Source organism: Nicotiana tabacum, chromosome 22 (genome assembly GCF_000715075.1).
Source record: "Nicotiana tabacum cultivar K326 chromosome 22, ASM71507v2, whole genome shotgun sequence".
NCBI classification, from domain to species: domain Eukaryota; kingdom Viridiplantae; phylum Streptophyta; class Magnoliopsida; order Solanales; family Solanaceae; genus Nicotiana; species Nicotiana tabacum.
In genome coordinates, this window is record NC_134101.1 from 51,102,590 (window position 1) to 51,174,678 (window position 72,089).

At 38.8% G+C, this 72,089-nt stretch overlaps 2 protein-coding genes across 2 annotated transcripts; one reads left to right on the plus strand and one right to left on the minus strand.

Moving 5' to 3' along the window:
• The first annotated feature begins 32,492 nt into the window (after positions 1-32,492).
• Positions 32,493-37,640, plus strand: LOC107817420 (fructokinase-2-like). Its single transcript, XM_016643248.2, has 4 exons — positions 32,493-33,014; positions 35,235-35,567; positions 37,111-37,227; positions 37,316-37,640. The coding sequence occupies exons 1-4, from the start codon at positions 32,613-32,615 to the stop codon at positions 37,445-37,447; spliced, it is 984 nt and encodes a 327-aa protein (XP_016498734.1). The 5' UTR covers positions 32,493-32,612; the 3' UTR covers positions 37,448-37,640.
• A 1,475-nt stretch (positions 37,641-39,115) lies between these two features.
• On the minus strand, positions 39,116-42,097 carry LOC107817419 (B-box zinc finger protein 24-like). Its single transcript, NM_001325997.1, has 3 exons — positions 41,915-42,097; positions 39,801-40,112; positions 39,116-39,328 (listed from the first exon to the last, which is right to left on the minus strand). Exons 1-3 carry the CDS (start codon positions 42,095-42,097, stop codon positions 39,116-39,118), a joined length of 708 nt encoding a protein of 235 aa, NP_001312926.1.
• Positions 42,098-72,089: the final 29,992 nt, after the last annotated feature.

Sequence of the window (72,089 nt, forward strand, 5' to 3'; positions counted from 1 at the left end):
GGTTAACTACAATACATAACAAGTTGGTAGGTAAACTATATAACTGGCTTAACAAAGAAACACATATATCACTTCCAAGCCTGAACAAAACTACTATTTTGCTTTGCAAACACACGGGGTAAGTTCTAGACATCAAATGCAATGCACAGAATACACCAAACCTCACACTAACATGGCACATAACTCATACAAGATTGGACTCATCAAGACACTCTAGTCAAAGTAGTTAAGCAAAGTTAAGATCATACGATTTAAGGTACTTATGAAAGAGTAAAAAAAAACTGAGCCTAAGCGCCAACCCTAAAGCACTTACATTCTCAAGGCATAATAAAGTCAAGAGATATTGTTTTCATTTTAACCCATAGCACAAGGATTCCTACTTCTAAAAAAAATAAAACTAACTATACCTGATTCAAACGAAACCCTTGGAAAAGAACCACGACACAAAGAAAAACCAATGGGGAATTATTACACTAACTACACAAGAAAATATTTCTGCATTTTTCTTTCAACTTTAATCCCTCAAGAAACCCGTCGAATGATATCCATCGTCGGGGAAAGTCAAAAATTTTAAGCTTTTTTTTCCAACTACTCAAACTAACAAAAGAAACTAAAACTAATATACATTACTACATGCATATACTATACATACAACATATCCCCCACCCCACACTTTAAAATAGCGACATGTCCCCATGTCACACAAAGAAAAATGTAAGGTAAAAAAAACTTCCTTGATAGAGTCAGTCTGTGTCGGAGACAGTGTCAGGGTCTAGATGGCAAGCACGGCCAAGGGCACCTAGCCATGCCATAACCTTTCTCTCAGATTTGGCATTTTAGGTAGCAAGGGCATCTACTCGAGCTCCCAAGTCTGTGACAGAAGTACGCATCCCTGCCATTTCCTGCTCTAAGGTGCTTATTCTTGTGTCCCATCTGACAACTGAGGTTCCCTCAACAACCTGCTCGTGCGAGGGTGAAGCAGCCATATCCTCAGCTTGCACTTCATAACCCTTTTCTGGTGCATCAGATTTATCACTATTTGCCTCAACATGTCCAACAAGGTCCTTTCCAATTACTACTTTATCAACCCAGAACTTTTATTCCCATTTTACTTTCCCATCCAAGTCCATGTATTCTGGTACACATGACTCACGGCATAACCGAGTGATTAAGGATGGAAAGAAGAACCCATACCTTTGCACAGGACATCGAATGAACATCTAGCCATGAATAACCTTAGCCATATCAAAATCATGGCAATTGATAAAACACCAAATCAGTGCAACCCGGGGACCATTCACCTCAGTGGTATTTGAGGAAGGCACCATGTGAATATTTATAATGTAGAGCCAACACTTCCCTTCAAATATAAGCGATGCCAAATGAAACTTCCGCCCTGACGTAACCCACACTACCTCCTTGTTGGGCACACAAATTGTTCTGGAAAACAATTGCCACAGGGGTGGTTCTCTGCTATATGTGTCATAGTAGTCTTCTGCTTCAGGATTTTCCCCAAACACTAGCAACCGGTAGGCCCTACGAATGGCCTCTATGGATGCGTCCACACTATTCTTTAGAACCGTGCAGACATGGTTAACAAGTTCCAGGCAGTTCGCATAAAACTCCCGAACAACCATTAAATTGGCTTCGTAAGGTTCTTCAAAAAATATCCCCAGCCCATCGCCAGACCAATTCACGATACATATTTAGGCAGTCATTTTGGAGGGACCCCATATCAATTCCCCTATCCGGTATGGGTTTCTTGGGTGCCTTTTTACAGAAGCGTTCCTAGGATGCACTGGATACTAACTTGTTGTTATCAAACGGGCGAGCATTGGCAGCAGCTCGTGGCCGGGTACGAGCCAGCGTTATCACGGGAGGAAGCACCTGTGGTTCTTTGTTTCTTGGATGGCGTCACAATACCTGTAACAAACACCAATATCAGCTAAACACATGATGGTTGGGCCAAGGTTACTCAGACTTCACCAGCACACTTGGTCACAAACTTACATTCTCAAACTCTTTAGGGCATTTACACAAACACATTATGTGTACAATTCACCCGAACCCCCAAACAACAGTTCTTTAGCCCCCAATTTCGACAAAAGATACACCAATGTCACACCCAACCCATCATGGTGAAATTTAACTATTACCCCAACACAAGAACAAATATAACTAGAAAGAAAGAACTAACAAAAATCTACTATAATTCAAGGAAAAGAAAAGAAAATAAACTAAAATAAGAAGGGGAAAACATCTCACTTACCTGAGGGGAACTTGTTAGGATTTGGGTTGGGGAGAAGAAGGAGGAAGGCACTTCAATTGATGGTGTGATGACCCAAAATGTCATCTCTAAATTTAATAATTAATTATATATTCTAACACCTCGAAAAGTACTATCTATCATTGCTCGACTTGCGTGCGCAGTCCGTAAAATTTTTCGAAAAGTTTTTATTTAAAAAATGGATTAAAATGTGAATTAGAGTTTTAAAACTCAACTGAGTTGACTTTGGTCAATATTTTGAGCAAACAAACTCATATCAGTATTTTAACAATTTCGGTAGGTCCGTATTGCGATTTGAAACTTGGACGTATGCCCGAAATCAAATTCCGAGGTCGTTAGTCCGAGAAATGGAATTTTGATGGAAAAATTAAAAAGTTTTAAAAGTTTAAGTTCAAATAGTTACCGGATGTCGAATTATATATAAACAACTTTGGAATAAAATTTTGATGATTCCAACAGCTCCGTATGGTGATTTTGGACTTAGGAGCGTGATCGAAATTTTATTTGGAAGTCCGTAGTGAAATTTGGCTAGAAATGGCTAAAATAGGAATTTAAGTTTGGAAGTTTGATCGGGGAGTTTTTTTTATATCGGGGTCGGAATCCAGTTCTGAAAATTTTTATAGCTCCGTTATATCATGTATGACTTGCGTGCAAAATTTGAGGTCAATCGGACTTGATTTGATAGGTTCCGGCGTCATTTGTAGAAATTAAAAGTTTTAAAGTTCATTAGGCTTGAATCTATGTGTGATTCTTGTTTTAGTGTTGTTGGATGTGATTTGAAGACTCGATTAAGTCTGTATGATGTTTTAGGACTTGTTGGTATATTTGGTTGAGGTCTCGAGGGCCTCGGGTGAGTTTCAGATGGTTAACAGATCAAAAGTTGGACTTAAAAAGCAGCTGCAATTTTCTTCTGTTGTAACTGCAGAAATCGAGCCCAGAAGTCGAGCTCAGGGTCGAAGCCAGGGGCGAGGCTCAGGATCGAAGGCCCAGCTCGAGGGCCATGATCGAAGGCCCAGCTCGAGGGCCATGATCGAAGGCAGGATCGAAGCCATGATCGAAGGCAAGGCTCGAGGGTTAGGGATCGAGGCCCAGGATGGAGGGCTATGACCGAGGCCAGGATCGAGGGCCATAAAGATCGAAGCCATGACCGATACCCAGGATCGATGGCTGCCTCAGCAGTTTATAGAACTATGGATTTCGTCCCCAGTTGCCATTTTTGACGAACTTGAGCTTGAGCAGAAGCGATTTTTGGCAGATTTTCAAGGAGAAACATTTGGGTAAGTGGTTCTAACTCGGATTTGGTCAATATACACGAATATATCATTGTTTTCACCATTTAATTAGTATATTTCGATGGAAATTTGAGAAAATCTTAGAAATCTCATAAAAATAAATTTTTGAGATTTCCGTGTCGATTCAGAGTCGGATTTGAGTGAAACTGGTATGATTGGACTCGTAATTGAACGGGTTGTCGGATTTTGTAAGTTACGCCGGATTCCGAGAGGTGGGCCCCCCGGACAATTTTTAGCTAATTTCGGATTTTATTGAAAAATATAGTATTTTCTTATAAAATTGATTCCTATAATTTTTGTTGGTTGTATCGAATTAATTATGACTAGATACGAGTCGATCGGAGTCGTAAAATCGAGGAAAAGGCATACTACTTGGTTAAATTAGAGCAAGTCGAAATAAGTGACTTGTCTAACCTTGTGTGGGAGAAATTTTCTCTAGGATTGGTATTAATTGTAATGTGATGAAAGTCGTATACACGAAGTGACGAGTGTGTATGCAGACTAAATGTGAAGGATTATATATATATTTTTAAATTGTGTAGATCACTGTTGCATATTAATTATATTATTAAATTTTGTTATATTCTCCATCATTGATTTGATTTATATACTTTAAATTTGCTTGACCTTTTCATTCTGATTGTTTTATCTGTTTAGTTGGAACTTGATTTATTTTATTCTGTGCATTAATTGAAGTTGATTTTCTTTAAATTAAATATTATTAATATAAAGTATGTGACATTTTTAAATTTTGTATTGAAGCAACGTATTAAAGACTTTGAAATATTATTTTACTGAATTATTTATTCATGAATATTTTTGTAAGATTTTTGTACTCATTGTGATAGAGCCATGAGCTCTTTATTGTGGAAATATATTATTGACGATTCATTTTGGCATGAGCCTCGAGCTCTTTATTGTGGAAAACAAAATATTGCTGTTGAATTATTTTGGCAAGTTAAATTATTTGAGCACTTGAGGTACAAATTATGATATATTGTGATATTGATACGCATACGATGGTATAAGGTCTGGGTATTGAAATGCATGCGGTGAGATAAGGGAGGCTTGATACGCGTGGCTAGTAGGAGGAACTACTAGAAGTCATGTGGTGTGATAAGGATGGCTAAAACGCGGGATGCTATTTCGGGAAAAAGAATTTCTTTAAAATAAATTGTGAAGGCTCCCGCAGTGAGATAAGAAAATGAGATATTGTGAATTTATTTATGATTTAGGACTACGAGCCGGTACCTCGGGAGTGCCCTTGTTGATATTAATTTATGGCCGCAGTTGCCTTTGATTATTTGTTGTGATTTTCTTAAAGTTGAAAGGAAATTTTGTTTGTTTCCACGAGATACTAATTGCCATTATTTTGTGTAATTAAATGGTGACCTGCTACTTGATTCATTTTCATTGTCATTTATTTTATTATATTATTAATATTTTACCATGCTATTATTATTTTTCAGTAGGTCCTGACCTGACCTCGTCACTACTCTATCGAGGTTAGGCTTGGCACTTACTGAGTACCACTGTGGTGTACTCATACTACGCTTCTGCACATCTTTTTGTAAAGATCCAGGTACACCTTTCCAGACCAGGCATCAGTAAATTAGTTGTACGGGGAGACTTCGAGGTATATCTGCCAGCGACCGCAGACTCCGGAGTCCCCTTCTATCTTACTATGTTGTCTTCCTTATTTGCTTTAGATTCTGATGTATAGAGACATAGAGAATAAATTCTTAGAATCTTATGACTTATTTCTACCGGGTTTTGGGAGTTGAAATTGTTTGAATTGTAGTTTATTTATTTCAAATTAAAATTTTTATTTCGCATTGATAGGCTTACCTAGTCTTAGAGACTAAGTGCCATCACGACATCCTACAGAGGGGATTTGGGGTCGTGACAAGTTGGTATCAATGCTCTAGGTTGATAGGTGTTATGAGTCACAAACATGTTTAGTAGAGTCTTGCGGATCGGTACGAAGACGTCTGTACTTATCTTCGAGAGGCTATGGAACTGTTAGGAAATATTCACTTATTTTATTCTTTATCGTGCGTATTTATTGATTTCAAGATTCACTGTGAGGACACGCACAACTGGATCTGATGATCATACACTCGCGCTTCCTGTTGGAGCCGCAAGAGGCCGGGGTTGGGGCAGAGGCCGAGCCAGAGGTCGAGGAAGACCACGTGGTGCAGCCAGAGCACCTGCACGAGCTGCTGCACCAGAGCCACCAGTAGCTCCAGTTGGAGAGCAGGCACCAGAGACGCCTGTTACTACTCCTACACTTTAGGAGACTCTTGCCCAGTTTTTGAGCATGTTTGGCACTTTAGCTCAGGCGGGGTTAATTCCACTTGCTCCTGCCACATCTCAGGCCGGGGGAGGAGCACAGACTCCTGTCGCCCGTACTCCAGAGCCACATGCCCAAGTTGACCATGCCTTAGAGGTTATACCAGTGAGGCCAGTTGTCCCAGTTCGGCCTGAGATTAGGACAGTTGTTTCAAAGGGGGAGCAGCTCAGGCTTGAAAGGTACAAGAAGTACCACCCTCCCACTTTCAGTGGTTTAGCTTGTAACGACCCGTCTGGTAGTTGTGAGAGTTAGAGCCCCGAACCCCTATTAACAGGTTTCCCCATATCTATTTCTGCTATTATGACTTGCCGGGATGATTGGTTTTGAGTTTCGGAGTGTTTAGGGACACTTAGTAGCTAAATGAGAGCTTAAGCCTTAGGATTTGGATCGTAGTTGGAACTATGTGAATACGGCTCCAGAATGGAATTCTGTCAGTTCCATTATCTCCGTTAGGTGATTTTGGGTTTAGGGGCGTGTCCGAATTATGTTTTGGAGGTCCGTAGCTCATTTAGGCTTGAAATGGCGAAAGTCGAATTTTTGGAGTTTTGGGCCGGTAGTGAAATTTTTGATATCATGGTCGTTTTCCAATTCCGGAAGTTGGAGTAGGTCCGTAATGTTGATTATGACTTGTGTGCTAAATTTGGGATCAATAGGATGTGATTTGATAGGTTTCGGCATCGGTTGTAGAATTTTGAAGTTTCAAGTTCTTTAAGTTTGAATATGAGGGTGATTCGTGGTTTTAGCATTGTTTGATGTGATTTGAGAGCTTGACTAAGTTTGTATAGTATTTTAGGATTGGTTGGTATGTTTGGTCGAGGTCCCGGGGGCTTCGGGTGTGTTTCAGATGCTCAACGGGTAATTTTTGAACTTAGAGAAGTAGCAGATTTCTGGTGTTTTATTGCAGAACAATCCTTCATCGCGTTTGCGAGAGGTGCCTCGCGATCTCATAGAGCATTTAGGTAAGGCAAATAAGTTGTTCTTCACGTTCTTGATGTTGTTCCCCCGTTCGCGAAGGTGTGGGACCTTAAGCCTACCCCTTCACGATATGGTCCTCGTGTTTGCGTAGAGGAACGAGGCAGAGGAAGCATCGGGCATTATGCCTACGCGTTCGCGAAGAGGTTCCCGCGTTAGCGAAGGGGTCCGTCAGTGGAAAACGCGTTCACGAGAGTACCCTCACATTCGTGAAGGAGGAATTTTGGGCCAGTGGAAGATTGTTCATCGCGTTCGCGACCGTGATGTCGCATTCGCAAAGAAGAACGCACCTGGGCAGAATTTAAGGTTCAAAAATGAGGGTTGAGTTCATAACACAAAAAATTGATTGAGAGCTCGGTCGAAGGCGAAAATTGGAGAGATTTTCGGAGGAAGTTTTTGGGTAATAATTCCTAACTCCTTTATGGTTATATTCCACTAATCTATAGTTGATTTCATCATTTAATTTCGGATTTTGAGGTTGAAATTGGGAAATATTTGGAAGAACTTCTTCAACAAAGACTTCCTGTTTTGAAAGGGGATTTGTGGTTGGATTTGAGAAAATTTTATATGGGTAGACTTGTGAGTGAATGAGTGTTCGTATTTTGTGACTGTTACCCGATTCCGGGATGTGGGCCTCACAGGCGATTTTTGAGTTAATTTCGGAATTTTTGTTAAAGTGTTGATTTCATTAATTAGATGAGTCTATCATGGTTGTATTTATGATATGTAATTGCTTTTGGCTAGATTTGGGCCATTTAGAGCCGGATATTCGTGGGAAAGGCATTGTGACCGATTGATTAAGTTTGGTTCGAGGTAAGTGGCTTGCCTAAACTTGCGTTGGGAACTTTTCCCTTAAGATGCTTGATATTAATTGATGTGCGGGCGCCGTATACGTGAGGTGACGAGTACGTACACATGCTATTATTGCAAAAATCCCGTTTTTCCTATCTAAATCATAAACTGTTTTCCCTTATTAAAGGAGCATGCTTACGTGTTTTAACTGCGTATTTGATATTCTGTGCGCCATGCTTAGTGAGGTCCCTATTTTCCTTATCTGTGTTCAGTATAAACTGTATAACTCGATGCCATACCTGCCATTTCATCTTGCGTTGCATATTTAAATTGGGACTACAGACGTATTCTGGGAGATCCGCTTGTCTTGCATATTTATTTTGGGACTACAGACGTATTCCGAGAGATCCCCCAACACTGCGTATTTACTTTGGGACTACGGACATATTCCGGGAGATCCCCCAGCACTGCATATTTATTTTGGGACTACGGACGTATTTCGGGAGATCCCCCTGTACTGCATATTCATTTGGAACTACGGGACGGTATCCCGAGAGATTTTCCACTGTGTTTACCTTGTTCTAAGCCGAGGGCTCCCTTAACTGTTAAATTTTCGAGAATTTCTTTAACTGTGTTACCGTAAATTTTACTTATATCTTTTACTGTTTAATTTATTATATTTACTCTGGTAGGGCCTTGACCTGATCTCGTCATTACTCGACCGAGGTTAGGCTTGGCACTTACTGGGTACCATTTGTGGTGTACTCATGCCCCTTTCCTGCACAAGTTTTTCGTGTGGAAATCGAGATGCGAGCTATCAGCCTCGGGGTTAGTGCGTGCTACTGATTCTAGGAGACTTCAAGGTACTTCTGCTTGCATCCACAGATCTTCAGAGTCCCCTTCTACTCCCTCGCCTAGAGATTTTCTTTATTATCTTCAGACTTTTGTATAGAGCTACATAGATTATAGCAGCTTATGACTTAGTGATATTCCGGGTCTTGAAAAATTATTTTGTATGTGTCGAGTGGTACTACTCTTGGCTATTCACAATATGCTGTTTATCTTTAAAATGTTATGTTTTCTTTATATTTTTCGTAATATTAGGCCTACCTAGTCGTAAAGACTAGGTGCCATCACGACACCTTACGGAGGGTTAATTTGGGTCGTGACAAGTTGGGATCAGAGCACTAGGTTCATAGGAGTCGCGAGTCACAAGCCGGTTTATTAGAGTCTCGCGGATCGGTGCGGAGACGTCCGTACTTATCTTCGGGAGGCTATGTAACTGTTAAGAACAATCATATTTCTTCGATTTCCTTATCGTGCGAGTTATTGACTTCAAAATTCTAAAATTCTATTCTATTCTTTCTCACAGATGGTGAAGACCCATATTGGGAGGACCAACGATAAGGCACCCGAGCCCCCTGCCAGAGCCGCCAGAGGCCGAGGTCGGGGTAGAGGACGACCACGCGGTGCAGCCCGAGCACCTGCGAGAGCTGCGTCAGAGGAGCCCCCAGCAGCTCCAGCTGAAGGGCCAGCACCGAAGATCCCTATTGCTACTCCAGCCATCCAGGAGACTTTAGCTCAGGTCATGAGCATGTTCAGCACTCTGGCTCAGGCTAGCCTATTTCCAATAGCTCCCGCTACATCTCAATCCGTGGGAGGGGCACAAGCTCCCGCAGCCCGCACTCCTGAGCAGAGGGTCCAAGTTGATAAGTCCCCAGAGTATATTCCTATGCCCCCAATGGATCCGGTTCAGCATCAGATCAGGGTAGCTTCTTCTGAGGCAGAGCAGCTCAGACTTGAGAGGTACAAGAAGTACCACCCACCTACTTTCAATAAACTAGCTTCAGATGTTGCTCTGGGTTTTCTTGAGGAGTGTCATCCTATTCTCCGCACTATGGGCATTGTAGGTACGAGTGGGGTTTCTTTTACCGCTTTCCAGCTGAGGGGAGTAGCATATCAGTGGTGGCGTGCCTATGAGCTGAGTAGTCTGGACGAGGCAGCCTCACTCACTTGGACTCAGTTTTCAGAGATGTTCTTGCGTGAGTATGTTCCCCAGAGTCTCAGGGATGCTTGACACACATAGTTTGAGCAGCTTCGTCAGGGTGCTATGAATGTGTCGAAGTATACAGTCCGTTTCAGTGAATTAGCTCAACATGCACCGGCTCTGATTGCTACAGTCAGAGAGAGGGTCCGTCGCTTCATTGAGTGACTCCACCCCAGTATTCAGACCAGTATAGCCAGGGAGTTGGAGATGGACATCATTTATCAACAGGAAGTGAGCATTGCCAGGAGAGTGGAGGGCATGTTCGCCCGAGACAGAGAGGAGAGAGAGGCCAAGAGGTCTCGAGAGACTGGTCATTATTCAGAAGCTCGTGCGCCAGCAACACGCTATGGTAGGGGTTTTGTGAGTCGCCCTGTTCATTCAGCTCTTCCAGCAGCCAACGATGTTCCAGCTCCTCCTAGACCTCAGGAGCCTTATTATGCACCGCTAGTATCTAGTATGCCTCCTACTCGAGGTGCTATTACCGGCCATTCCAGCAGGACAGGGGTCCGAGTCAGTCTCAGCCGTCGCGTCCTCCGATGGGTTGTTTTGAGTATGGTGACACTCGTCACATGGTTAGAGATTGCCCCAGAGCAAGGAAGGGTGCACCTCCACAGACTTATCAGCCTCCACGTGCTCCACCGGGCCCTCCGGCTATTCTTCCGGCCCCAACTACCACCCCACCTTCTCAGGCAGCTCGAGGCGGTGGTCAGGGAGGTAGAGGTCGCCCTAGAGGGGGAGGCCAGGCCAAGTACTATGCCCTTCCAGCCCGTTGAGAGGTCGTTGCTTCGGATTCAGTCATCACAGGTATCGTCCCTGTCTGTCATAGGGATGCATCGATATTATTTGACTGAGGCTCTACGTATTCATATGTGTCTTCTTATTTTGCTCCATATTTGGGAATATCTCGAGATTCTTTTAGTTCCCTTGTTTATGTATCTACTCTCATGGTAGATTCTCTCATTGTGGACCGCGTATATCAGTCGTGTTTGATTGCTCTTAGTGGTTTTGAGACCAGAGCCTATTTGTTATTAGTAAGTATGGTAGATTTTGATTTTATCTTGGGCATGGACTGGTTGTCACCCCATTATGTTATTCTTGATTGTCATGCTAAGACCGTGATGATGGCTATGCCAGGCTTGCCGAGATTAGAGTGGAGAGGTACCTTAGAGTATACTCCCCGCAGGGTCATTTTATTTCTTAAGGCTCAACGAATGGTCGAGAAGGGGTGTGATGCGTATTTGGCCTATGTGAGAGATGTCAGTATTGATACCCCTACAATTGAGTTAGTCCCAGTAGTGAGGGACTTCCCTGATGTGTTTCCAGCTGATCTTCCGGGTATGCCGCCCGATAGAGATATTGATTTCGGCATTGATTTGTTGCCGGGCACTTAGCCCATTTCTATTCCTCCCTACCGTATGGCTCCTCCTGAGTTGAAGAGTTGAAGAAGCAGTTGCAGGAGTTACTTGATAAGGGTTTCATCAGGCCCAGTGTATCACCTTGGGGTGCTTATGTCTTATTTGTGAAGAAGAAGGATGGTTTTATGCGTATGTGTATTGATTATCGATAGTTGAACAAGGTTACAGTGAAGAACAAGTATCCTTTGCCTCGCATCGATGATTTATTTGATCAGTTACAGGGTGCCAGGGTGTTTTCCAAGATTGACCTGCGTTCTGGCTGTCATCAGTAGAAGATTCGGGAGCCGGACATCCCGAACACTGCTTTCAGGACCAGATATGGTCACTATGAGTTTCTTGTCATGCCATTTGGGCTGACCAATGCCCCAACAGCCTTTATGCATTTGATGCACAGTATGTTCCGGCCTTATCTTGATTCCTTCATCATTGTGTTTATTGACAACATCCTGGTATATTCCCAGTCTCGCGAAGATCATGAGCAGCACCTGAGGAGCGTGCTTCAGACTTTGAGGGAGAAGAAGTTGTATGAAAAATTTCCTAAGTATGAATTCTGGCTTAATTCAGTGGAATTCTTATTCCACATAGTGTCTTGTGAGGGGATCAAGGTTGATCCGAAGAAGGTGGAGGTAGTGCAGAGTTGGCCTAGATCGTCATCAGCTTCGGAGATCCGCAGTTTCCTTAGTTTGGCGGGGTATTACCGTCGCTTTGTGGAGGGATTTTCATCAATTGCAGTACCTATGACCAGACTGACCCAGAAGGGTGCTCCGTTTAGGTGGACCGAGGGGTGTGAGGAGAGCTTTCAGAAGCTCAAGACAGCTTTGACTAGAGCTCTAGTATTAGTATTGCCTACAGGTTCGGGGTCTTACATTGTCTATTGTGATGCCTCGAGGATTGGCCTTGGAGTGGTATTGATACAGGACGGTAGGGTGATTGCCTACGCATCTAGACAGTTGAAGGTGCATGAGAAAAATTATCTGGTTTATGATCTCGAATTAGCAGCTATTATTCACGCAATGAAGATCTTGCGTCATTATTTATACGGTGTTCCCTGTGAGATTTACACTGATCACCGTAGTTTGCAGCACTTGTTCAGGCAGAAGGACCTTAATTTGCGTCAGTGGAGGTGGTTGGAGCTACTTAAAGACTATGATATCACTATATTGTACCACCCGGGGAAGGCCAATGTAGTGGCTAACGCCTTGAGTCACCGGGCAGAGAGTTTGGGGAGTTTGGCATATCTTCCGGCAGCTGAGAGGCCCTTAGCCTTGGATGTTCATGCCTTAGCCAGCCAGTTCGTGAGATTGGATATTTTAGAGCCTAGCCAGGTATTAGCTTGTGTGGTTGCGCAGTCTTCTCTTTATGACCGTATTAGGGAGCTCCAGTATGATGATCCTAATCTTCTAGTTCTTCAGGACAGGGTTCGGCGAGATGATGCCAGAGACGTGACTATTGGTGATGACGGTGTGATAAGGATGCATGTACGGATCTGTGTACCCAATGTAGATGGGCTTCGGGAGTTGATTCTCGAGGAGGCCCACGGCTTACGGTACTCCATTCATCCCGGTGCTGCGAAGATGTACTAAGATTTGAGACAAAACTACTGGTGGAAGAGGATGAAGAAGGATATAGTTGGGTGTGTGGCCAAGTGTCTCAACTGTCAACAGGTCAAATATGAGCACTAGAGGCTGGGTGGATTACTTCAGAGGTTAGAGATCCCAGAGTGGAAGTGGGAGCGGATCACCATGGACTTTGTAGTTGGACTTCCACGGACTTTGAGAAGGTTCGATGCTATTTGGGTAATCGTGGATCGGCTGACCAAGTCAGCTCATTTTATTCCAATATTGACCACTTATTCTTCTGAGAGGTTGGCTGAGATTTATATCAGAGAGATTGTCCGTCGTCATGGTATTCCAATATCCATCATTTCAGACAGAGGTACACAGTTTACATCATGGTTTTGGAGAGCCGTACAACAGGAGTTGGGTACTAGGGTGGAGCTGAGCACAACCTTTCACCCTCAGACGGACGGGCAGTCCGAGCGCACAATTCAGATTCTTGAGGATATGCTCCGTGACTTTATGATGGAGTTCAGAGGGTCATGGGACCAATACTTGCCACTTATAGAGTTCGCTTACAACAACAGTTACCAGTCCATCATTCAGATGGCACCGTATGGGGATTTGTATGGTAGGCGGTGCCGGTCCCCAGTGGGATAGTTTGAGCTGGGCAAGGCCCAATTGTTGGGTACAGATTTGGTCCAGGACGCCCTGGATAAGGTGAAGTTGATTCAGGAGAGACTTCGCACAGCCCAGTCCAGGCAGAAGAGTTATGCGGACCGTAAGGTTCGTGATTTGGCATTTATGGTTGGTGAGCGGGTCTTACTTCGGGTATCGCCTATGAAGGGCGTCATGAGGTTCGGGAAGAAGGGCAAGCTGAGCCCGAGGTTCATTGGTCCTTTTGAGGTATTACGGCGATTTGGGGAGGTTGCTTATGAGCTTGCCTTGCCTCCCAACCTAGCAGGAGTTGCACCCGGTATTCCACATGTCTATGCTCCGAAAGTATCACGGTGATCCGACTCATGTATTGGATTTTAGCTCAGTCCAGTTGGACAAGGATATATCTTATGTTGAGAAGCCAATAGTCATTTTGGATAGGCATGTCAGAAAGCTTAGGTCAAAGAATATTGCTTCAGTAAAGGTCCAGTGGAGAGGTGAGCCGGTCGAGGAGGCGACTTGGGAGACCGAGCAGGATATGCGCAGCTAGTACCCTCATCTTTTCATAGTTTCAGGTTTGTCTTTATACTCGTTCGAGGATGAATGATTGTTTTAAGAGGGGGGAGGATGTAATGACCCGGCCGGTCGTTTTGAGAGTTAAAGCCCCAAACCCCTATTGCCTGAGCCTAACCCCGGTCGGTCCCTAAATGAGAGCTTAAGCCTTAGGATTTGGACCGTAGTCGAAACTATGTAAAGGTAATTCCGGAATGGAATTCTGTCAGTTTTGTTAGCTCTGTTAGGTGATTTTGAGTTTAGGGGCGTGTCCGGATTGTGTTTTGGAGGTCCGTAGCTCATTTAGGCTTGAAATGGCGAAAGTCGATTTTTTGTAGTTTTGGGCCGGTAGTGAAATTTTTTATATCGGGCTTGTTTTCTTATTTTGGAAGTTGGAGTAACTCCGTAATGTTGATTATGACTTGTGCGCAAAATTTGGGGTCAATCGGACGTGATTTAATAGGTTTCGACATCAGTTGTATAATTTTGAACTTTCAAGTTCTTTAAGTTTGAATTGCAGGGTGATTCGTGATTTTAGCATTATTTGATGTGATTTGAGAGCTCGACTGAATTCGTATGGTGTTTTAGGATTGGTTGGTATGTTTGGTCGAGGTCCGGGGGGCCTCGGGTGTGTTTCAGATGCTCAATGGGTCATTTTTGGACTTAGAGAAGTAGCAGATTTCTGGTGTTTTATTGCAGAAAAATCCTTCATCACGTTCGCAAGAGGTGCCTCGCGATCGCGTAGAGCATCTGGGAAAGGCAGCTAAGTTGTTCTTCACATTCGCTATGTTTTTCCCGCATTCACGAAGGTATGAGACCTTAAGCCTACGCATTCGCTATATGGTCCTCGTGTTTGCGTAGAGGAACGGGGCAGGGGAATCTTCGGGCATTAAGCCTACGCGTTCGTGAAGAGGTTCTTGCGTTTGCGAAGGGGTCCGTCAGTGGAAAGTACGCGTTCGCGAGAGTACCCTCGCGTTTGTGAAGGAGGAATTTTGGGCCAGTGGAAGATTGTTCATCGCGTTCACGATCGTGATGTCGCGTTCACGAAGAAGAACGCACCTGGGCAGAATTTAAGGTTCAAAAATGAGGGTTGAGTTCATAACACAAAATTTTGATTGAGAGCACGGTAGAAGGCGAAATTTGGAGAGATTTTCGAAGGAAGTTTTTAGGTAATAATTCCTAACTCCTTTAAGGTTATATTCCACTAATCTATGGTTGATTTCATCATTTAATTTCGGATTTTGGGGTTGTAATTGGGAAATATTTGGAAGAACTTCAACAAAGATTTCGAGTTTTCAAACGGGATTTGTGGTCGGATTTGAGAAATATTTATATGGTTAGACTCTTGAGTGAATGGGTGTTTGTATTTTGTGATTGTTACCCGATTCCGAGACGTGGGCCCTACGGGCGATTTTTGAGTTAATTTCGGAATTTTTGTTAAAGTGTTGATTTCATTAATTAGATGAGTTTATCAAGGTTGTATTTATGATATGTAATTGTTTTTGGCTAGATTTTGGCTATTCAGAGCCGGATATTCATGGGAAAGTTATTGTGACCGATTGATTAAGCCTGGTTCGAGGTAAGTGGCTTGCCTAACCTTGCGTTGGGAACTTTTTCCTTAAGATGTTTGATATTAATTGATGTGTGGGCGCCGTATACGTGAGGTGACGAGTACGTACACAGGCTATTATTGCCAAAATCCTGTTTTTCCTTTCTAAATCATAAACTGTTTTTCCTTATTAAATTGCACTAATACGTTTAATTATTTTGCTTAGATTAAAGGAGCATGCTTACATGTTTTAACTGCCTATTTGACATTCTGTGTGCCATGCTTAGTGAAGTCCCTATTTTCCTTATTTGGGTTCAGCATAAACTGTATAACTCGATGCCATACCTGCCATTTCATCTTGCGTTGCATATTTAAATTGGGACTACGAACGTATTTTGGGAGATCCCCCTGTCTTGCATATTTATTTTGGGACTACATATGTATTCCAAGAGATCCCCCAGCACTGCATATTTCCTTTGGGACTACGGACGTATTCCGGGAGATCTCCCAGCACTGCTTATTTACTTTGGGACTACAAACGTATTACGGGAGATCCCCATGTACTGTATATTCATTTGGAACTACGGGACGGTATCCCGGGAGATTTCCCATTGTGTTTACCTTGTTCTGAGCCGAGGGCTCCCTTAACTGCTAAATTTTCGAGAATTTCTTTAATTGCGTTACTGTAAATTTTACTTATATCTTTTACTGTCTAATTTATTATATTTACTCTGGTAGGGCCTTGACCTGACCTCGTCACTACTCGACCGAGGTTAGGCCTGGCACTTACTGAGTACCATTGTGGTATACTTATGCCCATTTCCTGCACATGTTTTTCGTGTGCCAATCTAGGTGCGAGCTATCAGCCTCGGGGTTAATACTTGCTGCTGATTCTAGGAGACTTCAAGGTACTTCTGCTTGCGTCCGCAGATCTTCGGAGTCCCCTTTTACTCCCCCGCTTAGAGATTTTCTTTATTATCTTCAGACTTTTGTATAGAGCTACATAGATTATAGCAGCTTGTGACTTAGTGATATTCCGGGTCTTGGGAAATTATTTTGTATATGTCGAGTGGTACTACTCTTGGCTATTCACAATATGTTGTTTATCTTTAAAATGTTGTGTTTTCTTTATATTTTTATAATATTAGGCTTACCTACTCGTAAAGACTAGGTGCCATCACGACACCTTACGGAGGGTTAATTTGGGTCGTGACATTCTTTAAGATCATTTTCGCCATATATGATGAGGTAAGTCACTATATCCTTCGTACTATAGGTATTGTGGATTCCAATGGGGTTTCTTTCACGGCATTCCAGTTTATAGGAGCAGCCTACTAGTGGTGGCGGGCATATGAGTTGGATAGTCCCGCTGAGGCATCTTCACTCACTTGGACTAAATTTTCAGATATGTTCTTAAGGGAGTATGTTCCTCAAAGTCTTAGAGATGCATGGCGCATAGAGTTTGAGCAGTTGCACCAAGGTTCTATGATCATGTCAAAGTATGCGGTCTGATTCAGTGATTTGGCGTGGCATGCACCAGCCTTTGTTGCTACTGTTCGAGAGCGGGTTCGCAAATTTATTGAGGGTCTCAACCTTAATATCAGATATAGTATGGCCCGAAAAATAGAGATGGACATCACATAGTAACATGTGGTGTCAATTGCTAGGAGATTGGAAGGTATGCGGATCCGGGAGAGGGAAGAGAGGGAAGCTAAGAGACCCTGAGATTCTGGTATATATAATAATTCTCGTGCCCCAGTTGTAGCCCATCATGGTAGAGGTTATGTGAGCCGTCCTATTCATTCAGCACTTCCAACTTCCAGTGGTATTTCGGCTACTCCCAGACCTCAGGTTCTATATTATGCACCGCCAGTGTCTACTCTACCTCCTGTACGGGGTGCTTTCAGCGGGCAGTCTAGTTGATCATGCCCGAGCCAATCCCAGCAGCCACGTCCTCCGAGGGCTTGTTTTGAGTGTAGTGACACTCGTCATATTATGAGAGACTGCCTCAGATTTAGGAGGGGTGCACCTCCACGGATTTCTTAGGCCATGATTACTGCACCAGTTGCCATTCCACCTGCACAACCAGCTAGAGGTAAAGGTCGTGCAGGTGGAGGTCGCCCTAGAGGGGGAGGCTAGGCCAGATATTATGCCATTCCTACTAGGACAGAGGTCGTTGCATCCGATTCTGTTATCACACGTATTATTCCGGTCTGTCATAGAGATGCATCGGTCTTATTTGATCCAGGCTCCACTTATTCTTATGTGTCATCTTATTTTGCCCCGTATTTGGGTGTATCACGTGATTCCTTGAGTTCTTCTGTTTATGCATCTACACTCGTGGGTGAATCTATTATTGTGGACTGCGTGCATCGATCGTGTTTAATTGTTATCAGTGGTTTTGAGACCAGAGCTGATTTATTATTGCTTAGTATGGTGGATTTCGATATTATTTTCGGCATGGACTGGTTGTCGCCCTATCACGCTATTCTTGATTATTATGCCAAGACGGTGAAGTTGGCTATGCCAAGTCTAATGCGGCTAGAGTGGAGAGGTACCTCGGATCATGTTCCTAGCATGGTTGTTTCATTTCTTAAAGCTCAACGAATGGTTGAGAAGGGGTGTGATGTGTATCTGGCCTATGTGAGAGTTGTTAGTATTGATACTCCTATTGTGGAGTCAGTTCCTATAGTAAGAGATTTTCCTGATGTATTTCCAGCGGATATTCCGGGTATGCCACCCAACAAGGATATTGACTTTGGCATTGATTTGTTATCGAGCACTCAGCCCATTTCTATTCCACCATATCGCATGGCCTCAACAGAGTTGAAAGAATTAAAAAACAGTTATAGGAATTGCTTAATAAGGGCTTCATTTGGCCCAATGTATCTCCTTGGGGAGCTTCTGTCTTATTTGTGAAGAAGAAGGATGGTTCTATGCGGATGTGTATTGATTAACGCTAGATGAACAAGGCTACAGTGAAGAACATGTATCCATTGCCACGTATTGATGATCTATTTGATCAGCTTTAGGGTGTCAGAGTGTTCTCTAAGATCGACTTACATTCAGGTTATCATCAGTTGAAGATTCGGGAGTTAGATATCCTGAAGACTGCTTTCAGGACTCGGTACGGTCATTACGAGTTCCTTGTGATGTCTTTTGGGCTGACCAACGCCCCATCAATATTTATGCACTTAATGAATAGTGTATTTCATCCATATATTGATTCTTTCGTTATTCTATTTATTGACGACATTCTGGTGTATTCCAGGAATCGGGAAGATCATGAACAACACCTGAGGGCTGTGCTTCAAACTTTGAGAGAAAATAAGTTATATGCAAAATTTTTAAAGTGTGAATTCTGGCTTGATTCAGTGGGATTTTTAGGTCATATAGTTTCGTGCAAGGGATCAAGGTAGATCCAAAGAAGATTGAAGCAGTGCAGAGTTGGTCCAGACCGTCCTCAGTTATGGAAATCCGGAGCTTCCTTGGTTTGGCAGGGTATTATCACCGATTTGTAAAGGGTTTCTCTTCTATTGCTGCACCTATGACCAATTTGACCTAGAAGGGTGCTTCGTTCAGGTGGACCGAGGAATGTGAGGAGAGCTTCCAAAAGCTCAAGACAGCTTTGACTACAACCCCAGTATTGGTATTACCTACAGGTTCAAGGTCTTATATTGTGTATTGTAATGCATCGCATATTGGTCTCGGCGCAGTGTTGATGCAAGATGGTAGGGTGATTGCCTACGCATCCAGACAGTTAAAGGTGCATGAGAAGAATTATCCTATACTCGACCTTGAGTTAGCAGCTATTGTTCATGCCTTGCAGATTTGGCAGCATTATTTGTACGGAGTCCATTGCGAGGTCTACACCGATCACCAGAGTCTACAACATCTGTTTAAACAGAAAGATCTTAATTTGCGGCAGCGGAGATGGTTGGAGTCGCTTAAGGATTATGATATCACCATTCTCTATCATCTTGGGAAAGCCAATGTAGTGGCCGATGCCTTGAGTCGTAAGGCAGAAAGTTTGGGCAGCATAGCATATTTATCGGTAGCAGAGAGACCTTTAGCCTTGGATTTTCAGGCCTTGGCCAACCAATTTATCAGATTAGATGTTTCTGAGCCGAGTCGAGTTTTGGCTTGTGTGGTTTCTCAGTCTTCTCTTTATGATCGTATCAGGGAGCGTCAGTATGATGACCCCTATTTGCTTGTCCTTAAGGATACACTTCAGCACGATGATGCCAAGGAAGTCACTATTAGAGATGATGGTGTATTACAGATGCAGGGCATGCTATGTGTACCCAATGTAGATGGCTTGCGTGAGTTGATTCTCCAGGAGGCTCACAGTTCGCGGTACTCCATTCATCAGGGTGTTGTAAAGATGTATCAGGATTTAAGACATCACTATTGGTGGAGGCGTATGAAGAAAAACATAGTGGAGTATGTAGCTCGGTGTCTAAATTGTCAACACGTGAAATATAAGCATCAACGACCGGGTGGATTGCTTCAGAAGTTAGAGATTCCAGAATGGAAATGGGAGCGGATCACTATGGATTTCGTTGTTGGGCTCCCAGTGACTCAGAGGAAGTTCGATGCAGTTTGGGTGATTGTGGATAGATTGACAAAGTCAGCTCATTTCATTCCTATGATTACTACTTACTCTTTAGAGCAGTTGGCTCAGGTATATATTCGCGAGATTGTCAGACTTCACGGCGTACTGATATCGATCATCTCTGACCGGGGTACGCAGTTTACATCACGGTTCTGGAGGGCAATACAGCATGCGTTGGGTACTCGGGTAGAGTTGAGTACAACATTTCACCCTCAGACGGATGAGCAGTTCGAACGCACTATTCAGATACTAGAGGATATGCTTCGTGCGTGTGTGATAGATTTTGGGGGGTGCTTGGGATCAGTTCTTACCACTTGCGGAGTTTTCTTACAACAATAGTTACTAGTCAAGTATTCAGATGGCTCCGTATGAGGCCTTGTATGGTAAGCGGTGCCAGTCTTCAGTGGGTTGGTTCGAACCGGGCGAGGCTAGACTATTGGGTACAGACTTGGTTCAGGATGCCTTGGAAAAGGTTAAGTTGATTCAAGATCGACTTCGTACAGCCCAATCTAGACAGAAAAGTTATGCAGATCGGAAGGTTTGTGATGTTGCATTCATGGTTGGTGAGCGGGTATTGCTCCGAGTTTCGCCTATGAAGGGTGTGATGAGGTTCGGGAAGAAGGGCAAGTTGAGCCCTAGGTATATTAGGCCTTTTGAGATTCTTGAGAGAGTTGGAGAGGTGGCTTACAGACTTGCACTTCTACCTAGCCTCTCAGTAGTTCATCCGGTATCCCATGTTTCTATGCTTCAGAAATATCACGGCGATCCGTCTCATGTGTTAGACTTCAGTTCGGTTCAGTTGGACAAGGATCTCTCTTATGTTGAGGAACCAGTGGCTATTTTAGATAGGCAGGTTCGAAAGCTGAGCTCAAGGAACATTGCTTCCGTGAAGGTTCAATGGAAGGGTCATCCGATCGAGGAGGTGACTTGGGAGACCGAGCATGATATGCGCAGCTGTTATCCACACTTATTCACCAGCTCAGGTACTTTTTCTAACTCCGTTCGAGGACGAACGTTTGTTTTAGAAGTGGAGAATGTGATGACCCAAAATGTCATCTCTAAATTTAATAATTAATTCTGTGTTATAAGACCTCGAAAAGCAATATCTATCATTACTCGACTTACGTGCGCAGTCCGTAAATTTTTCCGGAAAGCTTTTATTCGAAAAATGGATTAAAATGTGAATTAGAGCTTTAAAACTCAATTGAGTTGACTTTGGTCAACATTTTGAGCAAACGGATTCGGATAAGTGTTTTGACAGTTCCGGTAGGTCCGTATCGTGCTTTGGGACTTGGGCATATGGTCGGAATCAAATTCTGAGGTCCCTAGTCTGAGATATGGAATTTTGATAGAAAAATTAAAAGTTTTGAAAGTTTAAGTTCAAATAGTTATCGGATGTCGAATTATGCGTAAACGACCCCAAAATAGAATTTTGATGATTCCAACAGCTCCATATGGTGATTTTGGACTTAGGAGCGTGATCGAAATTTTATTTGGAAGTCCGTAGTAAAATTTAGCTTGAAATGGCTAAAATAGGAATTTAAGTTTGAAAGTTTGACCGAGGAGTTGATTTTTTTATATCGGGGTCGGAATCCAGTTCTGAAAATTTTCATAGCTCTGTTATGTCATGTATGACTTGCGTGCAAAATTTGAGGTCAATCGGACTTGATTTGATAGGTTCCGGCGTCGTTTGTAGAAATTAAAAGTTTGAAAGTTCATTAGGCTTGAATCTATGTGTGATTCTTATTTTTAGTGTTGTTGGATGTGATTTGAAGACTCGACTAAGTCCGTATGATGTTTTAGGACTTGTTGTTATATTTGGTTGAAGTCCCGAGAGCCTCGGGTGAGTTTCGGATGGTTAACGGATCAAAAGTTGGACTTAAAAAGCTGTTGCAATTTTCTTCTGCTGTAACTACAGAAATCGAGCTCAGGGTCGACGGCGAGGGACGAGGCTCAGGATCGATGGTTGCTTCGACAGTTTATAAAACTGGGGATTTCGTCCCCAGTTGCCATTTTTTACGAACTTGAGCTTGAGCAGAAGCGATTTTTGGAAGATTTTTAAGGAGAAATATTTGGGTAAGTGATTCTAACTCGGATTTGGTCAATATACACGAATATATCATTGTTTTCACCATTTAATTAGTGGATTGAGAAGGAAATTTGGAAAAAAATAGAAATCTCATAAAAACAAATTTTTGAGATTTCAGTATCGATTCAGAGTCGGATTTGAGTGAAACTGGTATGGTTGGACTCGTAATTGAATGGGTTGTCAGATTTTACAAGTTTCGTCGGATTCCGAGAGGTGGGCCCCACGTGCAATATTTAGCTAATTTCGGATTTTATTAAAAACAATGCAGTATTTTCTTATGAAATTGATTCCTATAATTTTTGTTGACTCTATCGAATTAATTATGACTAGATACGAGTCGATCGGAGTCAGAAAATAGAGGAAAATGCATACTACTTGGTTAAATTGGAGCAAGTCGAGATAAGTTACTTGTCTAACCCTGTGTGGGAAAAATTTCCGCTATGATTGGAATTAATTGTAATGTGATAAAAGTTGTGTACACGAGGTGACGAGCGTGTACACGGACTAAATGTAAAGGATTATATTTTTTTAAAAATTGTGTAGATCACTGTTGCATATTAATTAAATTATTAAATCTTGTTATATTCTCCATCATTGATTTGATTTATATACTTTAAATTTACTTGACCTTTTTCTGTTGATTGTTTTATCTGTTTAGTTGGAACTTGGTTTCTTTTATTCTGTGCATTAATTGAAGTTGATTTTCTTTAAATTAAATATTATTAATATAAAGTATTTGACATTTTTAAATTTGGTATTGAAGCAATGTATTAAAGACTTTGAAAAATTATTTTGCGGAATTATTTATTATTGAATATTTTTGTAAGATTTTTGTACTCATTGTGATGGAGCCGTGAGCTCTTTATTGTGAAAAAATATTATTGACCATTCATTTTGGCATGAACCGCGAGCTCTTTATTGTGGAAAAAAAATGTTGTTGTTGAATTATTTTGGCAAGTTAAATTATTTGAGCACTTGAGGTTCAAATTGTGACATATTGTGATATTGATACGCATGCGGTGGTATAAGGTCTGGGTATTGAAATGCATGCGGTGAGATAAGGGAGGCTTGATACGCGTGGTATAAGGTCTGTGCCCATTTACTTTGACACTTTCTGTTCCGACTTGGTTCTGGATCTCAATTGCCCCGTATGGTGATACATGCTTCACCACATATGGTCCTGTCCATCTAGACTTGAATTTTTCGGGAAATAATCCGAGTCTACTATTGTACAGTAAGACTTTGTCCCCTTCATGAAACTCCTTTAGCTTAATTAGACGATCATACCACATTTTAGTCTTTTCCTTGAAGATCCACGCACTTTCATATGCGTTTAGTCTGAACTCTTCCAATTCATTCATCTGCTCCAACCTGTGATCACCTGCAAGACTAAGATCAAGATTAAGCATTTTAATTGCCCAATAAGCCTTATGTTCTATCTCAACAGGTAGGTGACACGACTTACCATAGTGACCTCCAGTTACTCCGTATGGCAATGAGACAGAATGCTTGCCATTTCTCCTTCAGGCACACATCGTCGAATCACACCATCTGCACACAGTTTAAACAAGAACGGGTCATCCCAAAAATAACTTTTTACCTCACCTTGAAGCTTCCTTCTTTGATCACGAGTGAGGTCATGGGGTAACAATCCACTAGCCAAAAAGTTGGCTACATCCGCATACCAAGGCGGCCTTTCGGAAACCATTATAATGGAAAAAATTTGCTCATCAGGGAACTCTTCCGTTATTTTGACTGTTTCAACTGGAGGTTTCTCAAGCCGAGATAGATGATCTGCGACTTGATTTTCTATGCCTTTCCTATCTTTTATTTCCAAGTCAAACTCTTGGAGCAACAACACCCACCGCATCAGACGCGACTTGGATTCCTTCTTACACAACATGTATTTCAACGCTGAGTGATCAGTGTGTACAATCACCTTGCTTCCCACTAGGTATGATCTAAACTTGTCAAAAGCAAAGACCACAGCAAAAACTCCTTCTCAGTAGTGGAATAATTTACTTAAGCATCATTCAATATCCTGCTTGCATAGTAGATGGGTCTAAACATTTTATCTTTTCGTTGCCCCATAACCACTCCCACAACTATATCACTCACATCACACATTATCTCAAATGGCTGGTCCAATCAGGTGTCACCATAATAGGAGCACTCACAAGCTTTTCCTTTAACAATTCGAATGCTCTTAAGCACTCCACAGTGAAAATAAACTTGGCATCCTTCACTAGCAATTGTGTCAATGGCTTGGTAATGCTGGAATTTCTTTTATAAACCTCTTATAAAACCGAACATGTCCCAAGAAGCTTTTTATGCTCTTCACCGAAGTCGGGGGAGGGATCCTAGCAATTAATTCCACCTTAGCTTTGTCAACCTCAATTCCATACGCAGTTACCTTGTGGCCCAGGACATTTCCCTCCTTTACCATGAAGTGACACTTGTCCCAGTTAAGAACCAAGTGAGTAGCTTCACAACATTCAAGCACGAGTTTCAAATTCATCAAACAATCCTCAAAGTCATCACCAAAAAGGGTAAAATCATCCATGAATACCTCTAGATACTTCCCGTTTAAGTCGAAGAATATAGACATCATGCACCTCTGAAAAGTGACAGGTATATTACATAGCCCAAACGGCATCCTCCTATAAGCAAAAATACCTGACGGGCAAGTGAATGTGATTTTCTTAACATCTTCTGGGTAATGGGTATCTCATTGTATCCTGAATACCCATCCAGGAAGCAGTAGCATCCATGTCCAGCCACCTTCTCGAGCATTTGATCAAGAAAAGGGAGTGGAAAATGGTCTTTCCTTGTTGCCTCATTCAACCTTCTATAATCAATGCACATTTTCCACCCGGTGACTGTTCTTGTGGGAATCAATTCATTATTTTCATTTTTCACCACTGTCATGCCCCCCTTTTTTGGTACAACTTGCACTGGACTAGTCCACTGGCTATCAGAGATGGAAAAAATCACTCCCGCATCTAGCAATTTGATGATCTCCTTGTGCACTACCTCCTCCAAATTTTTGTTCAGCTTGCGTTGAGGCTGCACCACTGGCTTGCTATTTTCTTCCAACAGGATTTTGTGCATGCATATGGCTAGACTGATTCCTTAAATATCAGCTATGATCCAACCAATGGCCTTCTTGTGCTTTGACAGCAGCTCCACCAGTTTTTGCTCATGTGTACCTGTCAAATCAGCAGAAATAATTACAAGAAAGTTGTTAGTTTCAAGAAAAGCATATTTCAAGTGAGTAGGGAGGACTTTCAATTCCACATTGGGCTTAGAAGCCTCCCCTTTTAGTTCCTCCTCATCAACCACTTGCTCCTCAGTTTCAAGAGCTTCAGCCTCTTTCTTTATTTTAGGATCTTCATCATCCACTGTGCTAGACTAAGTAATACACCTCTCTAGAGTATCCCCCACAAGCTTGTCAAACTTGCACTTCTCAGCCAACTCCCCAATGACATCTAGCTTGAAACACGAGTAGACAGACGCCTCATCACTGGGGTATTTCATCATTCTCTTCATCTGGAACACTACTTTCTCAGTTCCCACTCTAAGCATAAGCTGCCCCTCATAAATATCAAGGATGGCTCTACCTGTACATAAAAATGGCCTCCCTAAAATTAAAGGCACCTCTTTGTTCACCTCTATATCCACCACAAGAAAGTCTACGGGGAACACAAACTTGTCCACTAGCACTAGAATATCTTCAATGATTCCCTCAGGTAGAATGGTGGTTTGGTCGGCCAGTTATAGGGACACTGGTATTGATTTGATCACTCCAAGTTCACCTTCCAGTTTCCTGAATACAGATAGAGGTATTAGATTTATAGACCTACCTGAATCACAGAGGGCCTTGCCAAAATTTTCACTCCCCAACGAGCATGGTATGGTGAAGCTTCCTGGGTCCCCACACTTTTGGGGAATTTTATTTTGCAATATGGCACTGCAATGGGCATTCAGCTTGACCACTGTTGTCTCCTCTAATTTCACTTGCTAAAAAGTATTTCCTTTAGGAACTTCGCATAAGCAGGCATCTGAGTGAGTACCTCTGTGAAAGGGATGTTCATATAAAGTTGTTTGAGCATCTCCAAGAATCGCCCAAAACACTTGTCAAGTTTCTCCTGCTTCATCTTTTGAGGGAACGGTAGAGTTGGCATATGTCTACTTTCTTCAATTTCTTTTTGTGCCTCGCTATTCTAGTTCTTTTGCTCTTCATTCGTTTCCTCTGCCGGTGTCTCAGCCTGCTTGTTGCCCACTTTCGATTTAGCCTTCACTATTGGGTCAGTCAATTCTTTTCCGCTTCTCACAGATACAACTTTGATTGTTTCCTTCGAGTTCTTTTCAGTGTCAGATAGGATAGTCCCAGGAGTCTTCTCAGACAGTAAATCTGCAATTTATCCCATTTTCCTTTCTAAGTTCTGGATAGTCGTGCCCTGAGTCTCGAATTTTTCATTTGTTTTGTTGATGAATGCCTTCATCAAATCTTCCATATTTGACGGATTTGGCTGTGGTGGCTGGTATTGTTGCCTCTGCTGGTTCTGAAAACCTGGTGGTCCCGGACTCTGGGGTCTGAGATTATTTTGCTCCCATGAGTTCAAGATCCCATTAGGTGAACTCCACGAAAAACCTGGATATCTTTGACCCATAGCATTAAAGTTGTTCCCACCTTAGTAGTTTCCTCTATTAAAATTTCCCACAGCGTTGACCTCCTCAGCTGTAGCTTGACACTTTTGTGTAGGGTATCCCATCCCATAGATATCACAACCCACATGTGTTTGAGTTTGCACCTGAGCCATAGTCAATTGCTTGATGTCCTTAGCTATTACTGCAATTTGGGCTTGCATTGCTACAGATGATTCTACTTGGTTCACCCCTGCTGATTTTCTCCGATCCCCTTGGTCTGTGAACCATTGATCTGCATCTTCAATTAGTTCATTCAAGAGAGTAACAATCTCTTCCGGAGTTTTCTTCATTAGAGGGCCTGCAACTGCACTATTTAGCAATCTCCTTGATGACAGGTTTAAACCGTCCGAAAAGTCCTGAAGTTGCATCCATTGCTCCATTCCGTTGCGAGGGAACCTCCGCAGAATCTCCTTAAATATTTCCCACACTTTGAACACTATTTCTCCTTCGCTTTGGCTGAAATTGTGAATCTCCTTCCTCATCCTTCCCGTCTTAGCAGCCGGAAAATATTTTTTCAGAAACTTGAAAGTCATCTCCTCTCACATACGGATTGATCCTGTAGGCAAACTTCTCAGCCACTGCTTTGCATCATCCTTCAGTGAGAATGGGAATGCTCTGAGGTATATAGTGTCATGTGATGCTCCATTGTAGAGGAACGTGTTCATAATTTCATCAAAGTCCATCAGATGATTGTTGGGATCTTTATTAGGTTTGCCTATGAAAATGCAATTGTTCTGAATGGTCTGGATGACTCCTTGTTTGAGTTCAAAATTATTGGCATCGATGGCTGGGGGCCTCACACTAGACTGTTGTTGGTTGTACAACGGTCTAGCATAATCTCCAATGATCTCCAAGGCCTAGGGCCTGCATTTTCAAAGGCATCCTAGATAATTCGGTTGGGATTGAGTCTTCGATCTCCATTAACCGTTTCACCATCAATTCTGCAGGCCGCTTCAGCCGCTAACCGTGCTTCCTGTTGCTGAGCCGCCTCTCTGGCAGCTAGGTCTACTATCTCTTCGTTGTTCACCATTTTACCCTGAGTTGAAGGCGGACACAACAATAATCCACTCGCTCCTTTTTCTCTTTTTAACTGCCTCAGGTGTTTGTCTAACTCTGGGTCGTATGGCACCAAGTCCTTTAAAGAGGATCGAGTCATACACCGCTGAACTTAACCTGTTATCTGCACACAGATAAGAAGAGCGTAAAAAAAGAAAATAAAATAAAGTAATTCCTGAATTAGAACTGAAAACTAATTGAAACACTACTAATCGTCAATTCCCGGCAACGACGCCAAAATTTGACGAGCGAAAAATCGGTGTACAAAACGTAGGCTCGCTAGTCAAAGATAGTATAGTATTAAATCGTCTCCACATGGATTGATTTCAATAATGTTCTATTAATTCTTCATCTTAACACTATCCATGATAATAAACCTTTTAATTTATGTTATTATTGACTACAAATAAACTAAGATTATCAGTTGTAAGAAGCGAGTGATACCCAAATGATTAGTAATAACAAAGGAATATCAATAAGAGAGGCAAGGGCGATGACAAGATATGTGATCAACTATTGTTGTGGGTACTTTGTGCTAAATTCAATCTTAACTTCTATTGATTTTTTCGAGTTCAATAGATGATTAGGCTACTTGAGGGATTCCAATTATTCTTCCGAATAAATTTGATTCCTTTAGCTAATCTAATGGCAATTCCTATGAATATATGCACTAAATTAGTGAATGAATGATCTTTTGAAGACCACCTCTCGGCGATTCTCCTGAACTGGGTAAATTGATACTTGCTTAAGCACTTTCGACTACCTAGAAGAGGCGTAAAATCAACCAAATTAAGATGGTACAAAGCAAATAGCAGCAAACTTCTCTTTCGATTAAAGTAAAACTACAATAAACCTTCCAATTCAATTAATAACTCATTCAGTAAGGTTGAGCAATTAACATAGAGTAAAACCCAAAACAATAATCAATTCACAACATCCGTCAACAACCCCGAGGAGAATTACTCCATAACAATGAAAGTATTCAAAACAAGAGTATTAGAAGAATAAGAAGACATTACAATTCCAAAATTCAATCGAACTTTCGTATTGAGTGAATTGGATCAAGTATCTCGATTTCTCGTTGCTTCCGTGCTTCTTCTCCCTCCAAAGTTCTCCTAAAATCCGAGATACCCTCTTTTTAAACGAGCTGGGCTTCATATAGGCCAAGGAAAATCTCCCCCGGAATTATAATTTTAGCCCTGGGAAATTTTTTCTCGGAAGGACGTGCGCGGCGGACATTGGACAGTATATACTTGACTTGCACGGCCCAGTGCGCGGTCGCCTGGAAAATTTTTTGCTATCTTTTTCGTTCTTCTTTTTAAGTGTGCGAACCTCCTTTGATCCTCGAACGAACTCCCAATTTACTCCATAAGCTTTTACTTGGCCTTCAACGCTCCATATTAGCTCAAAAATGCTCCCTAATCTCATTGTAGCCCGGAATTGCTCCTGCAAAGCATAAAGCACTCAGTCAGAGCAATTTACTACCATTTAACGCTCAAATATTAGTAAAGTGCAGCGAATTAGAGTGCAAATAGTGGCCAAAATACATAGTTATTGCCTACCATCAATTTAATATTAGCGAATATTCCCTTATTGAATGCTACCCGATGGCAAGCCCTTGACCTTCTCCCGTTGACTACGCTCCCTTTGAGATTTACCCGATGTGAAATACATTTGTTGTGTCCGGTATTGGTTGTTACCTGACTTTCCTTTTGCCTGTCTTCTGTTCCACGTGTCATGCTATTCGACCATTAGTAATTGAAATTTGAAAAAGATGACAATCCTGGCTCCGAACGCAGTGTTTTCGAGAGCAAAAATGAAAATAACGATGAAGAGCAAATAAATATGTTAAATTAATAGCAAGAATGGGAAAATACAGGCTCTGTACGCAAAAAGTTTCGTCCCCCCTTTAATGGTTATTGAACCTGTTATTCATAGCTCTACCTAGGGAAATAAGACCATTGGATCAAGCTCATCTTAAATGATAATAAAAGGGTCATTGATGAACATGTAATAACATGCCATGAATACAAATATTCTCTGCAACGGTCGCTCATTTAATGTTACCGAATATTCTCCATTGAATGCTACCCGATGGCAAACTCTTGTTCTTCTCATGTTGACTACGCTCCCTTCGGGATTTACCCGATGTCAATTACATTCGTTGCGTCTGGTATTGATTTTTACCTGACTTGCCTTTTGTCTATCTTCGGTCCCACGTGTCATGTTACCATTCGATTATCCGTTATAAACCAATTTTACCACGTACACTCATATCCCTAATTAAATCGTAATTCTTTTGGAACATAAGTAAGTCCATTTGACCAAAAGTTAAGCATGAACTTAGCTTTGTTTGGTTTCAATTACGTTTTTTTATTAAGCAATGGATTTTTTATCTTTAAAATATATTTTTTCATTTTTTGAACATGTAATGCATCCATCTTTTTCTGGAATTATCAATATATATTTATTATTTAAGGGTCTTTTTATCTTAAATTATTCAATGTACATTTTGTAGTCCTAGAGCTCTCTCGAGACCCTAATTTCTGTTTTACTCTTATCTTCACTGTTTTAATAAATTATTCTTTTATTTTTTGTTATCTTCTAATAGGGAATTTTTTTTGTTAGAACGACATTCACCGAAAATAAGAATGGAAGTACGTAGTTACGTTTAACAAGTATTTTTTCCTGCAAGCTATTGCCAGTTTATTATTAGTTTTACCATTCAATTTTTTGCCATTGAAAATTGAGTGATCAAACTAATAATTCGGACGCATATGTGAATTTTCTACAATTGCAAAAGAATTAATTGGCCCTTTTTTCCATGGAAAAGTGGATAACGCATATTTCTGTTTTCACTGGATTACATTTCTGTTTTCTTTCTCCTCAATAAAATTAATGAATTGTGACAAAGCATTAAAAAGTATGTGCAGGTTGTTTTTAATTGGCTCTCGTAAAGGTTGAATTTAATGGTATAAATAAAATTTTGTATACATTTGCCCCTTTTAAACTGAAAATAACTAGACCATCAATGATCGAGTTAGTTAATTAGTTCAAATTTTTTGACTTAGAACGGTAATAAAACCCTAGAAAAGTTGGTTATTAATCGTGTAATAAGAGATTTTTTCGCGATTTTAACCAAATAAAATGAGTGAATCATATAGTGAACGTTCCGTAACTTTTACCTTAAATTAATAATAAGAGAAGAAACAAAAACAACAAAAATACTTCAAACTTTTATTTTTCTCTCCTTTTTTGGGGGTAATTAATCACAATGATTTGTCTAACAATCGAATTCTTTTTCAAATATTGCTAGCTAGTTGCTTGACTATGCATATAAATTTTAACAACCGAAATAAATATAAGTTCCAAATCTTTAATTTTCCAATAACCCAAAATATCTCTCTACTTCTCTTAAAATCTTTATTTCTTTTGTCTTCAAGTCAATACATGCCCCACATCCACATAAAAGTGATGTACCATTCAAGAATAATAATCATAACCCGAAAATTAAGGAATATACATACATCTTGTTTTATTAAAAAAGAAAAGAAAATGATATTTGGATAACGGATATTGTCTGAATTTCTTTCTAGGGCAAAAAATTCATAGCCCTTTTTTCCCCAATGAAAAAGTGAATAACACATATATATCGGGTAAAAGATAAACATATCATTGGATGACATCCCTGTTTTCTTTCTCCTCAATAAAATTAATGAACAATGATAATATTAGAAAATAAACTAGGAAAAATGAAAGAAAATGTGCTACATATATCACCAAATAAGAGAAGGATTAAGTTACAGTAGCATTTTACTGGTTAACATAGTAGCCTTTACTTGAGAAAAAAGGAAATATGTTCAAAAAGTTTTCAATTGGCTCTCAATAAAGGTAGACTTTTAATATAAATGAATTATCGTGTACACCTTTCCTGTTTAAACTGAAAATAACCAAACCATCAATAATCGAGTTAGTTGATTAATTTAAATTATTTTTCTTAAAGAGGGGTTAATATCCTAGGAGAGTTAGTTATTAGTTGTGTAATAGGAAATTATTTCGCGTGATTTTAATCAAACAGAATAAGTGAATTGTGTACAGTTATTTGGTGTGACGTTTATTATGAACAAGCGACAATTAAAAAAAAAATTCAAGCTTTTATATATCTCTCAATTATTTTTCTCTCAATATTTAGTCATAGGGTGACAAGCGTATAGTTTAACGAGCATGTAACTACAAGTCCAAAATCTTTATTTTTCAATTAGTACCAAATACTATTTCTCTACTTTTCTAAACTCTTTTTTTTTTTTTTTTTAATTTTGTGTTCAATCAAGTAAATAAAGACCCCACATCCACATAAAAGTGACGTGCCATCCAAGATTAATCATAACAAAAAAAACTACGGAATATACATCTATTTCAACCAAAAAAGAAAAAGGATTTTTGGATGATTGTTAATTATTTTAATTTTCTATTTCCTTTCCTTTATTAACTAGTTTTCCACAACAAGTTTTCCTCTCCTAATTAACCTCTCCAACCACCACCTTCTATATATATACCTCCTTTGATCTTCTCTCCTATTCTCTCCTCTCCTCTCCTCATTATCTTTTCTTCTTTATTGTATAGATATATACTTTACATATATACATATATTCTCTCTATTCATCGTCGCTATGGGAGCTAACGGCGTTAGTTCTGGTTTAATCGTGAGCTTCGGCGAGATGTTGATCGATTTCGTGCCGACGGTCTCCGGCGTTTCCCTTGCCGAGGCTCCGGGGTTCTTGAAGGCTCCGGGCGGTGCACCGGCAAACGTCGCCATCGCAGTGACTAGGCTGGGGGGAAAGTCGGCGTTCGTCGGGAAACTCGGCGACGATGAGTTCGGCCACATGCTCGCCGGGATACTCAAACAAAACGGCGTCCAAGCCGACGGGATCAACTTCGACAAGGGCGCGAGAACGGCGTTGGCGTTCGTGACTCTACGCGCCGACGGAGAGCGTGAGTTCATGTTCTACAGGAATCCCAGTGCCGATATGCTGCTCACTCCCGACGAGTTGAATCTTGATGTTATTAGATCTGTAAGTGCCATCGTCATCAAATCTCTTTTTATTTTTTTATATTTTCCCAACTCGCATTGGATTTTATGATTGTGCGTGTTTCTCACGTGACCTTTCGTGTGATCTTATTTGTTTACACTGCTATGAAGCTGGTGAGTTTGTGTTGTCTGTTTTTGACTTAACTGTAGTTTGGTTAATTAATTGGAAAAGGACGTAAAACTTATTTTTATTTTTGCGTGGGTGGGTTGTTGTCTTTTTTGACTTAACTACAGTTTTGTTAATTAATAGTAACAAAAGGACATAATATATCATTATTCAATTTAATTATTTACGCTGTAGCCTGTAGGTGGTTGTTATCTGACCTCTCTATTCCTCTTCATTTATTATGTGCCTCTATTTGACTAATTTGATGCGATATTAGTTTTATAATAATTTAGATTAGATCCAACCCGAAATACCCCAAAATCAGCTAGATCAGAGTCTCGTGCATATTCTTGGTCAGATGTTTGAAGAGTAGTCTTGATTCTTGGTTTAACTGGTAAAGTTGTCTGTGAGTGCTTCATAGAATAGACTCTTGTAGTACGTCCTTTCCGAATCTCGCGCATAACTGAAACTTAGTGCAACGGGCTGCTTTTCTATTTTCAAGTATTTTTTGTCACTATAAAAACCTACTAGTATTTACTATTTTTTTCTATTTTTTATTTTATTTCTTTAAACGGTTTGGATTAACATAAAGCTAGATTTTGTCAATTTGGAATTCTATTAAGAGAAGAAATTGGGGAAAAGAAGAATTTGGATGATTGAGGAAAAGCTTAAAGCTAGTGTATGTCATGTTGCAGTGCATGCAATGGAGCTGGGTGTTAGAGACACGGATTTTTGTAAGAGTTGTCAGCTAGCAACTTTCCTGCCTTACAGGTCTTGAAATCTGAAAGAGCTATTCTTGTCTCCTTGCGTTCATATATCATTATCCTTAATTATCCCCAGCACTCTTGTTTCCACGCGCCTGTATGTTTCTATTCTCTTAGGAATAAAAAATACGTAGTACCAGAAATATCTTCTTAGATTTTTAGTTCACGAAATATTTGCAAGAAAACAAGTTACTTATATGTTAGTAATTGATCTTAACCAATAAAAGATCTCACTGATTACCAGAAAAATTTGTTTTGGTAAACCAAATTGTTTTATTTGCACTGAAATTAGTTTCATCTCTTACATACTAAACATCACATCTGCATACGTGTTAAAGGGTACTACTACTACTCTCCTAAACAAGAAGTTACTGTCACATAAAGTGTGACAGAAGAATAATGAATGCATCACGCCAAAAACTCAACAAAGTGTGTAATGACGATATACGAGGATTATAGAGTGCATCACCCCGAGATTCACTAGCCAAGTAGCAATACAGTAAAAATTTATTATCCGTGTATTCAGAATTTAAACTTTATGTGTTTCAATTTTAATGTATCTCATCAAATTTAGTGAATTCACAATTTATTATTTGTACATATTCAATAATCACAATAAATGCATAAATTGTACTATTTGTATATAAATGTTTTTCTAATAATTTCTAATATTTATTTTTACCTCATTAAATCTACTTAACAATAGTAAATTAATGTAATGTAAACATTCCGTTAATTTTGCAGTAGCAACATAACGTTAGTTTTGGGGGGGGGGGGGGTTGGGGGGGTTACAGTAAAAATGTCACTATCATGGATTCATTGTTACCCATTGAGGTCAGCCCCACATATAATTAATCAAACTAATATGTCTTGATTTTCGTTCTGTAATCCTCAATTTCATACTTAATGGAATTGGAAGGCTAGTTGTAACATTTATGATGGTGTGAAATCTAATTTCTCATTTTTTTTCAGTTCAGAAGATAATTTGTTAATATTTTAGCGTCGGAATTGAATGTCATTTGGCAAAAGATCATGGAATATTTTGATTTTATTGATTATGACAGGAAGATAGAAGAAATATGGTCCCCTAGGAATCATCCCTCTCTGCCCAAAATTTTGTTTTGTTCATTAATATCTCGCTGTGATTTTTGATTATAGCTTATTATTTCTCTGGTTTCTAGCCTAGTTTTAGAAACGGTGAGGTTCACCATTCACCTAATCTCATCATTGCGTTTGGCAACTATATATCCAAGTTTACCTCGTGTTTATTTTTGTGGTAATTAATTAATTAATTATGGTGACTAAATTGTTGTGAATGTGTATGTATATATAGGCAAAGGTGTTCCACTACGGATCGATAAGTTTGATAGTGGAGCCATGCAGATCAGCACATTTGAAGGCAATGGAAGTGGCAAAGGAGGCAGGGGCATTGCTCTCTTATGACCCAAACCTCCGTTTGCCGCTGTGGCCGTCGGCAGAGGAGGCGAGGAAGCAAATCAAGAGCATCTGGGACAAGGCAGATGTGATCAAGGTGAGTGATGTGGAGCTGGAATTCCTAACTGGAAGTGACAAGATTGATGACGAATCTGCCATGTCCTTATGGCATCCCAATTTGAAGCTCCTCTTGGTCACCCTTGGTGAGAAAGGCTGCAATTATTACACTAAGGTATATCAATGTTTCTTCTACTCTTTTACCTATTTATTTGTCATTTTGTAGAGGTTATAACTCGTGGCGGAGGCCGGATCTCCGCGAAGGGGTTCAAAAAGAAAAAAATTAAAAAAAATTATAGCTAGTGAGAATTGAACCTATGACCTTATAAAAGTTTTGAACCCCTTGACCACTAAGCTAAACTTTTGGGATGTGTCAAGGGAATTCAAAACTTAATATATAGAAGTAAAATACAGATTTTGCCTTACATATACAGTGTAATTTTTCGGCGAACCGGCCCCTAAATCCGCCCCCGGTTATAACCACCGCAAAAAAAGAGATTATAATACTTAGGCACAATGTAAAAGACTTGTTACACTATTAGATTACTTAAAAAGATTAATACAGGTATCGTCCGTAAGATTTTGAAAGATAATACATGCATGACATATATTTATATTTAATTTTTTTCACTAATAGTATATGTTTCTTCTCTCTTTTACCTATTTTTGTGTTTATATATTTGTCCACATTCTTGAAAATCTATGAAGATAAAATCGGGCTCAAATTCGATTAATATTCTCTACATGGGACATGTTGTGTCTGTCACTTTGCAGAGGTTATAACCACTAAAAAAAAAAGAGACTATAATACTTAGGCACAATATAAAAGACTTTTACGAGATTACTTAAAAGATTACTATAAGTATCATCGATAAAATTTTGAAAGATAAGTTATCTATTAGTAACAATTTAAAATATGGTTAAAAAAAATTAAAGATAAGTTATCTATTAGTAACAATTTAAAATATGGTTAAAAAAAATTACCTCTCAGTGCAGAGTATATGCAAAATTACCTCTCAGTGCAGTGTATATGCCCTCTCAATGTATATAAGTTAAATGATGTCCTTTTTACCTTTCTTTGTTACTCCTACTTTATTAGGTTGCTTGTTATTGAATTCTCTAGTACATAGCTGTAAAGTGGAAAGAAGGTCAGTGAGGACTTTGAAGAAATGAACCACAGTGTTTAATTGTAATAATTAAAGTCGTACCAAGTAGGCTAAGGTGGACCGACAGCACTTAAGCACGAATTAACACTATTTAATTTCATTGGATGTGCATAATTTTGTTTCATCCACTTATCTCAGCCGAAAGGTCAGAAGGATTATGCCATAATTTAAGTATTCTTTACTTTTCGCCGTACTGCTAATTAGTAATTAAGCTGAGTGTCCCTTCATAGCCAATAAGGACGCATATCTTTTGGTCTTTCTTTTATTAATTAGAATCTATGATTTTAATACACTGACAAAGTTGAATAGTAGTTGTGTGCTTACTCATTGTATTATATAGTAGAGAAACATAGACAGAATGCCTACATTATTAACTATCCCTAAGTACTTTTAGTAGGCCACACTTGGGCTTAGTTATTGTACCTTTCACATATAGTACATCTATATTTGTTCCTTTTTAATAATTTCTCTAAAATAAAATAAATTTGGAGAGAGAAGTTTGTAATGTGTTACTACTAATAATTTGATCTAACTTTATCTTTTGGGATGTAGAATTTCCATGGAGGCGTTGAGGCATTCCATGTGAAGACTGTTGACACAACCGGAGCTGGCGATTCTTTTGTTGGTGCCCTTCTAACCAAGATTGTTGATGACCAATCCATTCTTGAGGTAAGGATTAAAATTAATACCTTTATAATTCTTATCCCTAAACAAAAAATGGGAGTTAATTAATTTGTTGAAAAACTGAAAAATGTAGGATGAAGCAAGGCTGAAGGAAGTACTAAGGTTTGCATGTGCATGTGGAGCCATCACAACAACCAAGAAAGGAGCAATTCCAGCTCTTCCTACTGAATCTGAAGCCCTCACTTTGCTTAATGGAGGAGCATAGAACGAAGATGATGTTACCCTTTTAATTCTTTTTAATCGTGATATATTTCGACCCTTTATGAGTTTTTCCTTTCAATCAATCAAGGTAGTTTCAGCCTTTCATTTTTCACTTTTGGGGTTTCGGATTTTAATCGTTTCTTGTAATGATGAAAGACAATGCATTAAGGCACTTAATAAACTAAGCTTTCTTCCTATTGATTTGTCGGTGGAATTTTTCATTTTACCTTTCGTTTGGCGTTGCTTTCGGCCTTTTCAAGTTTTCCATTTCATCGTTATCACATTTAACTTGTGTGGAGTCAATCAATTATTAGGTGCTTCAACTCTTAACTAGATGCGTCGTACTATATAATCTCTTACATCTGTTTCACTTTAAGTTAATTTCGTTTAGGAGAGAAAATAATTTTCAGCAATTTCCCTTTTCATCAATCCCTGCCCCCCAGTAGGGAAATTTTGCTTAAGAGTTCATAGTTAGATAGTCTAGCTTAGTCTAACTGCAAAATGCAGTATTTAAGCCAGAAAACCGGTTATATTTGAGAGATAATTAGCCTCAAGCTTCCTAAGCACTTCGATACCATCAATTAGTTTGTCCCTGTGGTTTGAGGTGAAATCGTAACTATTGAGTAATGAACAAAACAACTTGATGGCCTGTATTCTGTAAAACTTGAGTATCAGATCTGCAGTTTGGAACTTAAAATGTTGTAGTTCTCATAACAATAGAAGGTTTTACTAGCTCAAAGAAAAGAAAGACAACAAGCTTTCGTGAAATCTTGAACAAACTAAGGGAGAGGAAATTGAATCTTTGAAACTTTCTTCGAGAATGGATTTTGTACGTCCAACTTGCATTTTCGTCATGGCAAGTCCAGAAATTTCAAATGTCATCCGTTTGGCCATAGATTTTACCAAAATAAATTTGGGTTTTATTTGACAAATATATGTTTGGCCATAGAGTTTGCCTACATTTTGGCCAAATCTCAAATCCCAAATCCCAAAACCAGCTCCAAAATATCACTATTATATTTTTAAAAAATTGCCCCAAACTTTTGTATTTTATAAAAGAGCTCACCATTTATTATTTTGTAACGATGTTGCTTCGTCTTCTCGGTCATCTGATAGTGTATCATGTAGTTCATTATAAAAATGATAATTTTATATCAAATTTATTTATGTTCAGGATTATAGGTTGCGATAATATAATGAAAGTTATTAATAATGGTATTGTTGGGTATTTGTGATAGTTATTAGAACTTGTGGGTATAAGTCATATTTCATATTTTTTCAAACCAAACTTCACCCAAAACAGATGTCCAAACACATTTTCATCTTCAAACCAAACTTCACAAGAATAAATTTGTTATGACCAAACACTAGCTTAGTATTAGTTTCCAAAATGAAAAAACACACAGCGTTGTGTTCCAGCTCTAACAATTTGTATGACATGTCCAAGAACGCCTCACTGTGTTTTAAGGTGAATTGATTGTAGACTTAAGAATAAGAAGCTGATGCAACCTGAGAGGCGAAATTACACAAGATAAAGACTATCTAAAGCAGAACAATGTTTCTTCTACTTAGTACTTACTACTAAACATATCTGTTGACCATATGAGTGCACTGGTTTAGTAGTACATGCAAGCACACTTAAGCGTTTAAATAAATCTCACAACATTGGAGTTCAACCAAGATCTGGAACTGTAAAATACTCATCGTCATCTGGGATTTCAATTCTGGGCTTCTTGTAAGACATTTGATATCTGGTTTGCTTGTAAATATTATGTGTGTTGCTCGACTGAGATACTGATAGCTCGGGTACTTCAGCTGCTGTTTGTTCACCAAAGAGATCAATGTCTCCCAACCACTCAAGTTCACCTAGCTCAAGTAGCTCCTTCTGTATAAGTTGAAACAATCAAATCGTTATTTGTCACAAGACCAAGAAAATATTGAATCAAGAGTCATCATAAATTCATAGATTAGACTGAAATTTGAGCTCGGCCAACTTCACAGATACATGGAATGGTTATAACATGTACTCCTTGGAAATAATATTAGAAAGTCTTCATGTCAGAGCAAAGGCGGATGCAATATAGGTTCCGCTGGTTTAGCTGAATCAAACATTTTTGACATGGAACTTGGATATATAAGTGAAACAATCACTCTAAAAGTTTCGACAAATATTAAATTTTGAACCTATAATTTCAAACGTGGAACGGAAACACAAAAATTGAATCCATCAAGTTTAAATCCTGGACCCGCCTCTCTGTCAGAGTGTCACAAATTCAAGTTCAATGCTTGAGCTGCTTTACCAAGAGAATTGATAGATAGGGTACTTGAAAAATGAAGAAGAAATAAGTTTGCCTTACCTTGTCAGACGAATCATAATCTGGAAATCCTAGTAAATCATCAACTGGCCAAGATGGTGATGTGATACCGGACAATTGATGTGGAGGCATTTTCAGGCTAACTTGTTGAGAATTCTGCTGAGGTGGTTGCGGTGGCTCCAATTGGGTTTTTACTGCATCCTTATTACAGCTTGAGCTCAAGGCTACTCGAATTCCAGTGGCTAGGAAGCGCTGGTGGTTTGCAGCAAGGCTGCTGGCAGAATGAATTGCTTCATCACAGTCCTTGCAAAAGAGAGCTCTATCCTCAACACAGAAGATGAAGGCTGCTTTATCCTGCATACATGACAGTTCAAGGTAAACGTTAGTAATAATGAAGTCTCCCAAAGAATGTTAAATTTCTTTGGAATATAAGGTTGTCGTCCTTTAGTTCCCTTTTTGTTTTCTGGCCTGTTTACATTCATTTTCTGAGGTTAATTAACCATGTTCAGAAAGATCATCTTCCCTAGCTTCTCAAGGTATCACTCGACTCACATATGCACGTTCTTGTTGTAGACTATTCAAGGACCTCTAAAGGTATGAGTAGATACCTGCAATAAGATATACATGGAATTTCGTTTGAGGTTTTCGGTCCTTAAATGGGTCGACACCATCATAGTTCACCCTGCCAACGGATTTTTATATTTCAGTTTGCTCTTACTTTCAGATAATGCAACAAGTGAAAGATTTTCTTATAGCCGAGAAATTTGATGTTTCCAACTACGAAACTCTGTGGATAATAAGTTATTAAGTCTGCTCCTCTATTCTTCTCCACTTAAATACTAGAGTCAGTTTCCCAGTAGGTTCAAACTCATGATGTGCACCTAAACAAACATTCAGCGCTATACTACCTTTGCCAATTGGAAACATATACTATCCCTCAACCATCAAACCGTTTTTTTTTAATGAAACATCCATCAAACCATTTTTATTTTATGAAACATCCATCAAACCATTTTATTGTGCCCAATTCTACATTCATAACCCAATATTTCCTTTGCAATACTTATGGTATGAGGTTTAAGACGTGAGTCTGGGAAGTGGGAACCCTCTCTCCCCTTTTTCTTTCATTAGTAAAGCAAGATCCGGTTCGGGCACGTGATGAGGAGAGACAGAGACGCTCTGGTTACGAGGTGTGAGAGGTTGACCATGGCGGGTCTGAGAAAAGGTACAAGTAAGCCAAAGAAGTAACGGGGAGAGGTGATTAGGCAGGACATGATGTTGCTTCAACTTACCGAGAACATGACCCTCGATAAGAAGGTAAGACCCTCGATAGGAAGGTAAGGAGGTCGAGAATTAAGGTTGAAGGTTGATAGAGAGTCAAGGGTTTCTACTAGTAATTAGTAATATTCTTATATTTTCTTGTTCCTAGAGCCTTGGTATTACAAGTTGTGTCATTTTTACACGGTAATATTAGTACTCTTATGGTATTACTTATCTCTTGATCTTTATTATTACACGTTGTGTCTTTGTTTTTTTCTTGTTGCTATTGTTGGTTGCTTCCTTTTTACCGTTCCTTGAGCCGAGGGTTTATTGAAATCAGTTTATCGACTTTCACACAAGATGCATTTAGTATCAAGAGCTTAAATTATGCCACTTGTGGGATTACAGTGGGATTGTTGTTGTTGTTGATGATGATGATAGTAAAGCAAGAAATCTATTATTGCTAAATATACTATAAAACGGCAACCTAACGGTATATGTCGTGGGAGACAATAATAAATTAAAGATTAAGTAATAAATAAATGTGGCCAGTTCCTTAACCTCTTATAAACTAATAAGACCTCTAATCAAAAGGAATATGTAAAGTTAAATTTTCAATAGTCAAGGACCAACTTTAGCTATAGGATTGACATATTAACACAATCTGGACTAGAACAAAATTATTCTATAAACAGGCACATGATTACAGTCAGACCTCTATCTAAGATTATCATCATATAACAAGTTTTTCTTGGAATATATCTTTTGTTATGTTATAATATATATATGTTATTTATAAGAGAACTTCACTATAGCATTCAAAAAAAAATATCGAAACAAACGCGATCGTTCTAGATAGGTTTGACACTATATAAAGTAGAAAAAAGTTTCCTTACTTGGCAAATATCACAAGGAGGAAGCTTGTTAGAGAGGCACTGAAGATGAAGCCTCTGATGCTTACTTGCCAGTTTATTTGCTGCATGAACTTCAATATCACATTTAGCACACAAAGCTGCCTCATCAGCACAGCAAATTACAGTAGCTTGAGCTTTCTCACATACATCACACTGGATCTTCATCTTTATTACTAATATAACTCAACTCCTATCTCTTACAACTAATTCAGGACATACCCTTTTGAATTTAGCACAAGAAAAAGAAGGAAATTAGTGTTTGGAAGCTTTTCAGATGTATTTTCAAGAATTAAAGACTACCCAAATTCTGGTAAGTGAAAAGGTTCAGACCAAAACCAAACTTTGTGTCTGCAGATGAACAGAAAATCTAAAGAGAGGGGAAAATGGGAGAAAGAACAGGAAAGAAGTAGAGAGTCTATAGGCAACTTTTAGACAATTAAATAACTGGAGGAGATTTCAAGAAGATTTTATTTTAATTAAAGGCAGTGAAGATAAGGGAATTGGATTTGCGTATAAAATACTAGACTACTATTGTGACAACACAGCATTTGTGGGACCCCTTTCCCCTCCCCCAATAACACTATGTGTGGCTATTGGATTGCCGTTAATATTAGTGGCCACAAATATTTGGAGCCATATTTATTACTCCCTAGTCCCTCCATCTACCATAGTATTGGTTGGTGAGAGTGGAAATAAAATATTCAACGTATTTGATTTAAGAAAAATTGCATTTTTAGTACTTACTTACTAGTTTATAAAGATGATCTAATTTATGTCCTAGTTTTAGAATGTGTGATTTTGGTACCTAGTTTAAAGGGTTTGTAAAATTTTTATCCTTCTTTTGAAATCGATAAAAGAATGAGACCTCTTCTAATTAGTGCTAATTTTGTATGAAAATGTTATGTCACCTGCGTGAGCATAACCTATGGTCAACTCTTTTGATAGTTTGAATTTTTTTTATTTATTTACAAATCCTTTTTGCGTGCAGATTAGAGGAATAGAGTTATATCAATTACCACCACTTTAGTGCAGGAAAAGAAATTTAAAAAGAAAAATATGAACAAGGAATGTGATTGTATTGTAAAAATTTTTCCATTTCTAATCAGAGAGTTTTGATTCGAAACTTGAAATAGAGTTACTTTTGATAGGAAACGATAAATCCCTTATACTATACTATACTTTTTACGGCACTGAATACTTAAAGAAAAGGAAAAGAAATTCTTAGGTGAGGATTTGAGCCTTCAGCTGAGGGTGTAGCAGCCAGCAGGGGAGGAGAGAAACTAGATTATTGTTTTTTGGTCTGATAAATGAAATATGTTTCATATGAGATTTTTTTTTTGGTCGTTTTTGTTTCTGAGATAGGAGTAGTTGGATTGGGAAAAGTTTGTCCCGTGAAAGTGTTGAGTTGTAAGTAGCTGGATTGAAGTGTCCCTTTCAGTTTACTATAGTCATTGAATTTTGGTGTTTCATTATACATGTATTAAAAATGGTCAAGATCATTCTACAATAATGTTTTTCATGGTCACGATCATCCAAATTGTATGGTTGGAAATTATCCTTTATAGATATTATCTTTTGCATTATTTAAGTTAGTCCTTAATTGAAAACTTTCTAAGCCCTCTCTTGATTCCACTTGTTTGATTTGCATAAAAAGATCTAAATTCAATCGAGGATATTTTCAGTACACTTTTCAACTAAGTACTCCACCCATTTGATATGTCGACATATGGTCGAAACAACTAGTACATACAAGAGAAATAAGAACTAAAGTAGCTAGTAAAAGATATGCTTAACGGAAAGACTAGAACAATCGGAGAGAGCTTGGAGTGGTTTCAAGTGAATTTGGTTACTCAATTAACCTTTGATTAAGCTAAAGAAAATGAAACTAAGGTATGAAGTGGTTTCAAAGGCGAATTCAGGATTTAAATATTTGGGGTGCCACAAAATTTGAACGTAGACATGTTATAATTTAAATAGTCTAAACATGATAACATTTAATCGGTTTGATTTGTTTGGGTTTCGGTTCGAGTTATTCACCTTTTAGCTTTATATAGACAAATAAATCAAGCAAAAATAAATTTATGTAATAATTATGATAACTTGAAAAAAACAATATATTATGCAGTAATTTGTAAATAAAAAGGAGAGTGTACATTTCGTACAAGAAAAAGGAAATCATTATTAACGTATATTTAGATACTAGTTTCTCCGCACGTGCGTTATACGTGTATGCTGAATTATGTATATGAAAATATATTTGAATAAATAATTATAATGAAAGAAATAAAGTATAAATTTATGCGAATGATTAATATTGGGCCGTCGTATGGTAAATTTTAAGTCAATATCAAGGTGATTGGATATTGTCTGAACCTAAGAAGATGAATAATCAAATTTTAATTAAATATATGTATTTTTTGCTACTTATTTTAATGTTGTAAGGTACAAACATGTAATAAATATATTTCACATAATATTTTCTTACACACGATATTCTTGCTATATATTTCTTTTCATCTATTTCTGTTGATCCCTCGTGAACATAACATTTATATCATTCTTAAAGTTGCAACATAAAGTTAGTCATGAGAGAAAACATATTACAGTAAATGCAATCCAACACTGGGGGTTGATTCTACTTAGATAGTGTAGGTGGACAAACAAAAATAAAATATATAATGAACAATGTAAGATTAGGTTATGTTCTTTCTATTACAATTTAACATTCTTGTTTAAAATAGAAAAACAATTTTAAAAAAGTTAAAAACTTTAATTTCTTGCGCTAGCAATAGCTATTATTATTTTAGTTAGTATATTGAAAGAATTCTAATATGCAAAAATTATAAATATTACCAGTGGGTATGAAAATAACATAGTATTAAAATAAGAGCAAGGGTTGTTAATTAATTTATTTTGATATCAGCGGAAAGACGTTGAAGTGCATCTTGAAAGTTGTTTGTAAGGCATCGGAAAATTAATAACCTTTTATTAGAAATTCTCTTTAATATTGCTAGTTTTCAAATAAGAACAAAAAGACTATTCAGGATAGTATAACTAATATCTTTGGGATAGAGGAGTGTCTTTTGCTGACATCTAATTAAATGGTATTATAATCCCTAGTAATCCAAATGTGAGGTCTAAAACCGACCGAACACTAATATTTGTTACTAATCTGAACTCTGAAGGGTCGTATCCTTTCAAATAAATTTGTTGTTTTTATTTAATTTCTTTTAAGTAAAATATTTAAACTATTTAGAAGGACATTTTAGTAACTTAACTTTGACTTTTGGAGTTCCCACTTTTATAATAATATACTCCCTCCGTTCACTTTTACTTGGCACGTTTTGACTTTTCACGCCCTTAAGAAAATAATAAATGAAGTGCATAATTTAGCATGATACCCATATTAAGTGATGCATATTTTATTGGATTTGAGAAAATGATTTGAAATGAGTAATAAATACTGTGGGTATAACAGGGGAAAATTTTTTATCTTCTATTGATATGCGTAAAGTGACAAGTAAAAATAAAAATCTATTTTTAATATACATGCCAAGTAAAAGTGAACGGAGAGAGTAGATAAATAGGTAGATATAGATATAGATAATTTCTTATAAGTAAAATATTTAAACTAATTAGAAGGACATTTTAGTAATTTAACTTTGAACTTTTGGGGTTGCAAAAATTTATACTGTACTAATAAGCACTCTGAACTGTAGCTCGTGTTCTCAAAGTTTGAACAAATGGAAACAAATCACCTTGTATTTTTTCACAAACTACATTCTTTTATGATTATTAGTATAAGCGCGAATAATTTGACAGAATATTAATCTTATAAATATTAGTTGTATTTTATTATTTAATATAGTGTGCAGAAATATAACACAATCTATACAAAATTAAAGGATACACATCATTTAGTAATCAAATAAATTGTTTGATCCTTTTTATTTTATTGTTGAATTAGCAAGTACTTGGTACTATTAATAATTTTCTTGAGTGTTATTTATTTATCTTTTATTTTTTAATTAATTTAAAATATAAATATCATAAAATTATCTCTATCCCCTATTTTCGTACATTCATTTCTACTGTAATACTTATATGCTTAGCCTAGTATTCCCGGATTGGTATTGGATAAGAAAGATTTTGCTTTCTTCCCACTCATGAAGAACAATAAAGTGAGGGGAGGGCTTCCGTGGAAAAAGGGTAAGTTTGGGATGAGAGGGTGAACACTAAAATAGTAGTCACCAAATTTTACTATTTTTTTTTTATGAAGGCGAATTGATAAGAAAAGGTACTTCCATGTGTATAAAAGCACAAGGGAAGGAGGCCCCTAGTCCAAGTATAATAGCATAGGGGGTGCAAGGGTGAAGATACTAGAGTGGTTTGGCACTCCTGGTCAGCTTTCTTTCGTTCGGGCTTTCTTTCTTCTGCCTTTACGCGAGCCAATTATGCGTGGCGCTGAAGAGGAAGGCGTCATTTACTGTACTACTATCTTTTCATTTTAATTTTTTTTATTTTTTTTTATTTTTTTAAAAAAAATATTTGTAAAACTCCAACTTGAAACTACTCCCCAACTTGAAAAAAAAAATATTTGTAAAACTCCAACTTGAAACTACTCCCCAACTTGAATGGGTAGTTTTTTTTCCTTTTTTTTTATAGCTAATAAAATATCTTTATTTATAATTTAAATAGAGTAATAAATTAATTCAAAATTTAAATTTAAAGGTTTTTTAGTTAGAACGGGAGTAACCAAAACTACTCCCCAACTTGAATAGGTATTTTTTTTTAAAAATATTTTCATTTTTTACCGTAGCTAATTTACCTTTTTCTTATTTTTTAATTTTTAATTTTGAAATAATTTTAAAACTCTAACTTGAAACTACTCCCCCGTTTGAATGCCACTTGAAAAATATTTTGTCTTAACAATGCCACTTGACTTTTTGTATTTTTTATTTGAATTGAAAGTTATTTTATTTCTTTATTTTCATTTTTTATTTTAAAATAATTTTAAAACTCCAATTTGAAACTACTCCCCACTTTGAATGGGTATTTCTTTTATTTATATATTTCTGTTTTTTATTATAGCTATTTTATTTTTTTATTTGTTTTTTTATTTTAATATATTTTTAAAACTCCAACTTGAAACTACTTCCCAATTTGAATGGGTATTTTTTTTTCGTTTTCTTATAGCTAATTATAAGATATTTATATTTATTAATTCAAATAGAGTAACCAATTAATTCAAAATTTAAAATTCGTAATATATTTTTAGTTAGAAAGGTAGTTTATTTTGTCTTAAAACTCTAACTTGAAACTATTCCCAAATTTGAATTGGCAATTTTTTATCTTTTTAATATTATTTTTTATTTAAAATAATTTTAAAACACCAAATTTGTTGGAGCTTTGTCCTAAAAATCTGTACTTGACGTCTTATGGTTATACCACTTGCCATCATATAATTATTTACTTCTCTTTTTGTATATATATATATAAAGACTACTATATTAGAAAGAAACTACTCCCTAATCTAAATTGGCAAATTTTTATTTCTTTTTTCCGTTTTTTTATTTTAAAATAATTTTAAACATCCAAATTGAAACTGCAACCCAATTAGAATTTGTAATTTTTTATTTTTTTATTTTCGTTTTTATTTTAAAATAATTTTAAAACTCCATCTTGAAACTATTCCCCAACTTGAATATGTAGTTTTTTTTATTATTAATATTTTGGTTTTTTTTATTGTAGCTAATTTAATTTTTTCTTATTTTTTGTTTTTGAATTTTAAATAACTTTAAAGTTCCAACTTGAAACTACTCCCCAATTTGAATGAGTAGTTATTGTTTTTATATATTTTCATTTTTTAATATAGCTAATTATAATATATCTATAATCAAATAGAGTAACTAATCAATTCAAAATTTAAAAAGGTTTTTTTAGTTAAAAAGGTAGTTTATTTTGTCTTAATAATGCCACTTGGCTTTTTGTGGTTCTGCAACTTGTCTTAATAATGTGCATTTGCCCCTCCTTTAATTATATATAATTTTAAAATATCTTTAAAACTTCAACTTGAAATTACTTCCCAATTTGAATGAGTAGTTATTTTTTTATATTTTTATTTTTTTAATATAGCTAATTATAATATAACTATATTTATTAATTCAAATAGAGTAACCAATCATTTCAAAATTTAAAAAGTTTTTTTTAGTTAAAAATGTAGTTTATTTTTTCTTAATAATGCAACTTGGCTTTTTTTGGTTATGCCACTTGTCTTAATAATGTGCTTTTGCGTTTTATTTTATTATATATATATATATATATATATATATATATATATATATATATATATATATATATATATATATATATATATATAGAGAGAGAGAGAGAGAGAGAGAGAGAGAGAGAGAGAGAGAGAGAGAGAGAGAGAGAGAGAGAGAGAGAGAGAGAGAGAGAGAGAGATGATTAAATTCAAATCTTTTTCCTTTCATTCAAAAATAACAAAAATTGTAATTGTTTCTAATTTTAAATTGTAGTAAGATTTTATTACATATGAAACTTTAAATATCGAATATTGATTTTTTGTTTTAAAAAAACTACTCCCCAATTTGAATTGACAGTTTTCTTCTTAATATTTTCGTTTTTATTTTAGAATAATTTTAAAACTCCAAATCTTTTAAATCAAAAATAGTAACTAATTATTAACAACACAAAATGCATAAAATTTAAATTTTAAAAAACTAATTATTTCCTTTCATAACTAACTTTGTCCTAAATTGCCAAGTGGCATGTTGTGAGGTTACCACTTGGCTTAATGTGGAGGCTTTTTCCCCTCCTTTTAATAATACATAAATTAAATTCAAATCTTTAATGTGGAGGCTTTTTCCTCTCCTTTTTCTTATTTTTTGTTTTTGAATTTTAAATAACTTTAAAGCACCAACTTGAAACTACTCCCCAATTTGAATGAGTAGTTATTTTTTTATATTTTTATTTTTTTAATACAGCTAATTATAAGATATCTATATTTATTAATTCAAATAGAGTAACCAATCAATTCATAATTTAAAAAGGTTTTTTTAGTTAAAAAGGTAGTTTATTTTGTCTTAATAATGACACTTGGCTTTTTGTGGTTATGTCACTTGTCTTAATAATGTGCATTTGTCCCTCCTTTAATTATATATAATTTTAAAATGTCTTTAAGGCTCCCACTTGAAATTACTCCCCAATTTGAATGAGTAGTTATTTTTTTATATTCTCATTTTTTTAATATATAGATTAAATTCAAATCTTTAATGTGGAGGTTCGTCTCCTTTTTTTTATTTTTTGTTTTTGAATTTTAAATAATTTTAAAGCTCCAACTTGAAACTACTCCCCAATTTGAATGAATAGTTATTTTTTTTATATTTTCGTTTTTTTAATATGTTTAATTATAATATATCTATATTTATTAATTCAAATAGAGTAACCAATCAATTCAAAATTTAAAAATATTTTTTTTAGTTAAAAAGGTAGTTTATTTTGTCTTAATAATGCCGCTTGGCTTTTTGTGGTTCTGCCACTTGTCTTAATAATGTGCATTTGCCCCTCCTTTAATTATATATAGTTTTAAAATATCTTTAAAGCTCCCACTTGAAACTACTCCTCAATTTGAATGAGTAGTTATTTTTTTATATTCTCATTTTTTTTAATATAGCTAATTATAAGATAACTATATTTATTAATTCAAATAGAGTAACCAATCAGTTCAAAATTTAAAAAGGTTTTTTAGTTAAAAAGGTTGTTTATTTTATCTTAATAATGCAACTTGGCTTTTTTTGGTTATGTCACTTGTCTTAATAATGTGTATTTGCCTCTCTTTTTATTATCATGACCAGAAATTTCCCACCGAGGGACCGTGATGGTGCCTAACATTTCACTTGCTAGGCAAGCCAACGTTAGAGAATCATTAAACCAATTCCTTATTTCCATTCAGTAAATAACAATAATTAACTAAGATGAAATATAATAAGTGCGAAATATTATAAAACTGTATTAATTACTACTACCCGAATCTGGAGTCACAATTCATGAGCATTCTAGAATTTACTAAAAGTAATAGTCTGAAAGAAATACAACTGTCTGAATAAAAGAAAACAGTAGGATATAAAATATAGACAGGGACTTCAAGGTCTATGAACGCCAACAGATCTATCTTGAGTCTCCGGACATCGGACCAATAGCAAAATCTCGATCAACCTGAGGCGGTATCAAACTCTACACAGAAAGTGTAGAGTGCAGCATCAGTACAACTGACTCTATGTACTGGTAAGTATCGAGCCTAACCTCGGGGAAGTAGTGACGAGGCTAGGACAAGACACCCACATATAACCTGAACAGTATAATCATGTTAGTGGCAACAACAATAAATAAAGAAATAACGCAGAAATAATGGGAAGGGAACATACAGTGGGGGATTACAATATAAAGAGTGAGAATAATGAAAGGACAGAATTAAACCGAAAATCCTTAAACAAATTGAGCAAATAAAACATCAAAGGAAAATTGCACGGCATCACCCTTCGTGCTTTTACTCTCAACCTCACCAAATAAATAAATAAAACGGCACGGCATCACCCTTCGTGCTTTAAACCTCTCATAATATATACGGCATCACCCTTCGTGCTTTACATTCTTCCTCACAATATAAATAATGCATGCATGACATCACCCTTCGTGCTTTACACTCCTCCTCACAAATCACAGAATCAATAACAACGGATAGATAGGAGTATCACAAAGAAACCAGTATTTTACCCATAATCAATATCACAATGTAATCTCAACCTTGAATCAATATTCGAAAGTTACCAAATCTCAGTGAAGCCAGATATAAGTCACCCAACATTTCAAATAACCCGCTAAGCATGGATAGTAGAATTTAAGGCTACAAAATAGACAAGAATAGAATTTCACTCGCATGCTATGACTCGACAACGATGCATAGATGTTCGTCACCTCACTTATACATCGTATTTAACAACCAAACACGTAGCAAATAAACATATAATACTTATTCCCTCAAGCCAAAGTTAGACACGACACTTACCTCGATTCGCAGGCCACTCACTGCTCAAGTACCGCTTTTCCCTTAGAATTCACCTCCAACTCACTCGTATATAGTCACAAATAGCTTAATACCATCAATTATCGCTAAAGGAATCAACTTTAATGAATAATTAAAGATTTCCCAAATTTTCTCAAAAAGTCAAAAATCGACCCCGGGCCCGCTTGGTCCAAACTAGTTTGGACCAAACTTCGTTTACCCATTCACCCCCGAGCCTGAATATGTCATTAGTTACGGAATCCGACCTCAAATCGAGGTCTAAATTCCCAAATTTACAAAATCCTCAATTATCCTAAAATCCTTAATTTCTACCCTTAAAGAACAAGATTTAGGCCTAGAAATCTAGTGGGTGTTGATAAAAATTGAAACGAATTAGTTTAAGAACACGAACCTATGATTAGGTATTGAATTCCCACTTCAAAAATCGCCCAAAGTTGAGTTCAAGTGAAGAAAACGTGAAATTTTGAGCAAATCCCGTCTTTGAAGTCTGTTTTAAAACACTGGACATGCCTTCATAGCGTTCGCGAGAGGCCTGCCGCGATCGCGATGCACAACGGCCTAAGGCCTTCGTGTTCGCGTAAGGCAGCTCCCCCAAGCCATCGTGTTCGCGACCCAATGGATGCGTTCGCGTAGAAGAACATGACTCCCCTCCCCCAGGTCCCTTAAACTATCGCGTTCGCGGGAGACTGATTGCGTTTGCGAAGGGTACCACCCTCAATGCTTCGCGATTCGCGGCCAGTCCTTCACGTTTGCAAAGAAGAAAATTCCCCTTCCCCCGTTTTACTTTTCGCGTTCGCGATACTACCTATGCGAACGCGAAGAAGGGCACACCAGAACAGTTGCTGCAGCAAAAATCTCAGATTTTCTAAGTGTAAATCACCCTGTAGCCTATCCGAAACTCACCCGAGCCCTCGGGGCTTCAAAACAAACATGAGAACAAGTCTAACAATATCCTACGGACTTGCTCGTGCGATCAAATCGCCAAAATAATACCTAAAACTATGAATTTAGCATCAAAATCAATGAAATTCTCAAGAACACTTAAAGTAACTATTTTCTCAACCGAAGGTCCGAATCACGTCATTTAAACTCCGTTTCTCACCAAATTTCACAGACATAGTTAAGATATTATAAAGGACATGTACCGGGCTCCGGAACTAAAATACTGGCCCGATACCCTCAAAATCAAGCATTAAGCATATACTTTAAAACCATTAATTTTCTGAAATTTAATTTTTTTAGTCAAAAATTCATTTCTCGGGCTATGGACCTCGGAATTCGATTCCGGGCATACACTCAAATCCCATAATTCAATACGGACCCACTGGGACTGTCAAAACACGGATTTGGGTCCATTTATTAAAAATGTTGACCGAAATCAAATAAAATCAACTTTTTAAGGTATAAATTCTTGATTTCATCAATTTTCAACATAAAGCTTTCAGGAAACATGCTCGTACTGCGCATGTAAATCGAGGAGGATAAATATAAAAAATTTAAGGCTTAAGAGCACAGATTCGAGGTCTAAAATATAAGATGACCTTTTGGGTCATCACATTCTTCACCTATAAAACAATCGTTCGTCCTCAAACGGACATAGAAAGGTACTTGGGCTGGTGAAAAGGTGGGGATATCTACTCCACATATCAGACTCAGACTCCCAAGTAGCTACCTCAATAGGCTGGCCTCTCCACTTCACTCGAACTGAAGGGTAACTCTTTGATCTCACATGGCGAACTTGTCGGACTAGAATTGCCACCGGCTCCTCATCGTAAGTCAAATCCTTGTCCAACTGGACAGAACTGAAATCTAACACATGGGACAGATCGCCGTGATACTTTCGAAGCATGGACACATGAAATATCGGATGAACAACTGCTAAACTAAGTGGCAACGCAAGCTTGTAAGCCACCTCTTCCACTATCTCCAGAATCTCAAAAGGTCCGATATACCTAGGGCTCAACTTGCCCTTCTTTCTGAACCTCATTACACCCTTCATGGGTGATACCCGAAGTAACACTCTCTTTCCAACCATGAATGCAACATCACGAACTCTATGGTCGGCATAACTTTTCTGCCTGGACAGAGCTGTGCAAAGTCGATCTTGAATAATCTTGACCTTATCCAAGGCATCATGTACTAAGTCTGTGCCTAACAATCGAGCCTCTCCTGGCTCGAACCACCCAACTGACGACCGACACCGCCTACCATATAATGCCTCATAGGGAGCCATCTGAATGCTCGACTGGTAGCTGTTGTTGTAGGCGAACTCTGCAAGGGGCAAGAACTGATTCCACGATCCTCTGAAGTCTATAACACATGCGCGGAGCATATCCTCAAAGATCTGAATAGTGCGCTCGGACTGCTCGTCCGTCTGAGGATGGAATGATGTGCTCAACTCAACCCGCGTACCCAACTCACACTGTACTGCCCTCAAGAAGTGCAAGGTGAATTGTGTACCTCGGTCAGATATAATAGACACAGGTGCACCGTGAAGACGGACAATCTCATGAATGTAAATCTCTGCCAACCGCTCCGAAGAATAGGTAACTGCCACAGGAATGAAGTGCGCTGACTTGGTCCACCTGTCCACAATGACCCAAACTGCATCGAACTTCCTCTGAGTCCGTGGAAGTCTAACAACAAAATCCATAGTGATACGCTCCCGCTTTCACTCAGGAATCTCTAACCTCTAAACTAAACCACCAGGTCTCTGATGCTCACACTTTACCTACTGGCAATTTAGGCACCGAGCTACATAGGCAACTTTGTCTTTCTTCATTCGCCTCCACCAATAATGTTGCCTCAAGTTCTGATACATCTTAGCAGCATCCGAATGAATAAAATACCGGGAATTGTGGGACTCCTCAAGAATTAACTCATGAAGTCCATCCACATTAGGCGCACAAATACGACCATGCATCCTCAAACCTCCGTTATCTCCAACAGTAACTTGCTCGGAACCACCATGCCACATTGTGTCTCTAAGGACAAGTAAATGGGGATCGTCATCCTGCCGATCTCTGATACGCTCAAACAAAGAAAACCGAGCAACTGTACAAGCTAGAACACGATTGGGCTCAGAAACATCCAACCTCACAAACTGGTTGTCCAAGGCCTGAACATCCAATGCAAGCGGTCTCTCACCAACTGGAATATATGCAAGGCTACCCATACTGACTGACTTTCTACTCAAAGCATCGGCCACCATATTGGCCTTCCCGGGATGATACAATTTGGTGATATCATAGTCTTTCAATAGCTCCAGCCACCTCATCTGCCTCAAATTGAGTTCCTTATCCTTGAACAAATACTGCAAGCTCCAATGATCGGTGAATACCTCACATAGCACGCCGTAAATATAGTGCCTCCAAATCTTCAGCGCGTGAACAATGACTGCCAGCTCTAGATCATGAACAGGATAATTCTTCTCGTGAAACTTCAGCTGCCTTGAAGCATATGCAATAACCTTGCCACCCTGCATCAATACCGCACCCAGACCAATATGAGATGCATCACAATATACTATATAAGATCCTGAACCTGTGGGTAACACCAGTACCAGTGTTGTAGTCAAATTAGTCTTCAGCTTATGAAATCTCGCTTCACACTCGTCTGACCACCTGAACGGGGCACCCTTATGGGTCAATCTGGTCAACGGGGCTGTTATGGATGAAAATCCCTCCACAAATCGACGGTAATAGCCCACCAAACCTAGGAAACTACGAATCTCTGTAGTTGATGTGGGTCTAGGCCAGTTCTAAACTGCCTCAATCTTCTTAGGATCCACCTGAATACCCTCTGTTGATACAATGTGACCCAAGAAAGGAACTGAACCCAACCAAAACTCGCATTTTGAGAACTTAGCATATAACCGGTTGTCTTTCAAAGTCTGAAGAACGATCCGGAGGTGCTGCTCATTCTCCTCTCGACTGTGGGAGTAGATCAAGATATCATCAATAAATACAATCACAAATGAATCCAAGTAGGGTTTGAACACCCGGTTCATCAAATCCATGAATGTTGCTGGGGCATTTGTCAGCCCAAATGACATCACTATAAACTCATAATGCCCATACCGAGTCTGAAAAGTTGTCTTAGGAACATTGGATGCCCTAATCCTCAACTGATGGTAGCCAGATCTCAAATCAATCTTTGAAAACACCTTGGCACCCTGAAACTGATCAAATAAATCATCAATCCTTGGCAATGGGTACTTGTTCTTAATGGTGACTTTGCTCAACTGCCGATAATCTATACACATCCTCATCGATCCATCTTTCTTCTTCACAAATAACATAGGTGCACCACAAGGCGAGACACTAGGTCTAATGAAACCCTTATCAAGCAAATCTTGCAACTGCTCCTTCAATTCTTTCAACTCTGGCGGGGCCATGCGGTATGTCAGAATGGAAATAGGCTGAGTGCCCGGAGCCAAATCAATGCAGAAATCAATATCCTTGTCGGGTGGAATCCCCGACTAAGGCTGGCAAGTGGGCCGGTCCAGGCCTGGGATCGGCCCGGGACCGCGGGCCAAACGGCTAAACGGGCCAGGACCGTTTGGTCCGATTTTAGCGGGCCTGGTCCGGTCTCGTGGGACGGTCCTATGATTGGGCCCGTCAGGCCCGAGACCGTTTGGCCCGCCAGAGCCCGGGACCGGACCGGTACCGGGCCTAGTGGGCCCAACGGTTATTTTATTTTTTTTTAAATTTTTTTTTTCTTTAGAAAAACAATAGCCGTTGAGCTGTCAAATAACGCATTGATTTGAATATCTCTTTACAATATTTTTGTCTTTTTATATATCTTAAGCTATACATATAGTATAATATAGTATAGTATAGTATAGTATATATATAATATACTATATATACAACTTAAGATATATAAGCTATATTCGATATAGTATATATATATACATAGTATACTAGATATACTAGATATATATATAGTAGATATACATGTATATATAGTATATCTTAAGATGTATATATAGTATATAAATCGAATATAGCTTATATATAGTAAGATGTATATATATTATAGTATAGTATAGTATACATATAAGCTTATATTTATACTATACTATAGTCTATACTATATATACATCTCATAAGATATATAAACTATATTCGATATACTATATATACATCTTAAGATATACTATATATACTATACTATATATACATCTTAAGATATACTATATATACATAGTATACTAGATATACTAGATATATATAGTAGATATACATGTATATATAGTATATCTTAAGATGTATATATAGTATATAAATCGAATATAGCTTATATATAGTAAGATGTATATATATTATAGTATAGTATAGTATACATATAAGCTTATATTTATACTATACTATAGTCTATACTATATATACATCTCATAAGATATATAAACTATATTCGATATACTATATATACATCTTAAGATATACTATATATACTATACTATATATACATCTTAAGATATACTATATAGTATTGATTTGAATATCTCTTTACAATATTTTTGTTTTTTTTATATATCTTAAGTTATACATATAGTATAATATAGTATAGTATAGTATAGTATATATATAATATACTATATATACAACTTAAGATATATAAGCTATATTCGATATACATATACATATATATATATATATATAACTTAAGATATATATATATATATATATATATATATATATATATATAATATAGTATAGTATATATATATAAGCTTATATTTATACTATACTATAGTCTATACTATATATACATCTCATAAGATATATAAGCTATATTCGATATACATATATATATAAGCCTATATATATACTATCGAATACGGCTTATATACTATAGTATAGTATAGTATAGTATATATATACTATATATACAACTTAAGATATATAAACTATATTCGATATACTATATATACATCTTAAGATATACTATATATACTATACTATATATACATCTTAAGATATACTATATATACATCTTAAGATATATATACATCTTAAGATATACTATATATACTATACTATACTATATATACATCTTAAGATATACTATATATACATAGTATACTAGATATACTAGATATATATATATATAGTAGATATACATGTATATATAGTATACATCTTACTATATATATTATATATATCTTAAGATGTATACTATCGAATATGACTTATATACTATGTATATATAGTATAGTGTGTGTATATATATGTGTGTGTGTGTGTGTGTGTGTGTGTGTGTGTGTGTGTGTGTGTGTGTGTGTGTGTATATATATATATATATATATATATATATATATATATATATATCTTAAGATGTATATATAGTATATAAATCGAATATAGCTTATATATCTTAAGATGTATATATAGTATAGTATATATATATAAGCTTATATATATGTATATCGAGTATATCGAATATACTATGTATATATACTATGTATATATAGTATAGTGTGTGTGTATATATATATCTTAAGATGTATATATATACTATAATATACTATATATATACTATAATATATATATACATAGTTTATAAGTCATATTCGATAGTATACATCTTAAGATATACTATATATACATCTTACTATATATATATATATATATATATAGCTTATATATCTTAAGATGTATATATATCTATATATATATATATATATACTATATTATATATACATAGTATACATCTTAAAATATACTATATATACATCTTAAGATATACTATATTTACTATATATATATATATATAGCTTATATATCTTAAGATGTATATATATCTTAAGATCTACTATACTATACTATATATATATATATATATATATATATATATATATATATATATATTTTAAGATGTATATATAGTATATAAATCGAATATAGCTTATATATCTTTATTACTATTTTTTTTCTCTAACTTCTATATAAAAAAAATTAAAAATACAAAGTTTCTGTTGGGCCCGTTTAGGCCCGGGACCTGCCCACTTAACCCGGGACCGTTAGTTCGTGGTCCCGATCCCGAGCCAGTTCCAGCAATAAGCCCGCGAAGCCCGGGACCGTTTAGGACCGGACCGCATAGGACCGGTCCACTTAGGACCGGCCCACTTAGGACCGACCCACTTAGGATCGGACCCGCAAAGCCCACTTAGGACCGGGCCTGGCCCACTTGCCATCCTTATCCCCGACAGGTCTGCAGGAAACACCTATGGAAACTCACGAACAACCGGCACTAAATCTATGGAAGGAACCTCCGCACTAGAATCACGGACATAAGCCAAATAAGCTAGACACCTCTTCTCGACCATATGCCGAGCCTGCACATAAGAGATAACCTTACTGGCAGAATGGACAAGATTCCCTCTCCATTCTAATCGAGGCAACCCCTTCAAGGCTAAGGTCACCATCTTGGCATGACAATCTAATATAGCATGATAAGGTGATAGCCAATCCATACCCAGTATGATATCAAAATCAACCATGTCGAGAAGTAGAAGATCTACACGAGTCTCAAGACTCCTAATGGTGACCACAAACGAATGATAAACACGATCTACAACAATAGCATCTCCCACTAGTGTGGACACATATACAGTAGCACTCAAAGAATCACGGGGCACAACCAAATATGAAGCAAAATAGGATGACACATAGGAGTAAGTAGATCCCGGATCAAATAGAACTGAAGCATCTCTACTACAAACTGAAACAGTACCTGTGATAAAACCATCAGATGACAGCCTCAGGCCTGGCTGGGAAAGCATAACACCGGGGTTGGGCCCCACCACCATGAACTACGTTCCTGGGATGGCCTCTAACTGGCTGGTCTCCACCTCCAGTGGCCTGACCTCCACCTCTAACAGTTTGGCCTCTACCACTGGTTACCTGACCCCTGCCTATGGCTGGCTGAGCAGGTAGTGCGGCAACTGGTGCCGGAACCATGGCACGAGAACTCTGATGTTGTGAGCTGCCCGTTGCCCAAGGGCAAAATCTAGCAATGTCCCTCGGATCACCACAAGTATAACATAACCTCGGCTGTTGTGACTGCTCACCCTGAAACTGACCCTATCGACTTGAATAACCACCCTGATAACTCTGGGGTGGAGGTGCACCAATAGGAGCTGGTGGTGCACTGTAGGCTAGCGGGTCGGAATAATGCATCTGAGGGCCACAACCACCTGAGGCACCGTGGGATGCCTGGAGCGCTGAATAAAATGGCCTAGAAGGATGGCCTCTACCAAAAGTACTCCTGCCTCTATATGAGGCACCGCTGAACCCACTGGAATGACGAGGTCTCTTGTTAGACCCCTGACCTCCCTGAGTAAGAACCATTTCGACCCGTCTGGCGATATTAGCAGCCGCTTGAAAATAAATCTCACTCCCGATCTCCTTAGCCATCTGCAATCTAATAGGCTGAGCAAGTCCATCAATAAACCTCCTCACCCCCTCTCTCTCAGTGGGAAGTATAAGAATATCATGACGGGCCAAATCCACAAAACGGGTCTCATACTGAGTAACAGTCATATTGCCCTACTAGAGACACTCAAATTGAAGGCGACGCTCCTCTCTCAATGTGATAGGCAGAAACTTCTCTATGAAGAGCTGAGAGAACTGGTCCCAAGTAAGAGAAGGCGACCCAGCTAGTCTGGTCAACAAGTAATCTCTCCACCATTTCTTGGCAGAACCAGTCATCTGAAATGCAGCAAAATCGACCCCATTGGTCTCCACTATACCCATATTCCGTAGAACATCGTGACAGTTGTCAAGATACTCCTGGGGATCCTCTGAAGGAGCACCACTGAAGTGAACAGGAAAGAGCTTGATAAACCTGTCCAATATCCATAAAAGCCTCAAAAGACATAGCTGGCCCATCTTCGACCTGTGCCGCAATAACCGCCTGAACTAATCCGACTGGCTGAGCTGCTCGAGCCTGATACTGGGGAGCTATCTGCTCGGAGTGGGAGTGGTGGGATTCTGGGCTCCTCCTCTAGCCTGAGAGACTGCTGGTGCCATGGGAAGTGCGCCAGTCTGGGCCACACTCTCCATAAGGCCCACCAAATGGACCAAAGCGTCCTGAAGTACTGCGGTGGCAATGAACCCCTCCGGAACCTGAGCTGGTCCGGTAGGAACAGTCTGGGCTGGAACCTCCTCGTCAAGCTCTATCTGAGGCTCCACTGCTGGGGCTGCTGCTCGGGCTCTAGGCAGAGCCCTGCCCTTGCCTCGGCCTCGGCCTCGACCTCTGCTCCGCGTAAGAGCTGCCACTGGAGGCTCTGGCTACTGCTCAGCTGAGGAAGCACTACGCGTTCTCGCCATCTGCGAGAGAATAAAAGTAGAAGAGTTCAATCAGTATTGAGAAAGCAAAATCGCATGACATAAAAGAATAGAAGTGAAACTTGTTCCTAAACTTCATAGCCTCTAGAAGATAAGCACACACGTCTCTGTACTGATCCTACAGACTCTACTAAGTTTGTTCGTGAATCGTGAGACCTAGGCAACCTAGTGCTCTGATACCAACTGTCACGACCCAAAATTTCCCACCGACGGGACCGTGATGGCACCTAACATTTCACTTGCTAGGCAAGCCAACGTTAGAGAATCATTAAACCAATTCCTTATTTCTATTTAGTAAATAACAATAATTAACTAAGATAAAATATAATAAGTGCGGAATATTATAAAACTATATTAATTACTACCACCCGGATCTTGAGTCACAATTCACGAGCATTCTAGAATTTACTACAAGTAATAGTCTGAAAGAAATACAACTGTCTGAGTGAAAGAAAACAGTAGGACATAAAAGATAGACGGGGACTTCAAGGTCTGTGGACGCCGACAGATCTACCTTGAGTCTCCGGATAGCGGACCAATAGCAAAATCTAGATCAACCTGAGCCGGTACCAAAATCTGCACAGAAAGTGCAGAGTGCAGCATCAGTACAACCGACCCCAAGTCTTGGTAAGTGTCGAGCCTAACCTCGGTGAAATAGTGACGAGGCTAGGACAAGACACCCACATATAACCTGAACAGTATAATCATGTTAGAGGCAACAACAGTAAATAAAGAAATAACGCAAAAATAATGGGAAGGGGGAATACAATATAAAGAATGAGAATAATGAAAGGATAGAATTAAACCAAAAATCCTTAAACAAATTGAGCAAGTAAAACAGCAAAGGAAAACTGCACGGCATCACCCTTCGTGCTTTTACTCTCAACCTCACCAAATAAATAAATAAAACGGCACGACATCACCCTTCGTGCTTTAAACCTCTCATAATATACACGACATCACCCTTCGTGCTTTACACTCTTCCTCACAATATAAATAATACATGCATGGCATCATCCTTCGTGCTTTACACTCCTCCTCACAAATCACAGAATCAATAACAACGGATAGATAAGAGTATCGCAAAGAAACCAGTATTTTACCCATAATCAATAGCACAATGTAAACTCAACCTTGAATCAATATTCGAAAGTTACCAAATCTCAGTAAAGCCAGATATAAGTCACCCAACATTTCAAATAACCCGCTAAGCATGGATAGTAGAATTTAAGGCTACAAAATAGACAAGAATAGAATTTCACTCACATGCTATGCCTCGACAACGATGCATAGATGTTCGTCACCTCACTTATACATCGTATTTAACAACCAAACACGTAGCAAATAAACATATAATACTTATTCCCTCAAGCCAAAGTTAGACACGACACTTACCTCGATTCGCAGGCCACTCACTGCTCAAGTACCGCTTTTCCCTTAGAATTCACCTCCAACTCACTCGTATCTAGTCACAAATAGCTTAATACCATCAATTATCGCTAAAGAAATCAACTTTAATGAATAATTACATATTTTCCAAATTTTTTAAAAAAAATTCAAAAACCGACCCCGGGCCCGTTTGATCCAAATTCGAGGTTCGGACTAAACTCTGTTTACCCATTCACCCCCGAGCCCGAATATGTCATGAGTTTTGGAATTCGACCCCAAATCGAGGTCTAAATTCCCAAATTTACAAAATTCCCAATTCTCCTAAAATCCCTAATTTCTACCCTTAAAGAACAAGATTTAGGCCTAGAAATCTAGTGGGTGTTGATGGAAATTGAAAGGAATGAGTTTAAGAACATGAACCTATGATTTGGTATTGAATTCCCACTTCAAAAATCGCCCAAGGTTGATTTCAAGTAAAGAAAATGTGAAATTTTGAGCAAATCCCGTCTTTGAAGTCTGTTTTAAAACATTGGACATGCCTTCATCGCGTTCATGAGAGGCCTGTCGCGATCGCGATGCACAACGGCCTAAGGCCTTCGCGTTCGCGAGTCTTTCTATGTGTTCACGTAAGGCAGCTCCCCCAAGCCTTCCCGTTCGCGACCCAATGGACGCGTTCGCGTAGAAGAACATGACTCCCCTCCCCAGGTCCCTTAAACTACCGCGTTCTTGAGAGAGTGATCGCGTTCGCGAAGGGTACCACCCCCAATGCTTAGCGTTCGCGACACTACCTACGCGAACACGAAGAAGGGCACACCAGAACAGCTGCTGCAGCAAAAATCTTAGATTTTCTAAGTGCAAATCACCCCGTAGCCTATCCGAAACTCACCCGAGCCCTCGGGGCTCCAAACCAAATATGCGCACAAGTCTAACAACATCATACGGACTTGCTCGTACGATCAAATCACCAAAATAACACCTAAAACTACGGATTTAGCATCAAAATCAATAAAATTCTCAAGAACACTTAAAGTTACTATTTTCTCAACCGAAGGTCCGAATCACGTCATTTAAACTCCGTTTCTCACAAAATTTCACAGACATAGTTCATATATTATAACGGACCTGTACCGGGCTCCGGAACTAAAATACGGGCCCGATACCATCAAAATCAAGCACTAAGCATATACTTTAAAACCATTAATTTTTTGAAATTCAATATTAGTCAAAAATTCATTTCTCGGGCTATGAACCTCGGAATTCGATTCCGGGCATACACCCAAGTCTCATAATTCGATATGGACCCACCGGGACCGTCAAAACACGGATCCGAACCCGTTTACCAAAAATATTGACCGAAGTCAAATAAAATCAACTTTTTAAGGTATAAATTCTTGTTTTCATCAATTTTCAACATAAAGCTTTCCGGAAACATGCCCGGACTGCGCACGTAAATCGAGGAGGGTAAATATAGAAATTTTAAGGCTTAAGAGCGCAGATTCGAGTTCTAAAACATAAGATGATCTTTTGGGTCATCACATTTATTATATATAGATATAGATTATTATTATTATTATCAATTAATGATGATTAAATTCAAATCTTTTTCCTTTCATTAAAAAATAACAAAAATTGTAACTGTTTCTAATTTTAAATTGTAGTAAGATTTTATTACGTATGAAAATTTAAATATCGAATATTAATTTTTTATTTGAAAGAAACTACTCCCCAATTTGAATTAGCAGTTTTCTTCTTAATATTTTCGTTTTTATTTTAGAATAATTTTAAAACTCCAAATTTGTTAAATCAAAAATAGTAACTAATTATTAAAAACACAAAATACATATAAAATTTAAATTAAAAAAAAGTATTACCTTACATAACTAGCTTTGTCCTAAATTGTCAAGTGGCATGTTGTGAAATTGCCACTTGGCTTAATGTGGAGATTTTTTTCTCTCCTTTTAATAATATATATAGATAGATTGTATCAGTAATCTACTCTATAGTTGAGTTTCAGATATTGATGAAATTGCACCACTTTCGGATTTGATACCAAACCATGCTCCAAAAAATTTTGTTAACAAAACTTATTTTATATTTGTTTACCCGAAAATTCGGATAATGTTAAATTTAGATATGGTTCTAAGGGTATGCGAATTCCTTTGATACAAAATGACAATACATGTATTTTTGCTATAAAATGGGAATGATGGACGGGAAGACTAAAATGAATTAGAAAAACAAGCACAATGAAATCTTAATGTATCTTGGAGGACCTGCCTCTATTGCGGTCTATCCCCCTTTTTATAGTAGAGGGTCACTGTTTTATCTATAACAACATAATAAAATAATACATATAGTGGAGGACCCATGATGGTTTGTCTCTTCCTTGATTCTCGCCAAGATTCTCTCCCTTGGTACGGTTGTAACTGCTCTTGTCTGCGAGCTTGGCACTGGCTTGAGCTCGATATTAGATCGAACCCTCAGTCTTGGTTCGAGCTCGGTTTTGCCTTGGGTCATCGATAATCAGGGCCTGTGTCGATCGGTGTAGCCCCGTAGTCCGATTCGGATACGGGCTCGATAATAATATCGAGTTTTGCCGTTGATTGGTCTTATAGCTCGAAGCTCGACGTCCCTACTTCGGGATTCGTCTGAGCTTGTCATGTGGATACCCTTCGATTGAAACGTCATTGTCTCGACCGGTCTTTATGACTGAGAATCGATTTTGACCTTACACAGTTAGTCCCCTCGTTTCTCGGAAAGGATGTGGCGAGGAACGTTATGATTTCCCTGCAGCTCGATCAAATTTATGCTGACGTTTCTATCGAACCCGATCTTGACGTATGTGATAGCTGTCACATCGGCTCGGTTTTACCGAAGCATTTAATGTGTGTCAGACGGTGGTCGGCCACCACTGATACCGAACCGCCATGCCTTAGTCTATAAATAGTCTTTCCATACAACCTTTACCACTTTTGCGCCTTCTCTTCTTCCAAACTTTCTTATTTATCCTCTCTATTTCACTGCTATGGGGCCGTCCATACCAGAATTTTGGTGACGTCTATTTCTTCACCTTTCTTCACCCCTTTCATATCAATGGCGAAAACTTCCAAAATCGTACCTTAGAAGGAGAAAGCTTCTTCCTCGCGGCCGTCTGATGATAAGGCGCCGGTGGAGCCGTCAGTTCATGACTATGTTCCTGGCCCGTGCACTTTGAAGACCGATTTTAAGGTGGAGAATCCTTCCTCCATTCCGGGTCGATGTGAACACGTATCGATGTATACGTGCTCTATAACGGAGGATCACCTCGAGGCCGTCATAAAAGACTGCAACTGGGGTTCCGAGGTCGTGTTGCAAATTCCATCTTCCGATGAGAGTGTTACCACTTACGTGGAGGGTTTTTTAAGTGTTTATACTTATCCCTTCACACTGGGACACGTCAACCCGGTGATTATAGATTTCTGCAAAAAGTATCAAGTCACCCTTGGCCAAATTCATCCCTCTTTATGGCATATAGTGATCTTATTGCGCTTCTTCTCTATTAAAGCCGGGGGTTAGATTTTTCTCTAAACCACCCCATACGACTATATCGGCCTCAGATCTTTCGAGGACTAATCAGACTTCATCGTCGGGCATCGAAGGTTTTGATGTCGAGCATTGATGAAGACAAGGATCAGGGTTGGATGGGTCGTTATATTCGAGTGATGACCCGTGATCTCATTCCGGAGGAGAAGATGTCGTTCCCTGAATAATGGAATTTTGACCGTAAGTGATCTTTGTTCACTTTTCATGTCCTTTTCCGATTTTTTTCTAATGTCCTTCCCTGATGTTCAGTTGCCCCTTGGATGCCACAAGCGGTGCCTGACCTCGAGGACTGGGTTCGGAAGTTAGCCTCGACGGCGTGATTTGGCAAAAGGCAGATGGGAGGCCAAGAACCATGGTGAGGTTTGCTTCTTGTTTCCTTCGAAGTATTCTTTGCATTCTATTTATTACCGATTTCCTTTTGTGCAGGCGTAACCAGGGATGGCGCTTTGAGGCCTTCAAGCAGTGAAGAAGGAAACAAGTCCCTAGTCCCTAAACAGGGGGAAGATAAGAAGCGAAGAGCTTCTTCTCGGTCAGAGGACCCCAAGCCCAAAACTCGAAGGGTGAGGAGAAAAGCAATTGCCCTTTCGATTGACTCGGTCCAACGACTGAGAGAAGAAGAAGAAGAAGAAGAAGAAGAAGAAGAAGAAGAAGAAGAAGAAAATAGCTCATCGGCTTTGGTAGTCCGATCTATGAAGGCCATCAAGGTTGCCAGAGCTCCCGAGCCAATGGCGGTTGTGCCTGTCAGGGTTGTTTCCGAAGACCTGAGTCTCGACCAGAGTACTCCGAGTGATTTGCTCGGGGCTATGACAATGGGTCATTCGCCTTCTCTTCCATCTTTTTCTGAGGAGGCGTTGAAGGAAGCTCGAGAGTTGAAGACTCCCGATATCGGCGTAGGCTCAGGTGCAGGGAATCCTTTTAGGGATTGTTTTACTGGAGTCGACGATGGTTCCAATATTGGTGACGCTTCTCTTTTATTAGAGGAGGCTCAGCGTTTCATTACTCGGGTAATGATTCTTCCATACTTGGTTTCTTTGTTCTTTTCCATACTTGACTCATGTTTCTTACTGTGCAGGCCATTAGTAGGTTTCGAGTTGATCTTAGTCAGTGTGAGGCCGAGCTCCGGAAGGTCTCAGGTGAGAGAGATGCCCTGCGGCTTCTTTGCAGCCAAAAGGACGAGGCTATAAAGGATCTCCAAGCGGATTTGGTTAAGGTATGTGAAGAAGGGGTTGAGATCGATAAGAAAGTGACCCTCGTTCTGTGAAAGTATGGGTCTGACTTAACCGTGGAAGTTAACCCTTCGTTGTCTCGGTTGCACCAAAAGATCGAAAAGATCGGGTTACTTCGAGAAGAAGTCGATCAAATCCGAGCTGAATGCAATCGGTGGAAGAAGACCCTCGACCGCCTGGCAGTGGAAAAAGAAACCATCTTAACAAAATTATTATCGGCCGACGTTCAACTTCGAAGTGTCAAGCAAAAGAGGTCGGTTCAAGCTAAGAGGATCGAGGAGCTTGAAACACGACTTGCTGAGGATAAGGCGGAGGTTGAGTCGTCGAAGGTCTTGGCGGATAAGTCCATTGCTGTATATCGGGCTGATGCTGAGGCTGCTCAGATGGAGGCCCGGGAAGCGGCGAAGACCGCCGATACTCGAGCTCATTGGGTTTCTGAACTTAAGTGTAGGTCTCGGAGATACACGCTCGAGGTTTCGACCTTACCGAAGAGGTAAAAAAGGCAAAAGAGCTCGAAGCGGAAGCTGAAGCCTTGGCTTCTGATGATAATGATGGTGATGGTAGCAAAAGCGGATCCGAGGACGGGGAAGAGCTCGACCAGGAAGCTTAGTTTCTAATTCTTCATGTTTGTAAATTAATCACGTAGGCAATTTTTGTATATATATGTATAACGAGGTCGACTTGTTTTTGTTTTGTGAAGACTTTTAATCGAATGTTGACCTTGTAGTCTCTCTGATCAATCAGATTTGTAGTCCCTGGGTTTGCTTGTTGAGTCAATGATTCAAACTTTGAAGGAACATAATTCGTAGGTGTAATGTAATGGTTGAGTTAATGTAAACTCAGAGTAAAAGTAGCTTATTAGCCGTTGAGTGAATGTTTTGAACTTGAAATATTGTAGCCCGTAGGCGTAATGGTCGAGTGAGTGCTTGCTCGAACTCGAAACAACAATAGCCTGTAGGCTTAATAGTCGAGTAAATGTTTCGAACTCGAGATGATGTGACCCATAAGCTTAATAGTCGAGTGAATGTTTCGAACTCGAGATAATGTGGCCCGTAGGTGCAATGGTCGAGTGAGTGTTTTGAACTCGAGATAAAGATAGCCCGTAGGCTTAATAGTTGAATGATTTTTCCAAACTTGAAATATCGTAGCACGTAGGCATAATGGTCGAGTGAGTGCTTGCTCGAACTCGGAATAACAGTAGCCTGTAGGCTTAATAGTCGAATGAATGTTTCGAACTCGAAATATCGTAGCCCGTAGGCGTAATGGTCGAGTGAGTGCTTGCTCGAACTCGGAATAACAGTAACCCGTAAGCTTAATAGTCGAGTGAATGTTTCGAACTCGAAATATCGTAGCCCGTAGGCGTAATGGTCGAGTGAGTGCTTGCTCGAACTTGGAATGATAGTAGCCCGTAGGCTTAATAGTCGAGTGAATGTTTCAAACTCGAAATATCGTAGCCCGTAGGCGTAATGGTCGAGTGAGTGCTTGCTCGAACTCGGAATAACAGTATCTCGTAGGCTTAATAGTCGAGTGAAAAACTCGAGATAATGTGGCACGTAGGCTTAATGGTCGAGTGAGTGTTTGCTCGAACTCGAGATAAAGGTAGCCCGTAGGCTTAATAGTCGAATGATTCGAACTCGAAGTAGTGTGGCCCGTAGGCGTAATGGTCGAGTGAGTGTTTGCTCGAACTCGAAATAAAATAGCATGTAGGCTTAGTCGAGTGAATGATTCGAACTCAAAGTAATGTAAGTAGCCCGTAGGCTGAATCTTAATTTTGTTTGCACAATAAATCTCAAGTCATTGCACATGTGTTTATGTTTGGGCCAATCTATATGAGCATGGTTCATTTTGACCACTTGGCTCTTACAATTTTTCTTGTTGGAACCCTGTTGTTGTGAGATGACTTTCTTGCATCTGAACTTGATGTATTTGAGGGCCCTGATGCCCCCCTGGTATTCGAGGTCGGTTGAAGAGGCCTCGGATATTGTTAAAAGTGCAACACGATAGATGGTTGCCTCATTGAAAACCTTGCCGAAAAACCTATTTGGGAGAAAACCGGTCTAAGGGAAAAGAGTGCAATGCGTGCTTTTAAGCGAAAGATCTCCCTCAGCACTTGTTCGGACTACTGCATAGGTCAGTTAGATGAATATGGAAAGATCGTACCTTAGTAGTAGTACCATTTTAGATGTGATACATTCCAACTGCTTGATAGTTGTTTGCCGTTTATGATGTCGAGCTTGTATGACCCTTTTCCAACGTTCTCGAGCACCTGGTATGGTCCTTCCCAGTTTGGTCCTAATTTTCCTTCGTTTGGATTCCGAGTATTGATGGTGACTTTTCTTAACACTAAGTCCCCGGGCTTGAAATGACGAAGTTTAGTTCTTCGATTATAATACATTTCGATTCGTTGCTTTTGGGCTGCCAATCGGATGAGGGCAGCTTCTCGTCCTTCGTCCGATAATTCAAGGCTGGTGTTCATAGCCTCGTTATTTGATTCTTCCATCATGAATCGAAATCTAGGACTAGGTTCACCGACTTTGACTGGTATCAATGCTTCGGAACCATATACTAAGGAGAATGGGGTCGCCCCCGTACTGGATTTTGACGTTGTTCGGTATGCCCAAAGGACTTCGGGCAGGATTTCTCTCCATTTTCCCTTCGCGTCGTTCAATCTCTTCTTAAGGTTTTGAAGAATAGTCTTGTTCATTGATTCGGCCTGACCGTTCCCACTGGGGTGGTATGGTGTTGATAATATCCTTCTTTTTTTGTGATCTTCGAAGAATTTTGTGATTTTACTACCAACGAATTGCTTCCCATTGTCGCATACTATTTCAACGGGTATCCCGAATCGGCATATGATATGATCCCAAATAAAGTCTATAACTTCTTTCTCTCTTATTTTCTCGAACGCTTTCGCTTCAACCCATTTTGAAAAATAGTCAGTCATAAATAAAATAAATTTGGCTTTACCTGGGGTCGATGGCAGAGGGCCGACGATGTCCATTCCCCATTTCATGAATGGCCATGGGGATAAGACCGAGTGAAGTTGCTCTCCGGGTTGATGGATCATTGGCGCAAACCTTTGACATTTATCACATGTACGAACAAATTCTTTCGCATCTTTGCCCATATCGATCCAATAATACCCCGCTCTGATCACTTTTTGAACTAATGTGTCGGCACCGGAGTGATTGCCACAAGTGCCCTCGTGTACTTCCCGGAGGATGTAATTGGTATCTCCCGGACCCACGCATACTGCCATCAGTCCATCGAATGTTCTTCGATATAGTGTTCCGTCCGCAGCCAACGTAAATCGAGCAGTTTTAGTCTGTAGGGCCCTGGAATCTTTAGGGTCTGAAGGGAGCTTTTCATTTTTTAAGTATTCAATATACTTGTTTCTCCAATCCCAGGTTAAGCTAGTAGAATTAATTTCGGCGTGCCCATCCTCGATTACCGATCTTGAAAGTTGAACGACAGTCCCCGAGCTCAAATCATCTACCTCGACCGACGATCCCAAATTTGCAAGAGCATCGCCCTCATTATTCCGTTCTCGTGGAACATGCCGTAGGGTCCATTGTTTGAAATGGTGTAAAGCGATAAACAGTTTGTCCAAATACCTTTGCATCCTACCTTCTCGGACTTCGAAGACTTTGTTTACTTGACTCACCACCAGCAAAGATTCACAATGCGACTCAATGACTTCTGCTCCCAAGTTTCTGGCTAGTTCGAGACCTGCAATCATGGCTTCATACTCGGCCTCGTTGTTAGTTAACCTGATATTTTTAATAGCTTGCCTAATAATGTTACCCGTGGGGGGTTTCAAAACTATGCCTAACCCGGACCCCTTTATATTCGAAGCATCGTCCGTAAAAAGGATCCATACCCCGGACGATATACCTGATTTCAAAAGGAGTTCCTTTTCGACTTCGAGTATGAGGGTTGGCGTGAAGTCGGCCACGAAGTCTGCTAAAATTTGAGACTTGATGGTCGTACGGGGTTGATATTTGATATTGTACCCACTGAGTTCGATGACCTATTTGGACAATCGGCCTGATAGTTCGGCCCTATGTAAAATATTACGGAGTGGGCAGGTGGTTAATACGCTTATGGGGTGACATTGAAAGTACGGCCTTAACTTTCTAGATGCGCTTACCAGCGCAAGTGCCAATTTTTCTAAGTGTGGATACCTAGTTTCCGCTTCTCCTAAGGTCCGACTTACGTAATAAACGGAAAATTACGTACCTTGCTCTTCTCGAACTAGGACACTGCTTAGGGCGACTTCCGATACCGCCAAGTACAAGTATAGTTTTTCATCGATTTTTGGAGTGTGAAGCAGTGGTGGGCTCGATAGATATCGTTTCAATTCCTGTAACGCTTGTTGGCATTCCGGTGTCCAGGCGAAGTCGTTCTTCTTTTTGAGTAGGGAGAAAAATTTGTGACTTCGATCTGATGATCTTGAAATGAACCGGCCTAAGGCTGCAATTCTTCCCGTTAACCTTTGTACAGCTTTCACGATGTCCACGATGGTGATGTCTTCGATGGCCTTGATTTTGTTAAGGGTTGATCTCAATTCCCCGAACCGACCCCAAAAGCACATTTTTCGGGGTTGAGCTTCATGTTGTATTTCCTTAGAATCTCGAACGTTTCCTGCAAATGGGCCAAATGGTCCTCTGTGCACAGGGACTTAACTAGCATGTCATCAATATAGACTTCCATCGTTTTACCTATTTGTTCTTCGAACATTCTGTTTACTAGGCGTTGATAAGTAGATCCTGCATTTTTTATCCCGAAGGGCATTGCGTTATAACAATATGTTCCATATCGGGTCACAAATGAAGTCTTTTCCCGATTGTCCGGGTTTATCTAAATTTGATTATACCCGGAATAGGCGTCGAGAAAGGTGAGGATCTCGTGGCTGGCCGTGGCATCGATCATGCGATCGATGTTAGGCAGTGGAAAGGAATCTTTGGGGCATGCTTGTTCAAATCCTTATAGTCCACACACATTCTAAGTTTGTTACCTTTTTTAGGTACTACAACCACATTGGCTAACTATTCGGGGTATTTTACCTCCCGAATGGACCCTATCTTGAGAAGTTTGGTTACCTCGACCTTTATGAATGCGTGCTTTTCCTCGGACTGGGGCCATCTTTTTTTGCTTCACCGGTCTGAACCTAGGGTTCAAGCTTAGCTGGTGCGCCGTTATGTCCGGCGGGATCCCTGTTATATCTAGATGGGACCAGGCAAAACAGTCAATGTTATTGATAGGAAATTGAATGAGTTTCTTCCTTAGTTCGGGGCTCAAACTCGTTCCCAGGTATACCTTTCGTTCGGGCCAGTGTTCGATCAGTATGATTTGCTCCAGTTCCTCAATTATTGATTTGGTGGCATTGAAATCATCGGGGGTTACGAAGGATCGAGGGATCCATCGATCATCATCATCTTCTTCAATGTTCTGCTTACCTGGCTGGGTCGAAGCTGATGTCTGTGATTGCTATTTGG

Coding starts and splice junctions, on each gene's coding strand:
- LOC107817420 (XM_016643248.2), top strand. CDS start 32,613: ATGGGAGCTAACGGCGTTAGTTCTGGTTTAATCGTGAGCTTCGGCGAG. Junction 33,015..35,234: donor ATCTTGATGTTATTAGATCT/GTAAGTGCCATC, acceptor ATGTATATATAG/GCAAAGGTGTTCCACTACGG. Junction 37,228..37,315: donor ATGACCAATCCATTCTTGAG/GTAAGGATTAAA, acceptor TGAAAAATGTAG/GATGAAGCAAGGCTGAAGGA.
- LOC107817419 (NM_001325997.1), bottom strand. CDS start 42,097: ATGAAGATCCAGTGTGATGTATGTGAGAAAGCTCAAGCTACTGTAATT. Junction 40,113..41,914: donor CTCCTTGTGATATTTGCCAA/GTAAGGAAACTT, acceptor TCATGTATGCAG/GATAAAGCAGCCTTCATCTT. Junction 39,329..39,800: donor ATTATGATTCGTCTGACAAG/GTAAGGCAAACT, acceptor CAACTTATACAG/AAGGAGCTACTTGAGCTAGG.